This window comes from Eptesicus fuscus, chromosome 8, assembly GCF_027574615.1.
Source record: "Eptesicus fuscus isolate TK198812 chromosome 8, DD_ASM_mEF_20220401, whole genome shotgun sequence".
NCBI classification, from domain to species: domain Eukaryota; kingdom Metazoa; phylum Chordata; class Mammalia; order Chiroptera; family Vespertilionidae; genus Eptesicus; species Eptesicus fuscus.
Genome location: NC_072480.1, coordinates 84,721,197 through 84,793,285, shown reverse-complemented (window position 1 = coordinate 84,793,285; position 72,089 = coordinate 84,721,197). Strand labels below are relative to the sequence as shown.

General features: G+C 40.8%; 1 pseudogene; it reads right to left on the bottom strand.

The window, feature by feature from the left end:
* Positions 1-51,957: 51,957 nt before the first annotated feature.
* Positions 51,958-67,081, bottom strand: LOC103290338 (ATPase WRNIP1-like; annotated as a pseudogene).
* Between the last annotated feature and the right edge of the window lie 5,008 nt (positions 67,082-72,089).

The following is a 72,089-nucleotide window of genomic DNA, read 5'->3' as shown; positions in this document are numbered from 1 at the left end:
AGCCTAGGCTGGCACACCTGGTGGATTTTTAGAGGCAGGGGCTAATGACCTTCAGAGTTTAGAAGATCTCTTTCCATGGCAACCTGCAATGCTTTTGTCAATTCGAGAGCTTATTAGCATCCCATCTCTGGTTTATCTTTCCCTGATAAGTGAGTTTTCTTTTCTCCCGGAATGTGGACTGGCAGTGTGCCAACAAGCATTGAAATCCATTTCCAGAACAAAGGAGGAAGTGTGTATGTTTGTTCCCTTTCATTTCCTTTGTTCATCTGTTATGCCAATCAGCTGTTCATACTTCTTGGGCCTTTATGAGCTAACTTTTCACTTCCCTTTTTCTCATGTACTTTGATTGCACTAGTGCCCATGTACCTATGCTGGACTTTGGATGCAAAAGCATGAAAACGCCCCTATTGCAAACACAAAGTGATATACACACAAAATGCAGTTGTTTATGTACTCTGCCCACACAGACACCTGAGCTCTTGCTCATACAGGAACAGGCTCTGTGCCTGATGCCCATGAAGAGTGAGAGGCTCCTAACTGACATAACCTTCTTTTAGAAAGAATAAAATAGGATAGAGTCAATGAGCTAATCTGTCTAATTAGATGCCTCTGAGCAAAATGCATGTAATTTGCATGAATTATCTTAACATGCAAAGAATAGGACACAGGAAGGAAAAACTCAAAGAAATTTGCATTTTAATTTTGGGCGGGGAGGCTTGGGGTCTATAATCCAGAAGGTTCTTTCTTCTTTTATGTTTTGGAAATACACACTGGAGGAGCTGCAGTGTGTTGCCTGATGTCAGCAAAGACAGCCCTGCATCCTTGGTTTTGCAAGCAGTTCTTCCAACTACCGGCAACGCAGCCCTTCAAGCCCAGATCACGGAAGCTTCATTAAGGCAGTGTCAGGGGATGGGGATAATCAGTTTTAGTCCTGGCCTCTTGCTGGCTGGAAGGACAATTGCTTGTTGGCCTCTAGGTGGCACTGTTGTATCTATTGTAAAAAGCTCTGTACTTGGGCTAGATGCATCACAGCTATTTAAGATGGAGGGGGGAAAAATAAAAAAAGAATAAACTACAACTCCCCCTTTCTGCCCACCTCACCTTGTAACATCACAACCTGCTCCCTCTAGGCACAGCTCTCCCATGCTGCCCATTGGACGTTATATGTTGTTTAACCTCATAGAATTTATTTAAAACCAGTGAGTCTCTTAGTTCCTTTTCTTGCATGCACCTATGAAGCACAGGGATAATTCGAGATCTTAACTGTCCAAGTTGTACGTGCCTCTCAACATTTTACTCCCTCTGCTCCAACCCTCCCAATTCTTCCTTTCCATGCTGCTGTTGACATTCATGCAGTGACGGGAGTGTTATTGGAGAAGGGCTAGGGTTAGTAGTGGCACAGGTTAGTAATGGGAGTCAGGGCTGAAAGCGGCAGCATGGTAGTGATATGACAGGGAAGATGGCAACGAAGGGGAGAGAAGGAGAAAAGCGATGGCTGCTTCTCCCATCCTGCTTTTTCTGGCACCTTAGAATACCTATTTCCTCCCTGGCTGGCAGGTTTGGGCCAGGTCTGAGTATTACATTCTGATGTCTAGTTAGAGGTGGTGAGATTGGGGTGGGGGAGAAAGAGTTCACTCATTAAGATTGCCTCAGCTTCTCCAGTACTGAGATGGGACACCCTACTTACCCATTAGGCAAAGTCTTGAGGGCAATCTTAAAGGTATTTATAAAAAAATGATAGGAGTTTTGGGAGATGGGAACTAAGTCTCAAAACAATAGGTTGTAATGAACGAGAGGAAATGATACAGGGAAAATAGGTCACATTTGGCAGAACTATAAAGTTTTCAAAGACTTCTTTCTCTCTGACATTAATAATCTCACTTCCTTCTCACAGCATTGGTAACCCTCATTCACTAAGAGGGTACTGGATCCATTCAGTGGCTTGCTCCAGGACTCCAAGTCAAAGTTCTTTCCTTACTAGGTAGTTGTCTTGTTTATTTTTATCCTAAACAAATTCTTCAGTTGGGAAGCGATATTCAAGTCTAACCAATCAACATTTGCCTTACTTGCCAACCAAGAATCAAATCAAGATATGCTTAGGGCAAAGTAATAAAAAAGGAACCAGTAGTCTTTTTTTTTTTTTTAATGAAAATTCTGACTTTACATTGACTTGAGAAGCAATAACCTTAGGGAGTATTCTCTGTTCACTTTCAATTTTGTAGTTTTTATTTTTTTTTAGTTCATTATTTTATCTGTTTGAGCCTCAATGGTATAGTCGGTAAAATAGGTTGAATAAACTTTATTTAGGCCTTGAACATTTATGGAAAAAATTAATGAATGGTTTATGAGTTGCTTGGGGGTCTTTGAATAAAAGATTCAACACAAGCATTAGTTTTTATCATTGTTTTTATTGACAATTTATTAAGCCAAAACCATTGGGAATCATGTTAGAATATGTGATTTCCTCTGCCTGATGAGATCTTTGAGTTTTGTAAAAGTTTATAATGGATGAAATAATACTTAACAGCTTCATAAACCAAACTGTTACACATGTTTAAACGGCCTTCACTCCGATCTTAACTAATGGATTTTGCCAGGCATCTTTGTTATAGCTGTATGATTTATAAAGATTATATTTACTTTTCCTCCTTATAAGAACCTAATGAGACCAAATTGGTTGCATGTAATCAGACACTGGCCTTTTTCATCTCTTCGGGTTTTATTTACGAAAGCTTATTAGAGCAAACGTACTGAGTAATATGCAGCGATGGCTAGGTTTTGCCTAATGATCCCAAACAGCCAACACAGAATGCAGATAGTGAAATGACAGGCTGATTACGAATGCAAGGAGAAAAGTAAATGCACTCAGGGCCCATTTCAAAAATCTTTACCTAGGCAGAACACCCATTAACATGTTTTCAACCGAGGAAACATTTACTTGTACAGAGCTGGAATGAGACTAATGGATCCCAGAAAAATGAGGGTGAAAATTTTGTTTTCCAGTAATGTAGAATTGTGTCCAAGTCCTACGTTCAATTGGTTGTGCAGGATGATGACTGCTGGGGCCCCCAAGGATCTGATGAGCCCCAGTTCATGAAGAGGAACTATAGGAGTTAGTACACAGGGCTTAAGTTCAACAACTAAAATAAATAATAATTTGGACTAACACGGATATCTTTCTTTCAGAATCTCTTTATTAGAGCCAAAACCTAATATGACCTGGATCAATATTGCTCAAGTTAGAATTTAGCACATGTCAGTTCTCTCTTAGAGACATAAGCCAAGGACATGATAACATTGCTGGACCAAGTGTCTAGTATTAGTGCTGTTTTAAGACTCTACAGTGTTTTTGGTAGTCCTCAATTCAGAGTATTTTCTTCCCTTCTTTGTTGTGATGTATTTTTTTTTTTTCATTTGTAGTACTTCCAGCAGTAGAACATTGAACTGATTTTTTTCCTTATGTGACTTAGAAGGTCCTTAGGGATCAGAGACAGCTTTATTGTATCCCAGATGTCAACCTTAAATGTTGCCAGTCCTTTGTAATGTTCTAGTCTGTAATGACTCGGTCATTTATAAAACCATGTTTGAAGCTATTTATACATTTATTTCCTCCCTTTACCACCTGCTGATGTAATGCATTTGGTAAGTTTATTACCCTTTTGGTGAACAACTTCCTCTATAAATTTTCAAAGGGTGTCTCCCCATACTAGTATTTTGAGATTTAACAAATAAATCTGTTTTCACGTTGCTCATGCTATTGAAAATTTTATAGTTTAAGACAATGTTCTCTCTCCATTTTTCACATTTCCAGGCAACTGATAACCTAAGACCTTGGACCTCCAGTTGGTTTGTGAAACATTCTCTTCAGGCTATCCCATTAGTAGAGCAATATTTGGGTTATTTATTTATTCATTCAGGCTTTTGCACATAATTTTGTTTCCTTTACCTAGACTAGACTCAGCTAGACTAGCATAAACTAAAGTAAAGGGTGAAAGCCATTATGGAATCAGAGAATGTTAGAAGTCACTCTCATTGTAGACTGGAGAAAGTCATGCTTAAAGAAGTAAGATGACTTGCCCAAAGTCATGTTATTAGTTAATTAAGAAAGAGCTGGTTTAGAATTGGACTATCAGACTGATATTCTTTCCAAGGTCTTGCTTAAGATCAAATGGACAACTCTTGTAGGTTTTTGCTGTTGTTGTGATCCACATGTGGTCAAAAGTTCATGGTCAAAAAGTATCCGGGATAAAATTGTAAAGTAGTCTGTTCTTGTCTTCAAGGCTTCTTCATTCCCTACCATGTCTCCCATTCCGATGAAGGTGTTCTTGGTGATGTTTGCTAACCACCCATTGTCTTGGTGCTACTTTCTATCTGCCTCAGGCCACCACATCTGACGATGTGACCTTATACACTGTACTGTTTGCAGCCCCATATGACCTTTTCTGTTGTTTGTTCCTTTCTTTCCTCAGTTCTATCAATCTGCTATGTGGCTCCTGCGTCAAAACTTCCAAGTCTGGTACCATTCTGTGACCTTGGGACTTGAGAATACTACTCTAATTTCTAGACACTCAGGACCCCAAATTTGTGTTTCTTTAACCTCTCTCTTTCTGTTATTGCAATTACACAAAGAGTAAATATTGTGGAGCTTTGGAAATCATGACTGCTCAATGGAGAAGATGATTTTGGGCAAAGGGGTCTTTCCCACTGTCTATTGCTTTGAGGTGCTGGCCAGCACTACAGCTGATTCTTCATATATGAATCTGAACCCACCTTTTGCATAGAGGCTATAGCTCTGTCATTTTTATCCTCTTCCCCCCTCAGGTCCTTTCTTCCCGGAGGAATGCATGGAGTTTGAAAATGACTATTGACGTGACTAGACACAGAACTCAACCGAGAACAGCATGAAGACACCAAGGAGAGACCATTTATTTTTTAAATATATTTTTATTGATTTCAGAGATGAAGGAAGAGGGAGAGAGAGATAGAAACATCAATAATGAGAGAGAATCAGCCACCTTTTGCACACTCCACACTGGGGATTGAGTCCGCAACCCAGGCATGTGCCCTGATCAGGAATTGAACTGTGACCTCCTGGTTCATAGGTCGACACTCAACCACTGAGCCACACCAGCTGGGTGGGAGAAGGAATTTAAAGACATGAGCACTCAAGGGAATGGTTTGTGGAGAATAGAGAGGAGAAAGGACCATAGAAGGCAGGTTTCACTGTTACTACAGTGTAGTCTACTGTCCATTTATATTACATGTCTCCTCTCACAGTTTCTGGTTCAATTCTTTCTCATTTTGTTTTGCTTTATAGTTTTTAATCGGTGTGTTTCTTCTTTTCTACTTCCTACAGTGCCTCTCAGGCACATTTCTACTGGAACCAAGCAGTTTTTCTGTTACACTGTCCCAGAGAAAGTTCCTCTGGTGAACTCTCCCCAATTCTCCCCCTATTTTAGCTGGCTTTAGATGTTCTTCACATTTGCCTGTGCTGTGTGGGATCCTGGACTTGAAGGATACAGTTATTCCTTCAGTCAGAGTCTATATTCTGATGGTATTTCAGGGCTTGGTGTCTCTGCTTTTTCCATTGGAAGCATTTGAGCCTATAAGAATTTATTTCCCAAACTTCTTATCCCCACATTTATGAGCATCTTGTAATACCAGTGGTAGATGTTATCATCTGTATATTACTTTGAAGATTGCAAAGTGTATCTGCAGGGCTTGCCTTGTGGAGCTGTTCGACCTGCCTGCCTGTGTAAAAGTTCCAAGTACCTGATCGTTTTACCCCTCTTATGACTGTAAACTCATGGGTAGAAAAGTCATTAATTCCTCCTTTCCAAACGTTGCCCCTTGTAGAAGAAAGCACTGTACACAATGGACACTCAATTTTCTGGATGGGCTTATAAATCTCAGTCCTTAACTCAAATGTCCCTAGTACAGATTTACTATAATTTAAGAAACTCAATACACACAACTAGAATCTACAGAAACATATATCATTTGTATTACAAAAGGATTTACCATAGGACTTCCTCTAGTAGCAAACTCCTTTAGTGTATTCAAGTTGTTTTGATCTCATAAGGCAATTTAATTTACACAGAAAAAATAGGTGTATTTGGCTAAGGGTCATATTGATTGCACAGGTAAGAACACTTGATTCTTAGTCAGTGACTAATGGCCCGGTGGTATCTCTTTTGATCATATAGTATGTCATATATAAAGGTGACTCTATTTGTCATTATTATGAACCACAAGCTCTCAATTAATGGAAATGGAAAGCATGTAAGGGTAGGTAGCATGGAGGGAAGGATCATTGTTCTCCTAGGTTTTAGCCTAGAGCCTAAAATCTCTCTCTTCTGTGGGGGAATTGGAGGCATGCACTTGAAAGGGAATTGGAGGCATGCACACACATGCACACACATGCACACACAGAATCCCCACCTTTTCAGGTATGACAAGGGCATAGCATTAGCTTGCAGCCCCAGAATAACCCTGGCTTTGCTTGTGGACTATCCTCACCCGTCCTCTGACTTCTCCTGAGCCCTGTTGGACTTTGTCTTTGCCCCAATGGGTGCCATTCCCTGTGTCAAGTCATCCCCATTCGCCAGGGCAGGCCAAGGAAGTGGACACAAATGTTTCTGAGCTGGCCCAGCTCCTGATTGAGCTCAGCCATTGTGGCAACACTGGGATGGAAACAGCCGACCTCTCAGCCCTTTCTTTCTCTCCTGCTCTTGAAAGCCAATTTCCTGCTTCAATCTTATTCTTCTGAATAGAAACACGTTGCTTGCATGGAGAATGAGAAACTACTGTATCATAGGAAGCAATCACACAGAACACAAAAAGCCATTCAAAGTAATTAAACTACTCCCATCCCCTTTTCTATATTTCTTTTCAGCTCCGCGCTGATGGGCTGTTTATCTTTGCCACCACAACAGCCGCAGAAGCAGCCCAGGAAACAGCGAGCCATTTTCTGCGAGGGCTCATGCCGAGAGGGCAGAATTAAGACAAACACTTTCATTTTTGGCTGCCAAAGCATTATAGCTTCTGAGATTCAAGGGAAGCAATGCCATCACCCCCGTCAGGAAATAAATACATAGATGCCCCGGTGGTGAGAGAAGCTTCTGGGTGAGAAGCTTTGCACTTGTGAGAAGAAAGCTGGGGGGGAGGGGATTGGTGAGGATAGGGGTGGGAGGGATGGGAAGCTCATTATTTTCCAGCCCCTAGAAGCTTTTGTTCTCTTCAGCTGTGGTAAGGAGGCTGCAGCTCTGCTCCCAGCTGTGCAGAACCTTGCAAGACTCTAAGAAGGGTGTCTGAGACCACAGCAACGTGACTCCAGCAGGCACTGCACCAGGGAGATGGCAGCTGGGCAGGAAGGTGGAACCCCCTGGCTCTGACCGAACAGGACTGAGTTAACAGGGCTCCCATGAGAACACCTGTGTAGATGCTCTTTTCCAGGCAGCTGCAGAGAGAGCTGAGGACTTAAAAAATTTTCCCTCTTGGCCTGGCCCCAACCTGTCTATGGCAGCTGCTTGACAGACTGGGCACCTTGGACAGTGCCACAGGGGCTTAAAGTTGGAGAAAAAAAGGGATGAACCCAGCTTGACTCAATAGCATCTACTCTGCCATTAGCCCCACATTACAAATGCATCTGGAATGTATTTGTTCTTTTGTGACTATCAATGTTTCTTCAGAATAGTGTTGGGACATGGATAAGAGAACTTCAGGAAATTTGCCAAAGGGCTTCTGAGCTGTCAGAAATCTCTCAGGCATCTGCACTTCCTGGATGGGAACTGAGAGGGGTCACAAAGGACAGGAGGCAGGCTCCCTGATGCAGGCTGGGCTGCTTGGAACATAAACCCCTTGGGTGGACTCTCACCGGCCCCAGCCCCTGAGTACCAGCTCGGATTCTCCCCTTTTTGGGTTTCAAGTAACTTTGCATCTAATAGGCAACCTGGCCTCGATTGAAGATTTTGCAGGAGATGGTCCATAAAATGCCAAATCAAGCTACATGGACTATCTCAAGCCTATTTTAGGACTAAGTGGCTTAAACTCCATTCCTGGAACCTGCCTTGCTCTCCACTACAGCCATGGGATTTGTAGTGCAGGTTTAATTTCCTGGTTTTTGGAAAATGCCAATTTCAGAACAGCTCCAGAGGCCCTGGATCCACTCCCTCCCCAGTCCCATTGCCCCTGCATGGCGTTGCTTGCATGGCTTGATCTGGGGAGCTGGCTCCTTACACACGCTCCACTGACAGACCTGCAGAATTCAGTATGTGTTTTGCACCTGTCATTACCTTTTGTAGGCTAGGAAGCTTCATGTGCAATCAATGTAAATGGCCAATGTATGTTCTGGGTTTTATTAATTCTCATTTGAGCCTGTTGTTGCCAGCAACTGCTCTGCCTTATCAGGATTCATCAGCAAGACCTTCAATACTTGGTTTTCTTTGCCTGCTCCATCTCATTTCTGAAATCTGCTTTATCCAACATCTCTCTCTGCCTCTCAGTGCCTTCCTCTGGCTCTCAGGGTGATGAGAACACCCACACTTCAGATGGCAAAGTCTTTCTGGGATGGTTTACTTCAACCATTACCCAGATCTGGGGGGAGGGGAGTAAAGAGAAAGGCCTCTTGTGCATGTATCATCTATCTTGTGTATGAATATTGCAGCAGGTAGGACACTTCAAAAATATTTCCTGAAAATCAAATGTTGCTGCTTAGACAGGAACATTACTTTCCTACCCCCATTTCAACATTTTTAAAAGGACCTTGTCTTGCGATAATTTTACTTACTTTGCAAAAGTGTTCAATATGCTAAATTAAAATGATAATTCAATTTATTCTCTCAGTAGGAATCCTTGTAAGGTACAAGAGAGGTGGGGAAATGCCTACTGAAAACTAAATTGAGTTTTTGGGGCAACTGCAAAAACCTGGGATTCTTATCCTCAGGGCAAGTGCATTGACATTTGAAGGTCACTGGGGTTAATATGTGTTTTTAAATACTCACCTAACAACTTAGGGTGGCTTCAAGTAATGCAGACAGATTTTAATCCTGACTTTTGGGTGAGCACAGAGCAGTAAATCAAGGGAAAAGTCATTCTTATAGTGTTTTCTTAGAGACTTAGCCAGTGAACATTTCTGGTTTGAGGATGAAAGAGGGTATCAACAGTAGCATGTCAGACACGAGGGAGGAAGCCTAGTGCTGAGAGAGCGCATCGGTCAAAATCACAGGACTCTGGGGTGGCTTTCACAGCTCCAAAGCCATGGATAGACTCTAGGTGGCACTCAGAAAATTCACAGCCACATAGTGCAAAGGTCTCCCCTCCTAGCCCTGGCTATGTCTTAAATTAAGGGACTTTCAGGTACTTCTGGACAGCTTCCTACATCTGCTAGTGTATAAGTGATTCTTACATTTTCTGAGTGGTAAGGAAGAAAGGTTGGTTGGAGCTATCAAGAGACTTTAGAAGTGTATTGTTCCAAATTTCCACAAATGCTCAATCAAAACACTCCATACCTCTCCTGCAGTGTTTTCCCAAATCACAATTTAAATGAGTACCCACAGAGTAATGGAGCTTTTGCTTCTAAGATGGCTTTAAAAAACAACAACTCAGGTTTATTGAGATATAATTCACATACGATACAATTCACCTACTTAAAGTGTACAATTCAATGGTTTTGAATATATTCCCAGAGTTGGGCAACCATCACCACATCAATTTTAGAACATTTCATCACTCCAAAAGGAAGCCCCATATCCATTAGCAGTTACGCCTCAGTTCCGACCAATTGCTAATTTACTGTCTGCCTCTCAATTTGTCTATTCTGAACATTTTATGTAAATGGAATCATATAATATGCAGTCTTTTGTGACTGACTTCTGTCACTTAGCATAATGTCTTCAAGGTTTCTCCACGTTGTAGCACGTGTCAGTACTTCATTCTTTTTATTGCATAATATTCCATTTAATGGATGAACCACATTTTACTTATCTGTTCATCAGTTGGTGAACATTTGAGTTGTTTGTACTTAGTGGCTATTATGAATAATTTTGTTTTGAACATCTGTGTGCTAGTTTTTGTGTGGGCATATATTTTTATTTCTCTTGGGTACACACCTAAGAGTGGAATTGCTGGGTCATACAGCAACTTTATGTTTAACAGGTTGAGGAACTGCCAATTGCTCTTTTCCAAAGTGGCTGCACCACTTACATTCTCACCAACAATGTGCGAGCATTCCCAGTTTCTTCATATCCTCACCAATGCTTGTTATTGTCTGTCATTTATGTGGTAGTCATTATAGTAGTCATGAAGTACCATTTTAATGTGGTTTTAATGAGCATTTCTCTAGTGATTATAGATGTTGACCATTTTTTCATGTACTTATTTGCCATTTGTATATCTTCATTTGAGATATTTTTATTTTGTGTCTTTCTCCATTTAAAAATTGGGTTACTTATCTTATTATTATTATTTTTTACTGTTTAAAGTATTACATGTCTCCATTTTTCCCTATTTAAAGTATTACATGTCTCCATTTTTCTCCCCCCCCCCCCCCCCGCCGCCACTTCCACCTCTGAGGGCAAGCCCCCACTGACCCAGTGTCTGTGTCCATTGGTTATGCCAATATGCATGCATACAAGTCCTTTGGTTGCTCTCTAACCCCCACTTCCCCTGCCTTCTCTCTGAGGTTGTACGGTCTGTTCAGTGCTACCTTGTCTCTGGATCTATTTTTTGTTCATCAATTTATGTTGATCATTATATCCCACATATGAGTGAGATCATGTGATATTTATCTTTCTCCAAGTGACTTATTTCGCTTAGCATAATGCTCTCCAGTTCCATCCATGCTGTTGCAAATGGTAAAAGTTCTTTCTTTTTTATAGCAGCGTAGTATTCCATTGTGTAGATGGTTCACAGTTTTTTAATCCACTCATCTGCTGATGAGCACTTAGGCTGTTTCCAAATCTTAGCTATTGTAAATTGTGCTGCTGTGAACATAGGGGTGCATATATCCTTTCTGATTGGTGTTTCTGGTTTCTTAGGACATAGTCCTAGAAGTGGGATTACTGGGTCAAATGGAAGTTCCATTTTTAACTTTTTGAGGAAACTCCATACTGTTCTCCACAGTGGCTGCACCAGTCTGCATTCCCACCAGCAGTGCACTAGGGTTCCTTTTTGTCCACATCCTTGCCAGCACTTGTTGTTTGTTGATTTGTTGATGATAGCCATTCTGACAGGTGTGACATGGTACCTCGTTGTTGTTTTGATTTGCATCTCTCAGATGATTAGTGACTTTGAGCATGTTTTCATATGCCTCTTGGCCTTTTGTACGTCTTCTTTTGAAAAATGTCTATTTAGGTCCTTTACCCATTTTTTTTTATTGGATTATTTATCTTCCCTTTGCTAAGTTGTATGAGTTCCCTGTAAATTTTGGAGATTAAACCCTTATTGGAGATAGCATTGGCAAATATGTTCTCCCATGCAGTGGGCTTTCTTGTTGTTTTGTTTATGGTTTCTTTTGCTGTGCAGAAACTTTTTATTTTTATGCAGCCCCATTTGTTTATTTTCTCCTTAGTCTCCATTGACCTAGAAGCAGTATCAGTGAAGAAATTGCTTCGGCATATGTCTGAGATTTCGCTGCCTATGGAGTCTTCTAAGATTTTTATGGTTTCATGTCTTACATCTAAGTCCTTTAACCATTTTGAGTTTGTTTTTTGTGTATGGTGTAAGTTGGTGACCCAGTTTCACTTTTTTTTGCATGTATCTGACCAAATTTCCCAGCACCATTTATTGAAGAGACTGTCTTGACTCCATTGTATGCTCTTTCCTCATTTGTCAGATATTAATTGAGCTTAATGGCTTGGGTCAATTTCTGGGTTCTCTGTTCTGTTCCATTGGTCTATATGTCTGTTCTTGTGCTAGTACCAGGCAGTTTTGAGAACTGTGGCTTGGTAATATAGCTTGATATCTGGTAATGTGATCCCTCCAACTTTGTTCTTCTTTCTCAGGATTGCTGTGGCTATTCGGGGTCATTTTTTATTCCAGATGAATTTTTGGAGCGTTTGTTCTAGGTCTGTGAAATATGCCGTTGGTATTTTAATGGAAATTGCATTAAATCTATAAATTGCTTTGGATAGGATGGACATTTTAATGATGTTGATTATTCCAATCCATGAGCATGGTATGTTCTTCCATCTGTTTATGTCTTCCTCTGTCTCTTTTTTCAACATCCTGTAGTTTTCTGAGTACAGGTCTTTTACCTCTTTAGTTAAGTTTATTCCTAGGTATCTTAATTTTTTTGGTGCAATGGTAAATGGGATTTTTTTTTTTTTTTTTAGTTTCTCTTTCTGTGAGTTCATTGTTGGTGTATAAAAAAATCCATAGATTTCTGGGTGTTAATTTTGTATCCTGTTACATTGCTGAATTCATTTATTAAGTCTAGTAGTTTTTTGATGGAGTCTCTGGGGTTTTCTATGTACAGTATCATGTCATCTGCGAATAATGATAGTTTTACTTCTTTTCCAATTTGGATGCCTTTTATTTCTTCTTCTTGTCTAATCAGGTTACTTATCTTTTTAACCTTGAGTTTTAAGAGTTCTTTATATATTCTGGATATAAACCCCTTATATGTAACATGCAAATATTTTCTCCCATTATGAAATTTGATTCTTTTAATGCTATCATTTGCAGTGTAAGAATTTTTAATGTTGCCAAGCTGGTGTGGCTCAGTGGTTGAGCATCAACCTATGAACCAAGAGATCATGGTTCAATTTATGGTCAGGGCACAGGCCTGGGTTGCAAACATGATCCCCAGTGGGGGGCATGCAGGAGGCAGCCAATCAATGATTCTCATCTTTAATGTTTCTATCTCTCCCTCTCCCTGCCTCTCTGAAATCAATAAAAATATATTAAAAAAAGAATTTTTAATGTTGATGATGTCCAATGTATCTATACTTTTTGTTTGTCGCTGTGTTTTTGTTCATGTATTCCAGAGATGACATTTAAGTATAATGAATAAAGAGCTCCCAGGTACAGCAGGAATTCACTGGGAATCATTTGAGGCAAGAAGGGCAAGGCCACATGGAGAATGAATGAAGCTTATCCACTCTCTAAGGTAGGCCAGTGTAGAAAGCTTTTATTTCCTTATTTTTTAGAAATTTATTTTATTTTTAAAATTACAGTTGACAGTCAATATTATATTAGTTTCAGGTGTATAGTGTAGTGGTTAGACATCTTACAAAGTGATCCCCCTGATAAGTCTAGTATCCCCTGACACCATACATAGTTATTATGGTACTAGAGGCCTGGTGCATGAAATTTGTGCTTGAGTAGGGTCCCTAAGCCTGGCTGGTGATCAGGGCCTATCAGGGCCTTCTGGCTGCCAGCCAGGGCCTTCCTTCCCCGGCTGCCAGCTGCCAGCCAGGACCTTTCTTTGTTCTGTGCCACCCCCTGGTGGTCAGTGCACGTCATAGTGAGCAATCAAACTCCTGGTCTCCCAGTCAAACTCCCGAGGGGACACTTTGCATATTAGCCTTTTATATATAGAGAGAAGATTATTGACGATATTCCTTATGCTGTAGAAAGATTTTATTTGTAGAAGGCTTCTATAGTCAAACATTTTAAATTCATACAAGTATTTTGTTTGCACATATATCTTTATTTGAGGAGAAAGAGAAGTGTTAGCAATACTGTTTTATATATTTAAAGTCATACTCTATTAGGTCAACTTTGAATTAAACAGGAATTCTCTGTATAGAATTTAAAGTTCCCCTTCCTTAGTTTCATAATAATCTTATCTATCAAGATGTTGACTTAACACTGTTCAAACTATCCTTGGTGTAAGTTCAGTGATAAGACTTAGTACCTGTTTCTTGGCAACTGTTTCAGTTGCTTCATGATTTGTAGAAGTGTGTCAAACCAGGCAAGGTCAAGGCTTGTGAAAATTAAATAGGAAAATTAGAATGAAAAAGAAAAAGAATCAAAGAAACATTTGAGGGATTTTATTTAATAAATTTGAAGGTTACATATTTTGTTTGTGTCAATGATGCTATGAAGCAGGGCAGTTGGATGAATTTGGTTTAGTTCCTTTGTAATTGAATGATTATGTGCTATTTAGTAACAACTTTCAAAGCAAAAATATTATTTCTTCTTAATTTAAAAGAAATCAGTGATTGCCTATAAGTATGATGGTTATGATCCCCAGTTGCTGAAGGGACATGTGGAAGTCTAAGCTATTGAAGATGAAGCATTAAGAAATTGTATGACTATGGGTTGGGTTGTATTAGTCTGGGCTCTCCAGAGAAGTAGAACTGATAGGAGAGAGAGATAGAGAGATTATAAGGAAATGGCTCATGTAATTATGGAGGCTGAGAAGCCTTAAAAATGGTAGTCAGCAAGCCAGAGACCCAGAAGAGCTGACAATATAGTTTCAGTGTATGTCTGAGGGACTGAGACCCAGAAGAGTGAAATAGTAAGTTCCATTATGAGCCTGGGTCCAAAGACAGGAGAAGACCACTGTCCCAGCTTGAAGACAGATAAGGTGAGAGAATTCTATTGTTCTATTCAGGCCTTCAACAGATTGGATGAGACCCACCAACGTTAGGGAGGGGAATCTATTTCTCATCCAGAAATGGCCTCTCAGACACCCAGAATGTTTAGCCAAATGTATGGAAACTCTGTGACTCGGTCTAGTTGACAAACAAAATCAACCATCACAACGGCATTGTAGAGGCATAGCTCCCTGTGTCTACTCTATAGTCCGTATTAAAATCCCGAGAAAATAATTTCTTAAAGCTGTACTTGGTGTACCAGTGCAGTGATGCGACCCCATAAATTGTGATCTTAAAAATATCCTAAAGAAAAAAATTGTTTCAAAAAGGCAGAATAAATTTTCATCTGCTCTGGCTTTCCCTACTCTGCCAAACATCTCAGGCCATTCCTTATCTTAGATTCACATAATTTGGGGAAGGTTGAAACAGTGCCCAGGATTTAGGATAGTATGTGAATCTACTAATCCTTTCAATGGGCAATTGGACTCTCCCTTTGTACACATTTGGGAGACAAGTTTCTCATGACAGCAGTTTCTACTGGTCCTGAATTTAATTATTACAAACTCTTGCATTTGTAAGTGTAAGTGCAGCTCTAGTGGGCCTAGAATACTGCCTTCAATCTGCATCCAGGCCTGAAAATCAGCAGCACTTTCAGAAGAGAAGGACTTTTCATATCACTAGCGTTCCCATTTTTGGAAATGTCAGTGATTGCTGAGTGTGTCCCATGGAAGGCTTTGACTCTGGGATATGAATGAGAAAAATGACATTAGCTTTATAGGCACCCTTGTATTGCATGCATGCTCTTTCTGCCATCATGTCTATATCTCAGAAATATTTTATGCTCCTCTGGCAATTGAGCACACTTTCTACTGACTATAAGATATTAATAGGTTATGTAAACAGAGAACTGGTGAAACTAATTGAAAACAGACAATATTTAGTCAAACAATTGTTTAGAGTCCAAGTGAGGGGGTTGGGAGGCAGTGGGAAGCAGGGAAGAGGCAACACAATATCAGATAATCATTTTTTAAATTTATTCTCCCCAGTGAACTTATTGAATGTGTGAGCAGGTTTCCATGAACCAAAGCAGCCAGCTGACATGGTCAATTCCATCAATTAGCACTGGCTTCTTTTCAGGCTGGTTCTCAGAGGTGCATATAAATTATGCAGGATTGGCCACAGGCTTTTGGACAGGTAAAACCTTTGCAAAAAATAGTTTATTTGCCTTCTTAAAATGTGCTATATTTGCTATTCCTAAGAATCTGGAGTTTTCTATATGGTAGGGTTGGGATGGAGATGAAATTCTTTCTCATTTGAAAACCCCAACCAAAACAATTTGGAACTAAAAGAGAATGGGCCCAGTGATTATGAATCCAGATGTTGGTTGGCCTCTTTTAATAAGACAGAAGTTGGAATATGAGTCAAAAGGCTGAAACATATGCATATTTTTTGCATGTTTTTAAGTGAAGAATTAATGATTTGTGACTCTTCTCCAGTCCTATCAATCAGAGAGATGCCAATTCACTCTCCTTTGAAAACTTGAAATTTTGTGCTTCTTCTTCTTATTATTACTTCTACTTCTTTAATCAGACACTATAGTTATTTGAGTACTTGTCTTATTTAATTTTACTTCATATATCCTTTTTATATGCAGGAATGTTCATATTTATCTTCTTATATTTTCCAGCACAATGAATTATTAATACATTTGCAAGTGAATGAATGAATGAGTATCCAACTCAATTTAAACTATACTAGATTGCATGCATAACGAGAGAAGTGACTCAAATTCATAAAGCTATATAGTGTATTATAAAATGGTGGTAGTTAAATTTAAATGTCAAATATAATTAAAAAAATAAAAAACAGAGTAAGGCTTTTCCCCATGGTACACAGAGGGGCATAGCTATTCTCAAAAGTGTTGGCCTCACAATTCATTATCTGTAGGCTTATATAATGTGAAGAAAAAACATAAAAATGTTAATACTTTTGTCCTAAATCAATTGGTTTGGCAAACACTTCCTTTATTGCATGTCTTAAATTTTGTCTTGTGAAACATGCCATGTATACAAAAAGGCCTATAAAATGTATATGTCTGGTTTAAAGAGTTGTAATAGGATAAACATCCATATACCCATCATCCAGGTACAAAATAAACTATTACCTTAGAGATCTTTTAGTGCTTTCCCTGTGGAGACATCTACATCCCTCCTTCCCCCTAACAGGTAACATTGACTGTTGATTGAATCATTCCCTGGCTCTTCTTTATAACTGCGGTTGCACACCAGTGGTCCGCGGACCATTGGTGGTCCGTGAGGTCCAAAAGGTTGGCAACCGCTGCGTTATACTTTCAATTTCTTTCTTTATACTTTTAATTAATACATATCTATCACTAGGTGGTAAACAAGGTATTACTTAGTGTTTTCTAAATTGTACACAGTAATGCTTTTGTATAGAAAGATCTCTCTATATAAAAGCCTAACTGACCAAATGACGTGCACTGACCAACAGGAGGCAGATGCTCAATGCAGGAGCTGCCCCCTGGTGGTCAGTGTGCTCTCACAGGGGGAACGCCGCTCAGCCAGAAGCCGGGCTCACGGCTGGTGAGTGCAGCTGTGGCAGGTGAGCCTCTCCTGATTGGGACTGACTAGGTGAGAGCCCGTGGCAGGCACAGCAGACCAGGATAAGCAGGAGCTGCAGGCCATGCTGAGGGACCCCACCAGTGCACAAATCTGTGCACTGGGCCTCTAGTTTAATATAAAGAAGTCAATTATTCCCAGGTTAAATTAAATTTGATTTTCTGATTGAACTAAATTTACATAGGTTCACTAAATGTTAATAAAGGTCTCAGTAAGTATTTCTATGAAATTTGAAAATATGAAGTTCAAATTTATACAGAATAGTAAAGGATGAAAACTAGCCAAGACACTCCTGAAAAAGTGGGGATAAAAGGATGTGTGGGGGGCATGGGAGCTATTCTCTAACAGATATCAAACTTTATTATAAAGCTAAAGCAATTAGAAAGTGTGGCACTGGTGCAGAGATTGATAAGTAGACCCATGGCCAGGGTAGTCCAGAAACAGACCCATGGTTGTATGGGAACTGGATATATAACAGAAACTGCATTGCAGACCATAAGAAAGAAAATTGATCTATGTAGCAAACCATTATCCATATGGACAAAAATAAAATTGGATCTCTGCTTCAAACCATGCACAACAATACATGCCTATTGAATGAAATATAAATTTGATAGTAAGAAAGTCAAAACTATAAAACATATGAGAAGAAACAATAAAAGAAATATATCAGCTCTGGCTGTGAATAACTTCTTTCTCAAAATTAATAAAAAGCCCAAACATAAAGAAAAAAGTTGATAAATTCAACTACATTAAAAAGAAGAACTTTTGTTCATCAAAAGACACCATAAAGAGATAAACCATAAACAGAGAAAAGATATTTGCAACAAATGTAACTGACAAAGATTTATTATCCTGAACATATAAAGACTTTTGTGAACCATTATGCAAAAACAAAACAAAACAAAACTTAAATTTAAAAATGGGCAAAGAACATGAATATAAATTTCAGAGAAAAGGGAACTTATAACCCATAAACACATGAAAAGATGCTCAGCCTGTTTAGTATTCAGTGAAATGCAAATTGAAATCACAATGAAACTTTATTTCATATCTACCAGATTGGCAAAAGTTAAAAAAAAAAAGGTCTCTTGCTACCATTTGTGAGAACGCGGAGAAATAGGACAGTATCTCTCACCCGCTTCTGCTGGAGTGCAAATTGGTTCAAAACACTGAGACAACTATCTAATAAATTAAAAAATATATTGCTTTACTTTATTAATAGAAACTAGAGGCCCGGTGCACGAAATTCGTGCACGGAGGTGCGGGGGGCGTGTCCCTCAGCCCTGTCTTGGCCTGCAAAGACGCCAGCATCCCTCACCCCGGCCTCTAGCCAGAGGTTCCTCCCCTCCTTCTGCACAGCCTCTGGGAAGATGCTTGTCCTGGGGCCTCCTCAGGGCCCTGGCCCACGATGCCCTGCAGTTCGGGTACTTGTGGGCTTGGGCTTTCAGGTCTGGCTTCCTCATCTGGCATGGTGAGCATCAGTTGCCATGGGAGCCTTGCCTTAGGAGTCACCCCCTTGGACCATACTACTTGCGAGTGTGTGTGGGGGTGGCCTCGGTGGCAGTGATTTGATGTCTGTAGCATGCCCGCTGACACCCACCACCACAGCGCCACACTGGTCCCGTCTGGACTGCTGGCAGGGGGCTTCCAGTCTGCGACTGGGGCTGATGGGCTGTGACTGGGGGCTGCAGGTGGAGGACCCCGGCACCCATAGGGCTGTCAGCATCAGGAACTGGAAAGATCCATTTTTCTGGTTCCTCCCCTGCCCCGCGGATGCTGAGCTCTGGGCCCCAAAGGCCTGTTCACTCCTGCCGCATGGCCGGCCGGCCGGCCGGGGCGGGGGCGTGTGTGCGTGTGGCGCCAGGGGGCCCTTTAACTCCCGCCGCATGGCCGGCCGGGGCAGGGGCGCGTGTGCGCGGTGCCGGGAGGTGGGGTGGGGGGGGGTGGGGTGGGGGAGGGCCCTGTAAGTCCCGCCGCACGGCCGGCTGGGCGGGGGCGCGTGCGCACGGCCCCGGAGGCCCGTTTACTCCGCCGCACGGCCCACTGGGCCGCAGCACAGCCATGGCACAGACGCTGAGCTTGCGCCGCTGCTGGTGATGCGAGCTCAGCGTCCTGCCGGCCCCATTTGGTCCCTGCTCAGCAGCGTGGCAGCTGATCGCAAGTCCCCGCCCCCTGCTCCTCTCACAGGCCCAATCGGCTACCCAGGCCACCCCAAGTCCTGCCCCCCTGTGCCTCCCGGCCCAATCACGGGCATAGCGGAGGTATGGTCAATTTGCATATTACTCTATTATTAGGTAGGATAAAGAGATGGGAGGGAAGGTGTCAGGTCCTTGAAATTATCATTAGATGTGTTTAGAAGTCAAATAGTACTGAGAAGGAAGAGAGGAAGACTGGGGTTCATTTTTTGTTGGGAGAACTCTCAATGGCCTTTTTGAATCTTGGCATTTTTGCATGGTTCAATTTGTTTCTCAGGAAAACAGGTGAAATTTCACCAATCTTAGAAATTTTTGGTGCTAAGAACTGGTGTATATAATTAAAGGAATATAAAATAGATCTGCCATCCACAACAGTGTGGAGACATAATTAGCAGAATTCAGATTATTGGAAGTTGTAAAAGACAAATGATATGGTTTCCTTAACAAATAAATTGCAAGAGAAAAAAGAAAGAAACAAGGGGAACTTAGAAATTAAGAGACTGAAGAGCCAAGAGACATGTTAACCAATTGGAAAGGGTGGGCCTCATTTAGATCCTGCTTCAAACAAGCAGACTGTAAAAACCAAACAAAAGCACTAGCTTTACTATTTCTAATTAGAAGTTTATTCCACAAATAAATTTACTTATTCTCTCTAAGACTTAATTTTCTCATCTATGTACTGGGGATACTAACCATGCCTTCTTCCTAGCGGTTTAGTTGGAATAAAATGATATGATGTTTGTAAAGCATTTAACACAATGCCTATTGCATTGTAAAAAACTCAATAAATGTTTGTTGCTATTATTACTTTTGTTATTATTACCACGAAAGATGGTATTAGAAACTTGGTGAATAGTCTAATATCAGACTATCATATTCAAAATCTCTATATATAAAAGCCTAAGTGACTGTTACAACCAAATGAGCAGAATGACTCATCGACCAGTCGCTATCACGCACACTAACCACCAGGGGACAGACACTCAACTCAGAAGCTGCCCCCCTGGTGGTCAGTGCACTCCCACAGCCAACCTCCTGAGGTCCCTCCTTCTGGCCAGCAGGCTTTCTCCTCCCACCCCCCAGGCCTCGATTGCCAGCCAGGTTGAGGGACCCCACCTGTGCATGAATTTGTGCACCAGGCCTCTAGTTATAAAATAAAAGAACATAAGAAATCCAAGATGAAAGCCAACCAGATTGGTGCTGGGTGTAGCTGGTATATGAGGAAGATAGATGTGAGCTGTAAGAAGAGGGGGACTGAGGAACACTTTCATCCAGAGTTCTGAAATTTACTTTAGCCTGTACCAAGTTCTCAGAAATTAGAGAAAAGGACTACCAAGGAGAACCCAGCCTGCAACAGATTATTAGTGAAAGCTGAAATTTACTCCAGGCCTCACTCTCATTTCAAGACTGCGGTGGAGCTAGGACTCAAGTCCAGGTTTCTCAACTGCGGAGTTCATTACTAAAGTGAAAACGACAAAGAAAGTAGAGACTTAAGTACAAAGGGCAAATTCTGGTCTTTGTAATACTGCCAGAAAGACTCCTGAAATAGGAAAACTTACAGATGTGAAAAGAGCAAAATAGTCTTATAGTTTTTCCTTCATATCTTGGAATATTTTCTGAATATAAGTTGAGAGTTGTCAGATGAAATGTTATAAATCTAATTGATACCATAAGAAGGAAAGAGTACATACTCTTTAATCTTCAAAATAGCCTTGTGAATTAATATTGTTATTAATGATAATGTCCTTATTATTCCTTAATTTAAGACCCCGTCATTACCAGTAGTTTCCTCAGGCCCATATAATGTGCTTGCATACTCCCCATTGGTGTTCCCATTCAATTCCTTGATGGTCATTATGCATTAGGAGAAGGAGGAAAATCTCACTGAACTCACTACCAGTATTAAAATCACTTTTCCTCTTATTGTAATTTAGTGTTTTTATTATTATGGAAATCATATCTTCTAAAAACTATAGAAAATTCTTTCTTAAAAACAGTTTGTATTGCCCAGCCAGAGTAGCTCAGTTGATTGAGCATTGTCCTGTGCACTGAAAGTCTGCCAGTTCAATTCCTGGTCAGAGCACATACCTAGGTTGTAGGTTTGATCCCAGGTCAGTCGAGGTACATATAGAAGGCAACCAATTGATGTTTCTCTCTCTCTCCCTCTCCCTCTCCCTCTCCCTCTCCCTCTCCCTCTCCCTCTCCCTCTCCCTCTCCCTCTCCTTCTTCCTCTCTCTCTTCCTCTCTGCCTTTCTTTAAGCATGCCCTCAGGTGAGGATTAAAAAGAAAAGAAAAAAAAAACAACAAACAGTTTGTATTTAGAGATGTCAATTTGTATTTGAAATTTGATGGTGAGCTACATTTGAGTTAGAAAGTGAGAAGAGATGAATGTAAGACTGACCAGTGTTCTGAAACACAGAAATAATCATTCTGTGACTACAAAGTCTTGGTCTCCAGACAAGTCATTGTACTCTACCTGTGGCATGAGAGCTTTACAGAGAATAACTGCAGGAAGACTGTAGGTATTACATTTCTTTTCATCATCTTTCTTAGAAGGCTGCCTCAAAACCTTAAGACATGTTTAGGCTTTCCTTTGGGCTGTTCATATTACTGAATTCCTAACGTGTGAGAGAAAGAAAGCTTTAGAATCATAGAATGAAAATTGGAGAATATTGTTTAAATGGAAGAAAAGCTCTTCAATGTGTTTTTTGGTAGCTTATGCATCACTTTTTAAAATGCACTTTTGTGTCTGTTTTGTGTGTCTTAGTGCTATCCAAAGAGTCATGATAAGCCATGTTTATACTAAACATTTCTAGGAACTGACCTAAACTGGATCCTCAACTTATTCCACCTTTGCATGATTAAGATTTCAAAATATTTAACTACTAGAGGCCTGGTGCATGGATTCATGCACTGGTGGAGTCCCTCGGCATGGCCTGCGGGATTGGGCTGCCTGCTGCCCTTGTTTGCGGCTCCCGCTCATCCCGGCACCTCTGCACCTGCCATGGGCTCATGCCTACTCAGTCCCGATCAGGAGAGGTTCGCGCTGCCGCAGCAGTGCTCACCAGCCATGAGCCCTGTGTCTGGCGCCCTTTGGTCAGCTGAGTGGCGCTCCCACTGTGGGAGCACACTGACAATCAAGAGGCAGCTCTTGCATTGAGCATCTACCCCCTGATGGTCAGTGCACGTCATAGCGACCAGTTGACCAGTCACTCGGTCATTTGGTTGCTTAGGCCTTTATATATATAGACTAGGGCCCAGTGCACGAATTTGTGCACCTTGAATGGAACTGTGGGTCACAAGGCTGCAATGGGCACAGGGGCGGGTCTCGGCCCATCCTCTGTGCCCTCTCCCGGCCCCTCCCACCACGGCCCCTCCATTCTCTGTCTGCTGGCAGCCCTGCTCCCGCTGCTGCTGCTTCCACATGCTGGTGGCCAGCCCTACTCACACCTGCTGACAGCTGGCACCATCATTGAGTGCAAGCTACTGCCCTGATTGCCCCTCAGGAGCAGGGGGAGGTGGAGAAACCCTCAGAGGTGATCAGGGCCAGCAGCTATTGCTCGCACCTGCTGATGGCTCTGAGCAATTGGGATCAGCACTGGTACTGGCAGTGGGTGTGAGCAGCAGCTCTGGTGCTGGCAGCTGGTGCCAGCGGGGCCGGCGCTGGCAGCAGGTACAAGCACTGGGCGGGACTGCAGCACATGGGAGCAAAGAATTTTCAGTAACCACCAGGGGCTTGCTCTGATGACAGCAACCGGCACCCCTGCTCACCTGCTCCACACTCTTGCCATGGCCAATGCCTGCCATGCTCCGCATGTACCCCCTGGTTGTCAGCACACATCATAGCGACTGGTTGTTTGGTTGTTCTGCCGTTTGGTCTATTTGCATATTAGCCTTTTATTATATAGGATGTTCTATTGTGATCAAGTTTGTAAAAGGGACCTGCTGATGTGAATGAAATGGACTTTAAATCTATCATTATTGCCGAAATTGATTTGGCTCAGTGGATAGAGCGTTGGCCTGCGGACTGAAAGGTCCCAGGTTTGATTCCAGTCAAGGGCATGTACCTTGGTTGCGGGCACATCCCCAGTGGGGGGTGTAAAGGAGGCAGCTGATCGATGTTTCTCTCTCATAGATGTTTCTAACTATCTCTCTCCCTTCCTCTCTGTAAAAAATCAATAAAATATATTTCAAAAAAATCTATCATTATGATGAAATATCTTTAACTCCCAAACAGATATTAATATCATTTCAGCTCAAAATTCATTGCAGAACTTTTCTCAAATTAATATCAATCACAGTATTTCAGTTTGCCATAGGTACTGCAAGTATTGAATCCTCTGGCCAAAAGGACTCAGTCTTAACACTGTAGCCCAGATCAACTAGAAACTTCCTCTTGTTCAGGACTTCAGTAAAAAGCTCTATCCTTGGTAAATGAGTCAGAGCAAGAGGCACAAGATGCCATATGCTGATTTCAAAAGGCTCATCCAAGTACGGGGACTCCTTTGTAGTGGTGGGGGATGTATAGTCAAGAGACTTGTTTTTTACTTTGGAGTATGGCCAGTCTAGACCACTGGATGTCCAGAAAGTTCACTGAGTTGAATCATCTTAGGGTCTATTGCCCATTCACTGTCACAACTAGGTCTTACCAAGGCATTTAGGGTTCCAGTTACTTGATCACCAGGTTCTATTATCCTATCTAATAAAAGAGTAATATGCAAATAGACTGTCACTCCAACACACAAGATGGCTGCCCCCATGTGGACACAAGATGGCTGCAACAAGATGGCCAGCAGAGGAGGGCTGTTGGGAGGGACTAGGCCTGCAAGGGAGGGCAGTTGGGGGTGACCAGGCTGTCAGAGGAGGGAAGTTGGGGGTGACCGGGCCTTCAGGGAAGGGCAGTTGGGGGGTACCCAGGCCTGTAGGGGAGAGCAGTTGCGGGGGGAGGACCAGGCCTGCAGGGGAGGGCAATTAGGGGTGACCAGGCCTGCAGGGGAGGGCAGTTAGGGGTGACCAGGCCTGCAGGGGAGGGCAGGTAGGGGCAATCAGGCTGGCAGGGGAGCAGTTAGGCATCAATCAGGCTGTCAGGGGAGTGGTTAGGGGGTGATCAGGCTTGCAGGCAGAAGCGGTTATGGGCAATCAGGAAGGCAGGCAGGCGAGCAGTTGGGAGCCAGCAGTCCTGGATTGGAGAGGGTGCATGCTGGGCTGAAGGACACCCCCCCCCCCCCAATGCACAAATTTCGTGCACTGGGCCTCTAGTATTCATATAATATCATCAATACACTGGAAAAGCATGATAGTCTATGAAATAGTGAGACACTCAAAGTCCCTGTAAACAAAATTATGGCAAAAGTTTGGATAGCTGATGTGGCCCTGAAGCAAGAGAGTGAAACTGTATTCCTGACCAAAAAGTGAAAGTAAACTACTTTGGTGATTTTTGCTTCATGCTTTAGAAAATAAAGCATTTCCAGATCTACGCTGCATACCAGGTGCTTCAGTATATGTTGATTTGTTCCAGTAAAGAGACCACATCTGGAACAACAGATTAATTTTATAATTAAGTTTATGATAATTTACTGTCCTTCTTCAAGTCCCATCTGCCTTTTGCAAAAGTCACACAGAGAGTTAAATGGGAATGCTGAGAATCATCACCCCTGAAGCTTTTAAGTTCCTGATAGTGGCACAAATATCTGAAGCTTCCTAGGGATATCGTATTGGTTCTGGTTTACTATTTTGGAAGGGAGATGGGGCTTTATGGGCCTCCTTTAAGTGCTTCCTTTGTACTAGTCACACCATAGGCCAGGGAACCAATGGAGGTGCTTTGCCAGTTGCTGAGCATACCTATTTCAACGACATTATTTTTTCCAGAGGAAATAGCCATAGGATGAATTATCAGATGAACTGAACTTATTATGAAATGGACTGGGGCCAACATTTATTATCAAACCCACATAAGCTCTGGTAGATCTTAGGATATTTTAAGATGATAAAAAGGAGCTCAGAGCCAGAGTCCAACAATTCCTGAAAGGTCCGAATGTTTCCTTTACTCTTGGGCATAGTCGTTCTAGAAAATGGTGGCAGATCTCTTTGAGGAAGACTAGGCAGATTATTTACAAAACATAAATGTCACAATATGGCCTGAGCCTTCCTCAATGGTACAGAGTCCTTCCTTTATTCATGGGCCTCTTTGAAGTGATCGGCTCTGGAATTAGATGAGACCGCAATTCAGGCCTCTAGTTGCCTGCTCTAGAGATTTTCTCCAGTTATAGAAATCAATCAGATTTCTCTAAGGAGTGTAGGCTACTAATTTTGCTCTAGAGACCTCATTAGCAGTTATCCACTGTCAAAAATACTTGTGTCAAACCCTTGTGATTATCCCCAAACCTAAGTCTATATATATGTAGAATTATTATGAGAAATTGGCTCATGTGATTATGAAGGCCAAGAAGTCCCATGACCTGCTATCTGCAAGCTGGAGATGCAAGAAAAAATGGTATAATTTCTAACAGGCAGGCAGAAAGGAACAAATCCTCCATTCCACTGCTTTTTATTCTATTCAGGCCCTCAGTGGATTGGACAATGGAGACCCACATTGGGGAGGGCAATCTACTTTACGGAGTCCATTGATTCAAATGGTAATCTCATCTGGAAACACCCTCACAAGACACACTCAGAAATCACGTTTAATGTGGGTACCTCAAGACTCAGTGAAATTGACACACAAAATTAACCATCACATCACCTGTTATAAGTCCATTCTATCTCCTTCCTCTATCATATCTAGGAAATTCTAGCATGTAGTCCACACTGAATCTATATTTCAATCAACTGAAACATGTGTGTAATAGGATTAGAGAATAGGAAAGATTGTCATCTACTTTTTAGGTAACTCCCACAGGCAATGTTGTGTCAAGGTATTTGAGCAAGGCATGACCAACATCATCTGAGAGCTAGAGATCACTGCTTCTACTAGTAACAGGACTCATCAACCTTTGCAATTTAGAAAAAATGAAGTCATTAAATCTTGCCAAATATCTTTATTTAAATTCTCAGTGTTCTAGTTTTTCCAAGTCTTTCATATAAAAGATGTGTTGATCCTGAAATTTAAACCATGAAATATCTGGCATATCCATGTTGAATCAGAGTGTGAGTTTGATTTTAGCTGATGCCAGGAGACATGATACACATTTAGGGTATAGAAACTAGTTTTTGTTTCTTTTTAAACTGTGCTTTAAACTGAGAATTAAATATTTTGATTGCATCATTTCCTCCCTTCCTCCCTTGCTCCTTCCCTCCCTCCTTTCTGTTCTTCATTTTCCCTGCTCAGTCCCTGTACTTCCCATGCTATTCATTATGGTCTATGGGAGCTACTTCTCAGTCCTTTAAAGTCTTGGCTTCACTAGGCTCTTAATTCAGGTGAATGCAGGTAATAGTTTAAGTAATTGCTTTTGTCATTGCGTGCCATGGAATGCCAATATCTCATCCTCTGAGACTAAACAAATATTTACTAGTTTTAGGACCCTACCAGTTTAGGTAACTGATTCCAGATTTTCATTTCCTTGAGGCCTTGTTGCCTGCAACCTTTTCTGTTATAAATTACTTTATAAATCAGGCTTCTTAGTGTAGAAAACAGAATCCATCCTAGCTAGTTTAAGCACAGTGTGACTTAATCAATATATTAACTTGCAGAATCTCCTGGATCGGCAGAAAATGAGGCTTAAATATTGCACAATTAGGAGATATTTGGGGTAATTAAATGAGTCTGGATGGCCCAACTTTCAACTTCCACACCAATATTACTCATTCTCTATTGCTGCTTTATTCTTCTTGTTCTTTATCACATTAAAAATATTATATATGGCCCAGCCAGCATGGCTAATTGGTGGAGCATAAACCTCTGAACCAGGAGGTCATGGTTTGATTCCTGGTCAGGGCACATGCCCGGGTTGCCGGCTCAATCCCCAGTGTGGGATATGCAGGAGGCAGTCGATCAATGATTCTCTCTCATCATTGTTGTTTGTATCTCTCCCTCCATCTCCCTGTCTGAAATCAATAAAAATATATTTAAAAATATTATATATGTATATATGATATTTTGTTTATTCCCAATTCCACCCACTAAAGTGAGAGTGGAAAAGTTTATGTTTTCTTTGTTGCTGCATACTCAGTGTCTAGAAAAGTGCTTGGCTCAAAGTAGGTACTCAATAAATATTTGTTGAAATAATGAATAAATAACCCTTGTCTTTTTATCAAGTGGAAGAGAGAGACATTAAACATATGCAATCTTCCAAACAGAATGTAAATTTCAATCTGTTGTAAGTTGTACTGAACTGTCCTATTGTCAACCTGGTTAAACTAGAAATTACTTTGCCTAGAGTCCCTTTATCTGTGGGTTGTGGGCCCAGAGAGGTAGAAGCTACAGAGGAGCAACAGCCATAGACCTCCCCACAAGCTCCTCCTGCAGTCTCACTTTGGCAGGTTAACTTACTCAATTTTTTTTTTTTTGGATTACCTGGGAAGCTGTGATTTTCTCACCTACATTTGCACTTTCGGGGAACTTGTTAAAGACTCTATTCTGATCCTCCAATTCCCCACTTACAGGCCTTCACTTCCCCTGCTCCTCCTACAATTTTTGTAAAATCAAATTCTTATTCTAAATTCTATTATCCAATAACACTCACAGTGACTCTGTCTCTATGAGTAATTCCTGACTAGCACTTACATGCTGTAAAAGTTTTGTATGAAGTTGATTATGAGGAGACATGTCCAAGTTAGGAATACATGGAGGGAATGATGATTGGGCTGTAAATTGAAGAAAGCGTAAGATGGTAAATAGGCAAGCGGACAATAGAAGCATCCAAGGCAGAGAAAACAGGATATCAATAGAAGAAGGAAAAAATGGTCAATGAGAGGGAGGGACTTAAAGAAGCTTAATGTGATGGGAGCAAAGAGTTGGAATGGAATCATGGGGTGGAAAGCAGCTAGAAAGCCCAATAGGGATCAAAGTATGCAAGGCTTTGAAGACTATGACAATACATATGTGTGTGGCACATGATCATGTTTGTATTTTAAAATTATTACCCCACCTTCAGTGCAGATAATTGTAGAGGGCAAGAATGAGTGCAGGTAGACCAGTTAGGCAGCTAATGTACTGTTTTAAGGAATAGATGATGATAACTTGGAATGGTAGAGATGAAGAGAAGTACAAATGGGCAGATCATGAGTTTGATTTTGGATGCATTAAGTTTGGGGTATCTTGAGACGTCCAATACGATGTCTCTTTAAGAAGTAGAGGTCTAGAGCATAGCTCAGAAGTCGCAGGTGGATGAGATAATTTAGGAAAAGAGAATATTAGGACAAAAAAAGAGAGCCTGTATGACAAATCCTGTAGAAACTCCAAAATGTATTGTCTAGACATGAGAGAATAAATCTAAAAAGTAAGCAGAGTAAAAATGACCAGGAGTAGGAACTTAAGCTTCTATAAGTTTGACATATTAGATATTCTGGGGAGGAAGTCTCTTCAAATTATTAAAAAGGGGAGCTTTAATTTAAAAAGATTTTATTGCATAGTTGGGCTTTCATGAAGTAAAAAGATCTTCAAGGAGCAAGGTAAAAAAAAAGGAGGATATAATATCAGCAGAATCTACAATGATGTGCAATGGGCACATTTGAAGAGATTCTACGAAGGGCTTTTTACAAAACCTGTAGAACTGTCCTCTGTGGACCTGTTTCTCTGTGGACAGGTAAGTAAACCTGTACTACCCTAAAAAAGTGCTTTGGGCAGGTGACAAAACCCGGGAGTTTAATTCAAGACTCCCAGATTTAACCTGTGAGATTGGAAATGAACTGTAGCCATCCCAGATGGGTAGCACCTTTGGCTTCAAAGAGAAGCAAAACCAAATAATTTCTGGAGGAATGTTTTCTCGATTTAGACTCCCAGGTTTTCCACAGTTTCAAATCAACCAATATGAGCTCACAAATCATCCTGAGGGGGAGAAACAATGGATTTAGTTCCTCAGCGGTTTCAGATTTCAAATGATGAAACTATTAACTATGGCTGTAAGATAATTGTGTGTATTAGTTTTCTATTGCTGCTGTAACATATAACTACAAACTTTGTTAAAAACACACAAATTTATTTTCCAATAGTTCCTGACTTCAAAAATCTAAAATCAAAAGTGTTGGCTGGAATGTGTTCCTTTTGGAGGCTTCAGAGGATGGTGTCTTTCTTTGCCTTTTCCAGCTTCTACAGGCTGCCTATATTCCTTGGCTCTTAGCCTCTTCATTTATATTTAAAGTGAATCACTGCAATTTATGGTTCCATCATCCCACCTCCTTTATCTGACCTTTCCTCTGGATTTTCTCTTAAAAAGACCATTGTGATTTTATAGACCCACCGAAGTAATCTTGGATAATCTCTCCATTTCAAGATCCTTGATCACCTCTGGAAAGTTCTTTTTGCCATGTAAGGTAGTGTAGTCATAGTTTTGGGGGGATTAGGATGAGGACTCATGGGGGAAGGGTGCATTATTCTGTTTATCATACTATGCATAAATGTTTAAATAACTTCAAAATAATGGAGTCCCAAAAAGATAAGCAGTATGACAATATCTGAGAGTAACTGTGTAGACTTGAAAATAAAATTATTGAAAAGAAAGAAAAAACAGATTACAATCCTCTCCCCCACAAAGAGAGATAGTAGTCAAGTAGTTAACAGAGAAGTCAAATAGGATGAAAACCAAATCAGTGAATTTTGTGATGTAACCACTGTTCCATTTAGAGAGAACTGCTGAGGGAAAATGATAAGGGTGGGTTTACAAGGGAGTAGAAAGTAAGAAGGGAGATCTATGGCATGGGCTAGTGCCAACTGTTTCTGGGCCCAGACGATACTGCAGCAATAGGTTTCAGATCTTTCCCAGATATCTTGTGGCATGGCTGAGTCAGGCACGAACTGACAGCATGGACCCTAAGATCTAAATATCATGAGGCTTATGTGTAGATTAGATTTTAATTCAGGGCTTTATCTGGAGTTGGCTCCATAAACTATGCATTGGTTTTGCAGGGCTAAAATATTTGGCTTGATTGATTCACTGTAGCCCCTTTAATGTCAAACCTCATAGTCCACCAAAATTATCCTTGGTGATCCAGACCACCTAAGTATTTTCCATCCAATTCTGGGTTTCTATTAATATAGAGATTTAGTCTTATATCACAGCAGATGTTTATGCCACTAAGGGACTCTAACTTTATTTAACACTTAAGTAATAGTGAGTAATATCTGATTATAGAATTAGATGGTCTAGTCCATTAAAATAGGATTTGAGCCCAATTTCCTGGCTCTAGCTGCTTGGGTTTGGGATCTGAGATTTGGCAAGAAGGAGAGTTTCCTTTCCGCAGGCTGTTTCCAGGAAATGACTTTCATATGAAATACATTCACAACAGTTCTTGGTGTCACATCTTGTGTTGTTTTGAAAGCTCTTGGTTGTACAGAACAGCCACAGAGCTACAGCACTGTTTCAGATGAGATTGCAAGGAAGGTCATGGCAGGGTTAATAAGGTAACCTCAAAAATTTAGCCATGGAAAATCTCTCCTCCTGGTTAGTATTAAAATTTTTACAAATAACCTGTTTCAGTATGAAGGTGTTTGGTTCGGTTTATGAAGTATAATCCTTTGGTTGAAATTCAAGTAACTTAATAGACAATAGAACTTGTCTTGGTCCTTAGGCAACAACCAAGAAGGGAGAGAGGCACAAAGCAATTCATGTGCATCTTTTGAGGAAAAACTCAGGCAGAGAGCCATCCAATAAGAAGCCTTCCTGCTCCTCCTGGAGCTCTCTCCCCGCCCACCCTCTAGCCCCCATTGATTGCTTGATTTTCTCAGGATTTCCTAGTTTCCTTTTTCCCCCGGAAAGCGGGAGCCTCATTAGCCTGTTTTCCTTATCCCCAGAGCTTCTTTTTCTCAGTGACAACTTGTTCCTCACTCTAGGATAAGGACACTGGACAGAGAGAAGAAACTGGAGCAAGACACCTGCAAATCTCACACCAATCTAAGCAGAGTCACAGTAGTTGGTTCAGGGTCACAGGGAGAACATGCAAACAGGAAATGTTGGCTGACAAGGAACATGACTCTACCCTGAAGCATCTTCTTCACATTTCTCTTGATTCTTTTTCTCATTTTTGTTCATGGCAGGAAGCATGTGTATCTTGTGTTAAGGAAGCTATCAATTGCTTTTAATAACTCAGGATTGTAGTTCATTTGTTAAGCTTGTCTTCAAGGTAAACTATGCCCTACAGAACACATAATAGAAAGGTTTCTGGCCCTAGCTGGTTTCTCTCAGAGCATAGAGCATCGGCCTGTGGACCAAAGGGTCCTGGGTTCCATTCTGGTCAAGGCTCCTCCCCAGCCCAGGCCCTGGTTGGGGCTCGTGCGGGAGGCAACCAACCAATGTGTTTCTCTCACATCGATGTTTCTCTCTGTCTTTCCTTCTCTCTTTCACTCTCTCTAAAAATCAAAGGAAAAATACCCTCAGGTGAAGATTAAAAAAAAAAAAAGGTTTCTGATTGCTGGTATTCAGACATCTCAGTCTTTATATGAAGGGACAATATCTAGTATCTTTGGGCCATATCATATAGCTGCCCAAAGATAAAGTAATGATTTCTAATGAGTCACACCTTCCAGTATTCCAGGAATACTATGTATTCCTCCCTCACATGGATTCTGAACTTGAGCAGTGGCTTGTTTTTGGCCAATAGGACATCACAACTGTGGCCCAAGAAAGGCCTTGTCCAGCACTTGCATATGGGAACTTTCCTTTTGAAATGTTGCCTGAGCTGTTGCCATCTCAAAGCCCAGAATGAAAGGCCATGGAGAGAGACTGAGCTGTCCCAGCTGAATCAGCTGAGCCCGGTCACTGGCTGTCCTGCTGGCTACCTGAGTAGCCTTGGAGAAAGCATTAGAAGATCCATCCAGTCAGTCTACAGGATCATGCAAAATAATGTCACTTTTTAAAAAAAAGTAGTAAACTTTGGGGTGCTTTGTTGCACAACAATAGATAACTAACACAGGCCAGGATCTTATAGTTTTCATATTACATTCATTTTCCCACATATGTTTGAGGGTACCTGCGTTTATGATATTTTACAACAAATTTCTATGTCTGAACCTTTAAATATCCTGTACATTAAAATATGACTCTATAGGTAAGATGAAAATGATGGTTGCTAGGGGCTGGGGTTTTGGGGAAATAAGGAAATGTTAGTTGAAGAGTACATGCTTTCAGTTGTAAGTTCTGGGAATCTTATGTACAGCATGGTGACTGTAGTTAACAGTACTTGTATTATGTACTTGAAAGTTGCTGAAAGAGTAGATTTAAAAAAAATTTTATTGATTTCAGAGAGGAAGGGAGAGGGAGAGAGAAAAAGAAACATCAATGATGAGAGAGAATTACTGATTGGCTACTCCCTGCATGCCTCCTCCTGGGGATTGGCCCACACCCGGGGCATGTTCCCTGACCGAGAATCGAACCATGACCTCCTGGTTCATAGGGCAACTTTCAACCACTGAGCCACACCAGCTGGGTGAGAGTAGATCTTAAATGTATTTGTCACACACACACAAAGGAAATTATGTGAGGTGATGAAGATATTAAGTAACCTCATTGTGTAATATACACTGAGTGGCCAGATTATTATGACCACCCCATCAGTACTTTGTTGGGCTACATTTTGCCTTCAATGCTGTGGCGATTCTTCTTGGCATTGACTCCACGAGATGTTGAAAGGTGATGTGAGGAATCTGACACCATGCCTGATGAATAGCACTGTCCAGTTCTGTGAGATTTCATGGTTGTGGAACCAGCTGTCTGATGGCTCTTCTAATCTCGTCCCACAAATGCTCAATTGGATTGAGATCTGGTGATTGTGGGGGCCACCTAAGCAAGGAAAAGTCTCCCTCATGTTCTTGAAACCACTCCTGCACAATACGAGCACCGTGGCATGGCGCATTGTCTTGTTGGAAGAAGCCATCTCTATTGGGATGCGACCAACGTGATAGGATAAACTTGATCAGCAATGATACTTAGGTATGTTGTGCTATTCAGACATTGTTCCACACAAATTAAAGGGCCCAAATCATGCCAGGAAAACATGCCCCAAACCTTGTACTCATGCAAGTGGGGTGCATGCTTTCATGCTGTTTCCGCGAAATTCTCACTCTACCATCTGCATGATGCAACTGGAAACGTGATTCATCGGACTACATGACTTTTTTCCAATGCTCAACTGTCCAATCCTTGTGTTCCTGTGTGAGTTGGAGACATTTTATCTTGGTAACTGCAGACAGCAAAGGTGTTTGAACAGGCCTTCAGCTTCCATATCTCATACGATGCAGTGTATGGCTAATTTGCCTACAAATGTCAGGTGGTCATAATAATCTGGCCACTCAGTGTATATCCTATCTAATAAAGAGAGAATATTCAAATTGACTGTCACACCATCACAAAGATGGTGGTTCTCATAGCCACAAGATGGCGGCTCCCAGTCCCCTCAGTCCCCCCGGAGTGCCCCAGTCCTTTCAGCCCAGCCTGGGGGGCAGCAGGCACGAAGTGTGGCCGGACCCGCCCTCAGCCCCACAGCCACCCAGTGCCGGCCCAAGGTGCAGGCAAGCCTTGGATGGCGGCTGCCCAGCCGCCCAGGGCCTCCCGAGGCTTAGGTAACCAGGGCCAGCCGAGGCTTGCACTGCCCGCAGTGGCAGTAGCAGAGGTGTGATGGGGGCATCACCTTCCCCTGATTGCCGGGTCACCTCCCACCCCTGAGGGCTCCCGGACTGTGAGAGGGGGCAGGCTGGGCTGAAAGGACTGGGGCAGAATTTTCATGCACTGGGCCTCTAGTATGTATATAAAGTCATCACATTGTACCTTAAACTTACACAATGTTATGTCAATTATATCTTAATAAATCTGGAAAAAATGTAAAAAATGACAGTATAGAAATGGGACTGCTTTCCATAAGGCACACCCAAAATCTGTCTTATCACTCAGCACTGCATGTGCATATCCTATATAATACAAGCCTAATATGCTAAGTGTCTGACAGTTCATTCGACTGTTCAACCAGTCATTATGATGCACACTGACCACCAGGGGGCAGATGCTCTGACCAGTAGGTTGGCTCGGGACCGGGCAAGATGGGCTGGACATGACCTGGAGCCCTCCTGCGGTCCCTCCCTGGCCCAACTGTGCACCAGTGGGGTCCCTTGGCCTGGCCTGCGGGGATCTGGCTGAAACCTGCTCTCTGACATCCCCTGAGGGGTCCCGGATTGCGAGAGGGTGCAGGCCAGGTTGAGAGACGGCACCAGTGCATGAATCCATGCACTGGGCCTCTAGTTTTGCATAACTAAAGGTGGTACAAAATCATAAAGTTTGGGTGAAAGAATGTGTGTAATTAATTGGGAAAATAGAAAAGACATATCAGTGTGTGTGAATGAGTGTGCATGCATGTGTGTCTGCATACACATTCAGAGAGGAGGAGGGGTACAGATATCAGGGAAATAATTAGAGGAAGCTAGATGAATAGAAATGGTTCTTGGGGGGTGATGATGTATTAAATAGCACAGGTGGCAGAAACATGTTAACATCTGAGTTCAAGACCTAATGAGTAAAACAATCTACATGTGGCATCTAAGCATTGGCTCATAATTAAAAATCAGATTAATGAAAACATTGGTATTCCTGGGGATTCATCCATAGGATTTTTTATTTAGTCTTTATATTGTTCGAAATTGTTTGCAAATTAAGTATTTAATGCTGGAGCCACAAAGAAAAAAGGGATGTTGTAAATGCAAATAATCTTATTTTGACACTAAATTGACTACATATACCCTGTCCTATGATACCCTGTTGTTTTTTTTAACTACATAGAATAGATAAACAATAGATTTTTTAATGAATAGGAAAAGAAAATATATTAAAGAATATTCACAATTATAATTATGTTTATAAAGCAATGCTCAGCTTTATTCAAAACATTCTAATGTGTGTGTGTGTGTGTGTGTGTGTGTGTGTGCACGTATATGTAATGTGTGTTTTTCAAAACACATATTTAGTAGCTAAATAGTTCTCCAACTCATTGGGACTTAGTAGTAGTCTGTCTATGGGTTAGCCAGCTCCTTGTCTGAAAAGTTTCCTTCTGTGTATGCATGTAATACCCACTTGCAATGAAACAAAATGAATCCTCTTGCAATAGCCACTTCCCACAGATCTGCAATGTAGTGAGGACACTATGCATAAATATACACCCAATTATTTCTGATTTGTAATAGCAACTTAAATGTACACACACACACACACACACACACAACACACACACACACACACAGATACATCATACATATTAAGACACCACCCAATTGGGATCTAAACTTCTGGACTATTCTGGCATAGAAACTCACATCTCTTATTTGATGGCAACAATTGGAAGCAGCATCAATCAAATCCTTCTTACTGCTTCCCTAATTGTCTTGCTGTTATAACAGTGGTGATTTCTTAGGAAGAAGTCACTTGATGTGAAGCAAAATGCTATTTGCTGCACGCCTCATCCAGAGTCACCAGGTTAGACAGCTTTCACCCCAGAAAGTGATGAAAACAAATGGAAAGGAAGCAGGTGTGGCTGCTGGGCGTGCTGTGCCCGATGTTCCTTGGGGTGTAATGATACCTGGCATTGCAGCAAAGGGGTATGAAGAGAACTTTCAATGGCTTGATTTCTAAACAATTAGCTTAAGGACTCTTCTTTGTGCTCATAAATAATTTTTTATTGCAATCTTGCCTCTTTCCCCATCTTGTCACTTTACACCCTCCACCTCCACCACTCACAACACATTCTTTGTAAAAATTAAGAAATCAGTATGCCATTGTCAATGGTGAGATTGTTCACAGCAAGTTTTCAATGAGGCTGGGTTAAATGACTGTACTGTAGTTTGATTTTAAAGGGGTATTTCTTAAAGTGTGGTCTGGAGACCAGTGCTTCCGCAGAGGGTAAATGACACTCCAGGGCAGTGTAATGTGTTTGCACTTGCTTTCCCAAGGCAGTGCTAGAATTTTCCTGGGAAATAAATAAACACATAGCAAAAAAAGTTTGTAAATTCAGAATATAAGTCTGATGATCAACCAACTGAAATCTTCTCCTGGTGTCTTCGTAGTACCCGAGGACACATGTTACCCACCATTTTTCATGCCCTCTCCACTGGAGACCAGTTGCCTTGCAATTACTTGTTAAAGTTACTTGTGAAAATACAGATTCCTGGTACCCTCTTGGAAAATTCTGGTTTAGTAGGTCTGGGGTGGAAGCAAGGAACCTGTTTGTTGTATAAATTCCTAGAAGACTTTAATGCACACAGTTTTTGAGAACTCCTGTCAAAGATAATGAGTAAAACCTCAATGACTATCAATACCTTGATGCACAGGATTGCTCATGGATAAAGGTTTCTAATTCACTAAAGATAAGTAGTATTTTACACTTTGAAGTAATTTGAATGATCAAAATGCTATTTATGTATATCTCTCTATATAAAAACCCAGTGACCAGAATGCCATAATGACTGGAACAACCGGTCACTATGATGCCCACTGTGGCCAGTGAATTGGCCTGATCGGGGGTGGGGCCCCAGATTGGAGATAGTGCAGGCCAGGCTGAGGGAAACCCAATCCCCTGTGCACGAAGTTCATGCACTGGGCCTCTAGTTTATATATAAAACAAGTGGTCTTCAAAATCAGCTGGGAAAGGAAATTAACATATATTAAGCCTCTACTACCAGCCAGGTACTTCAGCCCTAGTTTTGCTGTCATGGCATCATTTTATAAACATGCTGGACAGTGTTGCCATCTTCATTTTATAGGGGGTATTAAGAAATTCGAATGTTAATTATAAACTTTGGGCCTGTAATCTTTTATTTATTTATTAAACTTTTAAAAACTTTAAAAAATTTTTCAGTTATAGTTGATGTGCAATATTATTTTGGTTTTGGTGTACAACCCTAAGATTAGACATTTGTATGACATAAAGTGATTACCCCAATAAATCTAGTACCCTTCTGACACTGTACATAGTTATTACAATATTATTGACTATATTTCCTAAGCTGTAGTTTATATCCTTGTGACTATTCTGTAACTAGCAATTTGTACTTCTAAATCCCTTCACCTTTTTTTCACCCATCTTCCCAACCCCTCTCCCATCAGTCAATCCTCAAAATATTCTTTGTAGCTATGAGTCTGTTTCTATTCTGCTTCTTAGCTTATTTTATTTTTTAGATTCCACATATAAGTGAAATCACCTGGTATTTGTCCTTATATGTTTGACTTATTTCACCTAGCAAAATACCGTCTAGATCCATTCATGTGTTTCAGATGGCAAGATTTTATTAATTCATTTTTATAGCTGAATCAGATTTCATTGTATATATGCACTACTTGTTCTTTATCCATTCATCTATTGATGGACACTTAGGTTGCTTCCATATCTTGACTATTGTAAATAATGCTACAATAAACATATGGATGCATATGTCTTATTGATTTAGTGTTTTGGGTTTCTTCAAATAAATACCCAGAAGTAGAGTTTCTGGGTTCTTCTTTGTCTCTTGTTATAGACTGGTTTTAAAGTCTATTTTGTCTGGGATAAGAATTACTACCCTACCTTTTGTGCTTTGTTTTGTCTCCATTTTTAAGAAGTATCTTTTCCATCCCTTTACTTTTGTCTGTGTGTGTCTTTCAATCTGAAGTGAATCTCTTGTAGACACAATATGTAAAAGTCTTGTGTTATTCATTCAGTCACTGTTATCTTTCCATTGGAGCATTTAATCCACTTGTATTTAAAAATAATTGTTGATTGGTATGTATTTATTTCCATACTTTATACTTTCCATATTTTATTTGTTTTTAATTGATTTCAAAGAGGAAGGGAGAGGGAGAGAGAGATAGAAACATTAATGATGAGCGAGAATCATTGATAGGCTGCCTCCTGCATGCCCTCTACTGGGGATCGAGCCTGCAACATGGGCCTGTGCCCTTGACCAGAATCAAACCTAGGACCCTTCAGTCCGCAGGCTGATGCTCTATTTACTGAGCCAAACTGGCTAGGGCTATTATTTATATTTTTTATCTTGTTTTGCCCTTCTTCTTAAACAAGATTATTTAATATTTCTTTTAATACTGGTTTGTTGGTGATGACCCCTTTAGCTTTTTCTTGTCTGGTAAGCTCTATATTTTTCCTTGGATTCTAAATGATAGCTTTGCTGGGTAGAGTGATCTTGCTTGTAGGTCCTTACTTTTCATTACTTTGAATATTTCTTGCCAATTCCTCTGGCATGCAAAGTAAAGACACTTTAGATACCTGTGCCTCAACATTTTTACAACTCTTTTCCTTTTATTAGGGATTTACTAGAAAATATGTTCTACTAAATGAGGGCCCAGAATGAGAAAGAGTAGGAAATAAGGTCTAGGAAACAGGAGACCAATATGAGAGAGGTGAGAGGCATTCCCTGATGTGGGTGAAAGGAAGTCCCAGGCACATAACTGCAGAATTGCGATAAGCAACTCCTCTATATTGGAGTAATGCTAGGCAGCAGTAAACAAGGCCTGATGGTTTACTCTTCATTTGTCGGCATCATTTGCGGGTTAAGAACTCAGCCCTAAGAAGCCAGAATACCTGGGTTTCAACTCAGTTTCATCACTTACTAACCACGCAGCAGATTATTTAGCTGTTTTCTATTTTGCAGGATGAAAAGAATAGTAATACCACATAGATGAGGATTGAATTAATACACATAGAGTACTTAAAATAGTTTCTGGTACATAATACTCAGCCATCATAATCTTTTTATTATTAAAAATGTTTTAGAGTTTTGTTGGATATTTTGGAGGAATTACTGATAGGCACATGGAATATTGAACAAATATGTCTCTTCATGAGACTATTGCAAGTAGTATTGTAGTACAACTTTCAGTTGTCAAGGATATTTACCATCATAAATAAGTATATAAGCATTAACTATTGAATTAACCAACATTGTGGTTTAAGTGTTTTGGAAGGTTGGTAGAGAGTATGTTATGTGTGTGTGTGTGGTTGTGTATGTGTGTGATTGTGGTGGGGATGAGTTGGGTGAAAAGGACATCAAATGATAAGGTATCAAATTGTAAAATCAAGAAATAGCAGTATAAGCATATTATTTAGGAACAGCTAAAGGAATTAATATTGTCTCTAGGGATTATGATATTGAAGTGTGGCTAAGTAAGACAAGGAACTATTGATTTCCTTTATAAGCCCCATGGCACTATCCAGCTTTTTCAAGTATGTACATGTATACTTTGCTAACATTTTGAGTGAATAATTAAATTAACATGTGTTATAGAATACATTAAGCACGGTAGGCAAGCCATATAAGCTTTATTACCAATAGGGTTATTATTAAAATTCTTTGACTATTTCCCAAAACTGCAAGCTATAGAACAAAAATTAGTGCAGAGCTCTGGAAATTGAAACTATTCAGTAACCTTTAGGTCTTATCTCCAGTGATATTTCAAAGCCAATGGTGCTCAACCTGGGCTGCAAATAAAAATCATCTGGATTATACACTGTAGTCACCTAGGGAGCTTTAAAAACTCCTAATGTCCCAGCTCTATCCAGACCAATTAAATCAGACTCCTGGGGGTGAGTCCAAATATCAGTATTTTAAGGCTCCCCTGGTGATTGCAATGCATGGTCAAGGTTGAAGACAACAGTATGAAAATATTTTGAGTGGTGATTGATAAGATTTTATACTCACTGGCTTTGTAGTAAGCAACATTTCACATTCACCAGCTTGGTAGGAACAGATGTGGAACTGGTGGTAGTTTACAGAAATAAATATATCTAAACTATAAATACATATATGTGTGGGTGGGTGTGGATGTGTATTTTTTAAACATTGTAATTTGGATGAGGATCATGTTGGAACACTTCTTTGGTTAACTTTGTCAAACTATATATAGCTGTATACTAGTTTGAGTTACTTAATGCATAAGTCAGATTCTCAAATCTTAGAGGTTTACATACTGATTGCTATTGTTAAAACACACTGGTCTATGTGAATACAAGATTTACTAACAAACTAATGAATAATAACTAAATTATACCAGGAAGATCTAGTATTAATTAATTACCATGTAACCCATATTACAGTTTATAAATCAGATACAAAATCCAATAATTATAGGACAACTTCTATGTAATTACCTCGTCTCCACATAGTAATTACAGGGTAATTTTGTCAATAGTTTACATCACACACCCATAAAGAGAACTGCTATTACTTTGCCCCCTGCACTTGAAAATAACTGGCTAGATTATGCTAGCATTAATTTAGGAAGGAAACAATATATAGTCTTTACTATATAGTTTAGGACAGGGGTTGGCAAACCACAGCTTGCGAGCCACATGCGGCTCTTTGGCCCCTTGAGTGTGGCTCTTCCACAAAATACCACGTTCGGGCGCGCATGTACAGTGTGATTGAAACTTCGTGGCCCATGCACAGAAGACGGTTTTTGGCCTGGGTGAGTCTATTTTGAAGAAGTGGCATTAGAATACTCAAGGGGCCAAAGAGCCACATGTGGCTCGCGAGCCGTGGTTTGCCGACCACTGGTTTAGGATACAGAAGTCAGATTTAGTTTGTAACCTGCTCAGTATTTAGCATTGTATTAATTGACACTAGACATTTTTAACATGTAATGCATTTGGGACAAGAAGGATTCAAGTATGCTCTCTGTTATTTTGTACTATCATTTAAATTAAATCAACTAAGCAGGTGAAAGTAGATATCTACTGGGAGGAATGGACTTTGACTAAGAACATTTGGAACATTGTAGAAAATGCTGCTCTTCCTTTGAAGATGTAGCCTAAATAGTTTTATTATAGCTGAACTTGAGCTGATCAAAGGCTTCTTTAGCAATGGATGTACTGCAACTTGCTGAGCTCTCCACAGGGAGGTGTTTTCTCCCCCCACCCCAGATGTTTCAGTTCCATTGGCAGCACAATATGCTGGGAAGCTAAGGAAGACTGATTTAGGAGGAAGAGCAATAGATAGAATTGCCACAAAATGAGAAAAAACCTAATACCCTTAACTGCTCGGCAAACGGAATCTCAGTCTAGGAACCAATTCTAAAGAAGGACGAAGAAGTTCCTGCCCATGTTCAAGTAGAGTTGAGACAGATGAGGAGTTGCATCTGGAAGAATGGTCTGTGGGTGAATTTCCTATGATTTAGTATGGAGATAATGCCAATAACTGAGGTGAGTCTTTTGAGGAATTTCTTTAGAGTGGCAAAGAAATGGTGACAAGTCACAGATGTATTTGCCAGTCCTCTACCACCTTGGAGAACAGATAAATCCCAAACAGGAGAGATTCTAGGAAAGTATTTAGAAAAGCCTGCTTCTGCTTTGGGGTCACAGTAGTCCTCAGGCATTGAGCTAAGAAGACGGTTCCTTCTGAGACTCTAGGATAAGGTTCCAGATATTTTGGATTTGGAGCATTTTATTGTAATTGTTTAAAGTGGTGAAAGTGACAACCACAGAATATTTGGAAGGTTATAGAAAGGAATCTCAATTAAATGATGAAACCCAATCTATTAATTCCCAAATCTTCTGGCCACGTAAGGATGATCAAACCTACCTTTTAACTAAGGTCCTGGATATTTATAATAGAAAACAGAAGTGTTTGGATCAGCTTCCAACTACACCAAAATAGAATGCAGACTCCTTGATTCCTGTCTCCCCAAACATAATGAGGTAATTGTTAGCGAATCGATAAAGCAATGAAACTACAAACAGGATGCAAACTCCACTGGGGCAAGGCTTTGTAAATGGAACAAATGTATCCTGAGGCCTGAAATGCCTACCTAATTAAGAAAAAAAAAACACAAAAAAAAACCCACTCCAAAGTTTGACCTTTAATGCCCTCCACAAAGTGTCTTCATATTAACTGGTGTCTTTTCCCCACACTGTGCACATTTGTGCATCATGCAACTCAGTCATCAAGAAAACTCATCTTTTGTTAAGTAAACCCTGCAATTTCCTATTACCAGGCTTTTTCTTTTATCTGAAATTACCCATCCATCAGATTCTTGCTCAAATCTTATTCTTTAAGGCCCAGCATAAATGCTACCTCTACCAAGGGAGCATTTTCTTATCACCTTGGTAAAGAGACCCCTCATTCTTTTTGAAAATCCTAGACTTATTTGTTCTATATTTTTATACACATCTTCTCTATTGACTTATGATTGTGGGAACAGGTACCACGATTTACACTGTTTGAGTTATTCAATACAAAAATATGTATTAAATTTCACAATATAATTAAAACTAGAATGAATATATCTCTATGTGTTTCTTTTTGAAAGTTTAAGCATTTTTAGGTTATGTAAATGACTGGTCCCCAGGAGTGCTGGTCCATGGAGTAAACATTTTCAGTGTGAGATTTTGACCTAAAAAGGTCTATTTTTTCCTAAAAGTATTTTCTTATTATTATATTGATGAGTATTAACAACTTCTTTTTGATTGAAATTGAAGATTCAGTGTAGGAATTTGAAGATGACTTCTTTCGGTAATGTTAACAGGAGAGCTAAGATTATATAATTAGACATAGGAAACACTCTTTGAAGGAGTGAAGGATTAGTTAGTTCCTTAAGGCTGTACAAGTAACATCAGATTTGAAAGTAGGATCAGTTAAAAAAAAGGTCATTTGTGCTGTTGGGAAGAGCCTACATGGGGGTTCAGGAGATGAGGGCTGTCCATTTCCCTCTATAACTAGCCATGTGAATCAGGCAGGCCAGGGAACACCTCTGAAAAATGTAGGTTTTAGTTTATGTGAGTTCCAGGACACCTTTTAGCTCTAAGACTTCATGATTCTAAAGACAAATATGCTGTGAATAAATATCTTAGAAAGAAATACTGCAAGGGAAAGAAAACAGAAGGCTGTGATGAAACATTAAACTATTGGAAAAGCCAATTATAAAGCAATGATATTTTCCCTCCACACACTTGGTCCTTGGAAAATTATGGCTAGGCACCCTCACTTGTTTTCCCCCATCCCAGTCACTTATTCTTATTTCAATCCCAAGGGCACTGCTTTCAGATTTCTCAACTGATTCCAACGAAAATAGAGCTGAAGGCAGTTTAAGGTATTGTTTCTCCTGCAGAACTCTTATAGGGGAAACAGGAGGCCTAGCAGGTTTCCAAGGCCCCCAAAAGCAGGTTCCAATGTTGGAATTTTTAGGTATTTTTATAGGTGATTAGCTCCTCAAATGTCATCCATCCCGCAATCATCGCAGCAGAGAGTTGAACCATTAGGACAGATCACTCTAATTATTTGAGTGATGTCTACTATTACGACTCCAATCATATGGGCACCATCACTTTCAAAACAACTCAAATGTTTTAGCTCAAGTCAGTTTCTCAGAGCACAGGGTCAAGTGACCAGCCAGGGAAGAGAGGTACTCAAGCTGTTCAGTCTAGTCATTGTTTTATTACAAGCAAGCACAAGGTTCCCTCTGTCACAAGGACTGCACCTCACCCTTCCATGACAGTGGAGGTTTATTGCAGGAGCATGTGTTTTCCCGCCACCTAACAACAATGCCTGGAACATATTTGGATGTTAATATCCATGAATTGGAAAACAATTCTGATTGTGTTATATAGTATAATTAATGAAGGTATTATACACACATTCTTATCAGGTTATTATTTCCATCTCAGTGTGGTAATTAACAAATAAATCTTCTTAATTGTATTAATGTAAGATGAATTAGAATCTAATTATTTAGAAAGTTTAGATTTTAAGGCAAGTAATTCAAGGTCTTCGAAGTAATATGTTAGAAAATTGCCGGCTAACATTTGTAGTGATATTTCACTTCGGGGAAGTGACCCAGTTTTCCTGTCTGAGCTAAGTATACATTCACTTTTACTTACTATTTCTGACTTTCAGGGTTGTCGAAAATTCAACCAACTTTCTCTGCTCTGCACCAATAGTTCCTTGGAACAAGTCTAGAGTTGACTTGCAAAACCATGTCTGGATTTAATAAGGGACTGGAGTATGGGAATGACATATGTGCTTTACAAAGTATAGATCTTTTGTGCAGAATGAAATTCAGATTTTAGTGTATTTGTTTATAGTTTCAGGGAAATTGTAGTGAGTGGTGTTTTTCCACTGGCCTCCAAAATTTTTTGATTTAAATAGACCAAAGAAATACAGACAATATTCATTTTTCTGCCTTGGAAGAAAGTAGTTGGTCATTGATTTAGAGCCCTGCCCTAAAGTGAAAGACCACTGTGATGAGTAACTCAAGGCCATTTCTTAATATGCTAACGCCAGTGGTCGGCAAACTCATTAGTCAACAGAGCCAAATATCAACAGTACAACGATTGAAATTTCTTTTGAGAGCCAAATTTTTTAAACTTAAACTTCTTCTAACACCACTTCTTCAAAATAGACTCGCCCAGGCCATGGTATTTCGTGGAAGAGCCACACTCAAGGGGCCAAAGAGCCGCATGTGGCTCGCGAGCTGCAGTTTGCCGACTACAATGCTAACCAATGAAACAAGATTGGAAAGTGCCATGATTGATTGTCCCAGAGACACGCATAAAAGAACACTACCATTTTTCTAGAAAGTGTCCTTATACATGAAATGAAGTCACTTTCCCCCAAACTACTCAGTAAAGGTAGCCGGCAGTAGTGTGAATGATACCCTCAAATAATCCAAAGTAATTTTTGATGTTCAGATGATTTACCTTCTTAGTTATGTTTTACATCACTTAATACTCAATAAAAATTTAGCACATTTTCATAATGTTTAAGGTTGACTTAAGAATCTTTTAATTAAAAAATAAATATTTATAATCTATGAAGTGATTAAAAAAAAGATCTGTCAGATCTTGAAGAATAAGTACCACTGAAACAGCCTCAACTCTTACTCACAGCTGCTATGAGTAAATTATATAGTCTTCTGAAGAGCAATTTGGCAATATGAATGAAAAATCATATAATGCATGGTTTTTAAATACAGTAATTCTGGGAATTTACAATGAAGAGATAATGTTGTGTGCATAAAGATGCATTGAATATACCAAGGATATTCCACACAGTGTGGCTGACACTACCAAAAATTGGAGTCAAATTAAATGTTCAACAACAGACTTGGGTAGTACAAATTAACAATCATTAAAAGTGATGAGGCAGATTTATATTTTTGCAACATATATTACTAAATGAAGAAATAGTTTCAAAACAAAATGAATGACATTAAGCTATTTTCTAATTTAAACTATTTTCTATGAAAACAATTTTTAAAAAATCTATAACAAAAAGTCTGGCAGGCTATGAGTTAGTTTTCAACTGTGATTATGTTTAGATGGTGGAATTATGGATGATTGTTTTTCTTTTACTTATGTTCATCTTGTATTTTTCTTCCTTGTAAGAACATAAATTACTAATGTAATGATCTACTGCAGTTATTCCCTGTAAGAACTAAGAAAACAAGAATTATATCAATATTTTTTAGATAAGAGAGTTGTATTATTATATGGAATATGTCAAAGAAAGAAAGTTTAATTTTTTAACAAACATTTCTATAGCACTTAATTGCATTCCAGACACAATTTTCTCTCTCTGTCTCCCTATTTGTCTTCCTGTATTTTATATTTTTTTTATTGAAGTAAAATTTACTATTTTTGGTGCATGGGTCTATGCATTTTGTTAAACACATATAGCAGTGTAAACACCACCATCAAGATACAGAACAGGTCCATTACCCACTCCCCTCATAAATTTCCTTGTACTCCTCTGTAGTAAATTCCTACCCAACATCTAGTCTCTGGAAGCCACTGATCTGTTTTCTTCCCGTATAGCTTTGCCTTTTGCATAATGTCATATGACTGCAAGCAGGCAGTATGTATCCTCGAGTTAAGCTTCTTTTCCTTATGCTGTTGTGTGGACCAGTAGATTGTTTTTTTATTGCTGACTAGTATTCAGTTATATGGATATACTACAGTGAATTTACCCACTCACCAACTGAAAACACTTGAGTTGCTTCCAGTTTTTAGCAAATTTGAATAAAGCAGCTGCAAATATAGGGTGTCCCCAAAATGTATACACACTTTGAATGATCATAAAGTCAGTGTTTATTAACATACAGTTCATTTTCAAAATTTAAAAGAATCTAAAGAAATGAATAATTTTTTTGTCAATGCCTATTTTCAAACTGATGACCATTCTGGCACTGCTGATAATGCGAAGCAAAGGAATTGCAAACATCAAGAATCATTTCGTTCGGTATTTATGTGTCCTTAATTTGTTGACTGTTGCTGGTTTTGTACTGTAAACTTTATCTTTTATGTATCCTTATAAAAAAAGTCTAGTGGCACTTAGGATAAATGTTCTTTGTTCAAAGCTTAGTCAAGCTTCACCCATTATTTCAAATCAGTTAAACCTGAAAAGGAGTGAACATTAAGTGAGTTATCAACTATTAAAATGTGTACACATTTTTTTGGGACACCCTATATTTGCATACAGATTTTTATATGAACATGTATTCATTTCTCTTTCGTAAATACCTAGGAATGAGATTGCTGAGTCATCTGGTTAATTTTAACTTTATAAGAAGCTGCCAAAGTGTTTTCCAAAGTTGCTTACTATTTTGTATTCTCACCAGTAATGTATGAGGCCTCCTTGTTACCACTTAGTATTGTCAGTTTTAAAAAATTTTAGCAGCTGCTATGTGAAATATTTACAAATAGTAACTCATTTGACTCTGTGAGATAAATACTATTATTTATCTCATGAAAATAACTAGAGGCCCGGTGCATGAAATTCGTGCACAGGTGTGGTCCCTAGGCCTGGCCAGCGATCGAAGCGTGAGTGTCTGGAGTGGAAGGGCAGGTCCCAGCTGACCTCTGGGCCCTGGTTAGCACCTGAGCCCCCGGTCCCCCATGTGCCCCCCTCCGCCTGAGTCATGGTGCCTGAGTCCCCATGCAGAGATATGGTAAGCACGGCCAAACGCTGTGGGCTAGGGCGCAGTGTGGGCCTCTGGGCCACCCAGCAGAGCCACATGGAAGCCGGGCAGGCAGCGCACTCTCTCCCAGCCAGCCTCAGCAGACTGGCCCCTTGTGGTCCCGGCAGCTGCAGCCCTGCTCACCCAGAAGCCCATTGGGGCTGGCAGTACCTCCACTGCTGCCTGCTGCCAGTGCTTTGTTGCCAATGCCCGTCATGTTCAGCACCGCCCCCTGGTGGTCAGCACACGTCATAGCGAGCGGTCGAACTCCTGGTCCAACTCCTGGTAGAGGGGACAATATGCATATTAGGCTTTTATTATGTAGGATATCTTCCATTGATTTCAGAGAGGAAGGGAGAGGGAAAGAGAGATGGAAACATCAATGATGAGAGAGAATCATGGATAGGCTGCCTTCTGCACACCCCACACTGGGGATCAAGACCACAACCTGGGCATGTGCCCTGACCGGGAGTCAAACCTTGACCTCCTGAGTCATAGGTCAACATTCAACCACTTAGTCATGTCCGCCAGGCTCTTGTTCTTATTTTAAAGGAGAGAGAATTAACACTCCAGAGGGTGACTTGCCCAAATCAGCCAAGTTATGCAGTGAGAGAGTCAGAGGGAGGGAGGGGGACCTGTTCTAAATATGTGCTCATGAGGCCTCTGTGTTAATGGGTTCATCCAAGGGGGGCGGGTGGACAGACACTGTCTCTGGCTCTTCAAGCAGCACTTCCTTGGCCCTCAGATTCCCCGCATGACCCCCCACCCTCCCTACCTGCCATCAGAGCTGAGGAGGGTGGAGGATGGGAAGGGCCATCTGTGGTTCACCTGGAAAGGGATGTGTGAGGGGGAGGGAGGGGCAGGGCTGGGAGCACCACAGACCCCCGGTGGGAGTTAGAGGCAGCGATCTGGATGCTGATCGCCCTGTCCCAGCGTCTTTCTCTGGAAGCACTGCAAGCATTGCCTTAGGCCGCGGGACTTGGGCCTGGTCTTGGCTGTTGTTCTGTTGTGCGGGATCCTCTCTGTCCTGGAAATTGGAGTCGCGGATTGGAGTCAGACCACCTGGGCAAGTCCTTTGCATTGGACCCTGAGCCCTTTTGTGTCACGCGTGACCCGGTTGGCACAGCTGATCTGTGTGTCCACAGGAGGGCTTCATTTTCCTTGTTTTCAGCATTTGCTTTCCATAATACTGTACATTCTGTTTTGTTGTTTTTGGTACCAAAAATAAAACCATTTGCTTGTTTCCAATAAGTACTTGTCATCACTGAAGAGAGCTTGGGGGGCGAGGGGTGGGGGCGTGGAGGGATTAGGGCAGCCAGACGGGAATGACCCGCCTCCTGGACCTCAGGGTGGGAGGCTGGTCATGAACATTCCACGTCCCTCATGTGGAGCTCAAACTAAGGTCTGGGTTTTACAGTCAGACCCTCAAAACAGACAGCTCCCTGCCAGCAGCTGCTGGAGACCCTGCCTTCCCCGGCCGAGTGGAGCATGGGGCCTCCTCCCCTCTCTCCCCACATGTTCCTCACGCTCTGGCTTCCCTCCAGTACCCCCCAAAGCCATCACCTTGGCTGCCACAGGTTCCACCGTCTCCGCATCGCCCTGGGGGAGGGTGCTGTCGCCTTCTGCGGTCTCCCTGCTTCCTCTTCCCCCTCAGTCTGCTCCTGACACAGAAGCCAGCGGGTCCTCACCTACAGCCCCGGTGCCCTCCTTGCACTCAGGGGATGCCAGGTTCTCACGGGCCCTGATTCCTGCAGCATGTGCCCCCCCGACCCAGCCTTGACCCCCTTCCTCTCGGCCTCTTGCTCGTCCTGCTGCCCCTCTGCCCGAGGCCCTTCTCCAGGCGTCCGCCAGGCTCTCCTCCATCCGTCCACCTTTCCTCAGCGAGCCTCCCTTTGCCCCTCCCTGGCGGAGCCCCTATGTGGCTTCATTCCCATGTTTTCATGGTGCCCGTGCCCTCTAACAGCTGCACCTCACGTCTGTCCGAGGCTGTTTCCTCCCCGCTCCCCTGTCCTTTCCTGGTGGAACGCACATCCAGTAGGACAGGGCGGTGGGCTCCCTGCTAGGGCATGCCTAGGACATGGCAGGTGCTCAGTCAGTGATACGGGTTAAGATGCTCAGGCAGCTGCTTAGGTGTAAAGGCCATTGGAAGGCAGACTCACTTGGAGCCGAGGGCGGGGGAGCTCTCGGCACAGCGCTCAGGGCAGGGCCGTGGGAGCCAGTTGTTCCTTTTCTTGCAAGAAGTCGGGAGGAAGAGAATGAAAAAGGAGCAGTGTGTGTTTTCCCTCAACTATTTGAAAGTGGATGATCTCATTCCATTCTGAAAGCTATGAATAGAAACCCTTAGATCGAAACCCTTAGATCAACCCTGTGAGGCGGGTTCTAGGATTATCTGAGATTCCGTGGAGTGTACCTGACCTTCCCCCAACACAAAGAGGGTGCTTAGTAACCATCAGCTTTTAGTGCTGTGATTCCAGCTCTGGTGGGGGGCGGCCTGTGGGGATCAATCAGCCTGTTGTGGGAGTGCCGCTTATCCCGGTCAGCCCAGCGGCTGTAGACCTGCCCTCTGAGCAGCTGCTACCGCTGTGGGAGGGCCGCACACTGACCACCAGGGGGCAGCTCCTGCGTTGAGCATCTGGTCCATTGGTCGTTCTGGTCATTATGCCCTTCTGTCTGGGCTTTTATTATATAGATTGATGCCCACCTGCTCCCCTGCTGGCCTGATCGCCCTCAACTACCCTCCCCTGCTGGCACCCGGAAAGTTTCTTAAGTGGAGGCACAGCTACATCAGCTAAATGTGTAATGTTGAATTAGGCCACCTGGAGTCCAGATGCATTAAGTTCAAATAAACATTTTTAGGGTGTGTGTGAAAATTTAGGTCTCTGATATTGAGAGGAAAAAACTATTGCTTTAAAATAACGACAACACCTATTTCAAATATTGTAATGAAAGTATGAAAAAAACAACCCTCACATAAAAAGGCTGCAAAAATGTTATTTTAAAGACAGTAATAACTGAAAATAACAGGTTTCTTTTAGGCGACATCCTAAAAAGGTAGCTGCTTTTTTATATCTTAGGCCTATTCAAAGGTCTTAAAAGACCCCTAACCCTGCCTTCTGAAGATTTTAGGTTAACATGTTTGTCTTAAAAACTGTGAAGTGCTAATTTTTAAAAACAACCGGCCACACCCCCTTCCTCAACCATATTGTCACATCATCCAAGTTATACTTTATAAACAGCCTTGATGTGCTACACACGTGCAAAAAGTACACAAAGTGGGTAAACTACTTTTCCTTAGAAGTATATATTTAGTAATAATTTAGTTACATTATTTTATTTTTGTGAAATGAGAACTGATTGACCAAACCTTTCAAAAAGACCCACCAGACGATAAATATCACCATATGTTTGATTCACAGTACATTTGGGCATAAACATTTCAATTACAGCTTTGTGTTTAGTATCAAAAACCTTTTCCTGTGTGTGTGTTTTCACTACAGATCCTTTGCTCTGGATTACATTGTGAAAACTGCCTATTACAGATAAAGCACCTTTCCAGGTACGCTTCTGAGAAACAGATGTATTTATGCACACTAAGGTGTGTGCACACCTTTTCTTTTTTTTTAAATAAAAAATATTTTATTGATTTTTCACAGAGAGGAAGAGATAGGGATAGAAAGTTAGAAACATTGATGATAGAGAAACATCGATCAGCTGCCTCCTGCACAACCCCCTACCGGGGATGTGCCCGCAACCAAGGTACATGCCCTTGACCGGAATTGAACCCGGGACCCTTCAGTCCGCAGGCCGACGCTCTATCCACTGAGCCAAACCGGTTTCGGCATGTGTGCACACCTTTTCACACACAAATGTCCATATGATGCCTGCGCCATGTTCCCAGCACATGCCTACTGCATGTGTGCAGCCGCACACCCGGGTCCTGGCATAAACAGGCTGCCCCCAAACACGCCAGAGCCCTGCAGGCCTCTCGAGCAAAGTTTTTTTTTTTGTTTGTTTTTTTACTTTGAAATAGTTTTATTGGCTCATAAGACCTTTGCATATAAAAAAATACCCCAGCACACTATGCAGTATTAAATCACAATTACATTTTTTTTTTTTGCCAATTAAAACTACCCAGAATATACATTTTTTAAAAGGGAAAAAAAAATCCTACAGAACTGAATTCTGAAATGACATTATGATTTAAATACTATGACAAAATAGATAATTCCTTATAACATTAATTCATTGCACAAAGCTGCCAGACACTTCCATACGTATAACCACTGCAAAGTGCAAATGAACACAATTCAACATTACACACTTAGCTGAAGTAGCTGTGTCTCCACTTAAGAACTCTCAAATTTCTGGCACAAAAAGTTGGGCTGTTTTAACTTTTACCAGGAAACCAACTTCACAATCCATTTACTCTCTTTCTGGCCATTCCTATTAAAAAAAAAAGAAGAAAAAAGAAAAGAAAGTAACATCCTTCTGCTGTCAGAGCCTCAGAGTGTCAGCATCGCCTCTGCTTGAAGAAACCCACGCCTCTCCATTCTTCGGGCAGGTATTCCTGCTCCACAGGCTCGCTGTACATGGGGTTGTATTTGTAACCCTTGCCATAGTCCAGGTCGTTCATAGCTGGGTCGGCACATTCCTCAGGTGCAGCGGGACGGGGGCAGAGGCCCCTGGTGGTTCTGCAGGCAGGCTTTGACGTTGTTGTAGGCACTGTACACCTCAATAGACTTTGGGGCTCTGGCAAAATAGACTACACACTGGGCCAGAAGCACCTCACATTCGGGCATGCCTATGAAGTGACAGCCCTGGTAGGCGGCCACTGCTTGTGGTAATGTGGATGCGTCTGCCAGACCTAGGTCTTCCCTGGCAAACCTCACCAGCCTCCTTGCCACATACAGCGGGTCCTCTTCTCCTTGAAGCATGCGTGCCAGCCAGTAGAGGGAGGCGCTAGGGTCTGAGCCAGGCATGGACTTATGTAGAGCAGAGATGCAGTTGTAATGCTCTTTTCCCGCTCGGTCATATAACAAGTGAGACTTCTGGAGGCCTCCCTTCACATCATTCTCAGAGATCAGAACTCTACTGGGAGAATAGGCTTGCCCACTCTTCTTACAAAACATCTTCCTGGAGCTTAACCTGGCCAGCACCGCCAGCTGCAGTCCATTCAGTCCAATTCGGACACCCCTGCAAAGTTAACCTGTGTTGCTACACCGGCTGCGGCGTGAACCTCCACCCCCATGGGGCCTGGGGCATGGGGCCGTGGCCCACACCCACCAGAGCTGCTCTGCCCAAGGTTCCGAGCAGGGTGGGGGTGGGGGCAGGGCGGCCAGTGCCAGAAGGCGCCTCGGAGCACAAGTGGGTCTTTCTTTATTTTTAAAAGACTGTGCCGCCCACGCAGGGTCCCCAGCGCCACCCTGGCCTGGGCTAGGGGCCACCGGCAGTTTGAGGCCAGCCACGTCCCTGATCATGGTGGGGGTCCCCTCTGGGGCGCTGGGCCGGCCTGGGCTAGGAGCCATTGGAGGTTAGGAGGCCGGCCATGCCCCCGATTGTGGCGGGGGTCCCCACATGGCAACTGGTTGTTTGGTCGTTTTGGTCGTGACACCTCTTGGCCTTTTATTATTTTGACTGGTGGCCCCAGTACACGAAATTTGTGCACATTAAAAGGGAATTAATTAGAGGAAATATTTTAATATTGCTATTTGCCCTTTCTCTATAATAGAAGTGTCAGAGATGAAAGGAAATTAGTAAAATGTATATGAAAATAATATATAAATTTATTAATAAACTGGGCGGGGACACAGGCAGGCAGTGTCACGTCCCTGGCCAGGGATGCACGCAGGCAGCATCACGTCAGTGCTGGGCAGGCCTGCGCGCACCTCTGCTGGGGCCGCCTTCGCCGGGAGCTGCCTCCACCAGGGGCTGCCCCTAGGCCAGGCGGCCTCCAGGCTGGGCAGCACAGCAGGCCTGCACATGCCTCCAGGCTGGGTTGAGTGGCCTCCGGGCTGGGCTGTGTGGGGGCTGCCTTCTCCGAGCGCCGCCCTGGGCCAGGCCGTGTGGAGGCCCACCTGATGATGGCAGTCCCCGCCCACCCACTCCTGCTGTGCATGCCTCCTGCTGAGCGGTCATGACGTTATGGTGTCCCGGAAAATTTGCATATTCCTCTATTATTATATACGATAGTAATAGATATTTAATAACAATAATTTAATAATTATAATAATTTAAGTTATTAAATAATAAATAAAAATCTCACCAGTTTTACTATAACTGAAAGTCACAAGTTACTGTCTCAAAGTCACACAGCCAGCAAGTAGCAGAGCTGAATTGTAACCCAAGAGCTCAATTGGAACTCAATTGGAACTCCAAGACACATGCTTTTTGTATTATGCTTCTCAATGATTGTCTTTCGATCAATACAGGAAAGAAAGGTTTTTAATACTTTCACTGCCAATTTGAAAGTTTATTTACTTCTTATCTTGGAAAGTTAGCTAAAATTTACTCAATTTCAATTTATTTTACCAAAAATGTACAATGTGGTTCAGCATAGGACCTGCCTGTCAGCTATTTAAAGGATGTCAATCGGCTGGCTCCTGAGAGCTCTCTCAGAATGCTGTGCACCTGCTGGATTCCCCATGGCCCAGCCTCTGGCTCTCAGCCCTGCAAACCTCAATAAGTGATCTTTCTGATGCCCCAGAAATGACTGAACTCATCTGTGCAGGAAGACTCAGGGCACAAAGTTCATAAGACACTGATATGTTACACATAGTGGCCAATTATTTACTTCTGATGAGAAACATAATGATCAAAGGAAACAAATATTCATTTCCATTTGACAGCATATCTTCTCCCTGTCAAAAAACTGCATGGGGACCAAATTATAATCAGAAAGTTTCCAAGTGTGACTAGAAACATAAATAGGAGACTTCCCTGCTTTTAATGTTCTAAAGTCTTTAAACTCTCAGTCATAAATCCACGTCCTGGTGGTTTGGGCCAGAAATATCCCCACTTGTCCATTTGCACAGTATGTGCCAATCTGCCCAGGGGTCACAGAGAAAGACTGAATGCTCTGGATGGGGACATTCAACACCTACCTTTACATTGCTCCTCCTCTCATCAATGCCTTCTTCCCTTGATCATGGATCTTCAATCTAATTAAAATCAATTGTTATCTTCAACAACCTAATATATTTAAAAATGTTTATTTTTCAAAATATTAGATATGTCTCCTATTTTTCCCCATTGACCCCTTCTAGCCTGCCCCTGCCCCCTACCCCAGGTCTTCACCACACTATTGTCTGTGTTCATGAGTTTTGCATATATGCATATAAGTTCTTTGGTTGATCTCTTCCCACTACCCCACCCTCCCCCCTTCCCTCTGAAATTTAACAGTCTGTTTCATGCTTCTATGTCTCTGGATCTATTTTGTTCAACAGTCTACTTTGTTCATTAGATTCCACATATGAGTGAGATCATGTGATACTGATCTTTCTCTGACTGTCTTATTTTGCTTAGCATAATACTCTCCAGGTCCCTCCATGCTGTCTCAAAGGGTAAGAGATCCTTCTTTTTTTACTGCTGCAGAGTATTCCATGGTGTAAATGTACCACAGCTTTTTTATCCACTCATTTACTAACGGGCACTTGGGCTCTTTCCAGATCTTAGCTATTGTAAATTGCATGGTTATAAAAATAGGGGTGCATACATTCTTTCTGATTGGTGTTTCAGGTTTATTAGGATATATTTCTAAAGTGGATTACTGGGTCAAAGACATATGGAAAAAGATGCTCAAAGTCACTGATCATCAGAAAGATGCAAACTAATATTAAAAAAAATCATTTATTATGTACCAAGACTATTCCAGAAGTAGGGAATATAGCTCATTTTAGGAATCATTCTATCCTCTTAAGATTTTGAAATATATCTTCTTGAATCTATTCTGTGTCAATATATGATATAATCTTCTAAGGACAGACTCATTTATCATATCTTTGGGTCACCTGACTGTGGTTCCCATGTACTGATTGAGAACAGGTATTCTTTAAATCTGTGTTTACTCTTTTTTTTTTTTTTTTGTCTCTCCACAACTTCCGGTTTCAGCTGTAACCAACGTATGAATGCTTTTGAATTCTAAATCTTTTGTACAAATTCAACAGTTTCTCTCCTAAGCTAAATTCATGAATTTCAATTGGCAGATGTCACCATCTGAACATTGTGCTAGCCTCTCAGATTCAGTATGATTCAGACCAAATTTGTCATTTTCCTCTTAAAAACTAGCTTTTATTTTTTAATCTGCTTATTGTTTTAAATCAATGTCATCAGTATCTTCTTAGCCATTCAAGACTATAGTCTTCTGCTCCCCATTTTTCCAACACCAATGAGTGGACAAGTTGCGCGAAGAGCTCTTTTTTTGTACCCGGCTGCTTATTTTCCATTATCATTGTTGTTGGCTGGCTTAAGCTTTCATGTCTTCTCTACTGGATACTCAGGGAGTTGGTGAGTTGAGCTTACAAAATTTACTCTCCTTTTCTATTTTTTCTCTTCTTTTTTCAATCTTCCCAACCTAATGATTGCAAAGTCATCAGACAATTTAACTGGAGTCTGTTATGCCCTGGTGGAGACAACAGGCTCTTAATCACTGGATCTTCTTTTCTCTTTCTTTTATCTCAGAGTACTTCTCTTGGCCCTTCCTTCCTTTGCCATTTAGAGCTCCAACTGTTTTATCCTGCCTGGTTGCCACGGTAGAACACAAGTTCATATGCCATTTCTGCCTTTGGCTATTTTCTTCTAACTCAAATGCTTTGCATCATCCCTTGATTGTTGAGCTGGTTATTTTCTGAGATTTCATTCATCTATGCTTTTATGCATCTATCTTCCTGTTATCTCAAGTTAGCTCTACATCTTTATGATCTTTCCCACCCCTCTCTATTCTATTTTTTCCTCCTTTTTCATCATGAATCCAAAAGAACTCAATCTCCCTTTACCCTTATCCCCTTCTCCTTTACCGTTTCCTTCTGTCTTTCTCCTCTGCTTGTCTTGGGTGGAAATTTAGATGACATTGTCACTCTTTCAATCAAAACCTTCAATATCTCCCAATAAAATCAAATACTTCTCATTTAGATATATGAGGCACTTCACCACCTTGGCCTCTATTTTCAGGCTTAACTTTTATGATTCTCCTATAAAGAGCCTTGTTCCAGTTAGAGTAGGGTTCTCCTTATCTCCTGGTGTTTCATGGCATGTGCTAATTTTTGGTTTATCCTGATTGCTAAATTTAGAAAATTCTTTTAGTTCCCCTGATATATATAGAAATTCTACTTCTTAAGCAAATTCACTTTTTCCTTTAAGTCTTTTCTATTACCCCAAGCAGAAAAATATCCTCTGTTGCCTTTAAATTACAAAAGGACTTTATTTTAAGATCATATTTTATGGTGCTTAAAACTTACTTGTATATATGTTTCTTACTCTACCTGATTATAAATTTACTGAAGGTAGAACCCAAGGCACATTAGCTTTTAGTTTCTCACCCCCTTCCTAGAAGATACTTTGCCACTTGAAGGAGCTTAATAATATAAATCAATTGAAGGAAGGAATGACAAGACGAGAGTCACTATAGCCTTAAACACTATTCTATTGTTTCTCCATTCATCCCATCACCTTGCTGTATAAATTTCTCCTTTAACGCCATACACGTAGATGGGCCAACATTTTCAGGCAAAGCCCATACTTTGTTTTCTTCTACTACCTCACAGGGTTTATCAATTGATGACAGTGCCCCAAAAGGCCCCCCTTTCTTCAGATTTCTCTTATTTTGAATCTAGTTACAGGTGAGCAGGCTGCAGACCACCCTCCCTCCATGGGCTTTGTGGGAAATTTCTGACATAATGGTCTGACCTGAAATGTCATCTAGGCAGGTTTGTGCTGGCTCCCAGCCCAATGCACACAGCAGGGAGAAATGACAGTGCTCCACTCAACACTTCGCTAGTGAAGCTGTCATTAAAAGGGAAACACTTGCTACCCAGAGAGTCTTTATATTTCACTTTGCCACAGGGGTCTACTCTGGACTTGTCAACTAATTGCTTTGGGGCTAAGTTTCGAAAAAAGTACATTGTCTTCCCATGTAACTATCAAGCAAAGAAGGAAGTTTCCTCTGTATGATCGGACCCATCCACAAAACAGGCTCATGGAGGGTATAGAAGCCCAGGCTATACTTTAGAAAAGGAGAAATACACTATGTCCAGCTGTTTTAGGGAAGAATAGAACAGGGGCAGACAATATCATTGTGCACTTAGAAGACTGCAGTCAGTGTGAATCTCTATTCCGCAGCAGCCTTCTCTTATTCCAAAGTTACTTGTTGCAGATTAAAAAATAACAGCAGAAAACTCTAGAACTGTGATCTTCTGAATTAGGAGTTTGGGAGGTAGGAGGCATAAGGGTTCAAGTCCCACCTGTACAACCTATTGTTTGTTTGACTTTGGACGAAAGATTTGACTTCTTTGAGATGACTTCTTCATCAGTATCGTGTGGGGGTTAGAGTGGGTGACCAGAGTTTGCTTATCGAGTTCTAATAGTCTAAAACTCTGGGACTAGTTAACACTACTCAACTTCTGTGCTCACACTACCTAAAGCACCGGTCAGGAGCCCTTCATAAGGCAGAGAATTTTCACAAGTTTTACAGTGAAATCTGCCTGGTTTGCACTCACAGAGGGGGCAGTGAATAGTTGAATTATGGGATGCTTTTTCAGAAATGCCATTTTTATTACTTTCAAATGGGCACAGTAAATATGCTAGGCTAACAAAATGTTTCCAGGATGTTTTGCCAAATATAGATCTTTGTGTGAATGTATCGGAATGGTATGTAATTAACTTTTATTGTTTATACATCAGCACGAGGTTCTAAAGTGTTTAAAGCTGTTTGTTCCCTTGAGCAGTGTCACAAATACCTCTGTCACCAGCTTCTTATTTACATGATACCCTATGTTTTATGTAATTTTGTTGGTGCAGAGGCAAAACCGAACTCATATTTTCCTCTACTTTTAGCGCTTAAAGGCAAGTGATATTAATGATGTTTTGAATGACGATGACTTGGTATTTACAAGATTTTCCTGGATGCATATTTCTTCTGTGTAAGCATCATTACTCAGCCCCGGAATCCAGGACTCTGCAGGATTTGTCTTCGTGTTCATGTCATTGATTCAGAAGTTTTGCTTCCTTCTGAGTCAATGACCTGGTTCAGCTTGAAGTTCAAGCTTATGTTGAAAACTCCAAGAGATTCTTTGGAGTTGAATGTCTTTTACTCTTTGAGTCACTGGCCACCCTCCTGCTCCTATGCTCTTAGCCTCCTACCTATCTTAGTACCTACTAGAACCTTAAGCCCCTTCTTATCTTGTCTAATAGGACTTTTCAACTCCAGAACTCCTCAATACAATTCAGAAAACATCAATTTCTATAGGGCAAAGCATACAGCTTAGGAGATAACTGATGGACTGATGGTTACTGACAACCAGGCTTTTGAAATATATATATATTTATATGTATATATATAGAGAGGGAGAGAGAGATAGAAACATCAATGATGAGAGAGAATCATTGATTGGCTGCCTCCTACATGCCCCCTACTGGGGATCAAGCCTGCAATCTGGGCACATGCCCTTGACTGGAATTGAACCTGGGACCCTTCAGTCTGCAGGCCGATGCTCAGAATTCAGGCACTGGAATTCTTCATAATGTCATTAACTAGTTACTAAATACCTATAATGAGTAAACTATAGAGGACTGAACAAAGATGAATAAGACACAGCCATACTCTTAGGAGCTTGCTTGCAACCTAGTTGAGGAGACTAATTCCTTCATAACTGTATTTCTATTATCTAGGGGAACTGATTTTTCCTTTGTCCTCAGGCTATACTATGTACCAAAAACTGCAGAAGCTATCACCTTCTCAGCACTGGTGACAGTGAAAGCCACAAACTTTTCATTAGGTTTGAACTACGCCGAGGAGAAATGACCTCAAGACAATATTACTTGGCTTAATTGCAGCTTTCACAAAAGAAACAATTTACACAATTATGAGAAAGCACAAAATAGCCTAATGATATATTGAAAGTCCTACAAGAGACTAGGGAGAAGGAATAATGGCATTAAAAAAACACAAAAATTAAACTGAATTGTTGGGAGTGGTTTGGGGAGGAGGAGAATCTGGCTTAGGGAAGCATCAACAGGAAGGAAAAACCCCACTGAACTAGGGTGTCTTAACTACCTCCCATGAAAGCGGAGTCTGTGCTGACTTCTCCATGTAACTGCATTGCTTCTAATGCTGTTAGAAAGAGCTTTTACCTGTTGGCAGAGATGCAAAGCCAGACCCGCTGCCTGTGTGGTGTGGCCCATACCTCTAGGCCAAGATGCCTTCCAGTTATTCTTCCCCTGGCTTGCAGCAACCAAAATCTCCACCATTAGAGTTTGTAGATCAGTGCTTTCTGGAGACATTTACTCTGTAGATGAATTAAGATGTTATTACCTAGAGGGTTGATATTTTGGGTAGTTTTATATAGCAGGGCTTTGCTTATCTGGAGAGCCCATTAAGATTCAGTTTCACCCTAGCTGGTTTGGTTCAGTGGATAGAGCGTTGGCCTGCGGACTGAAGGGTCCCAGGTTCAATTCCAGTCAAGGGCACTTGCTCGGGTTGTGGGCTCAATCCTTAGTAGGGGGCATGCAGGAGGCAGCCAATCAATGATTCTCTTTCATCAATGATGTTTCTATCTCTCCTGCTTCCCTCCTCTCTGAAATCTATAAAATATATTTTAAAAAAGATTCAGTTTCACTTAAGGTAGAGAAGTGATCTGGAAGAAAGCAATGGGTAATTGATAAAGTTTCATGAAGTATGAATGGGAGAGACAGAAGAGAAAGATGAACTAGGGCTGACCTATAGTCTCAGTGGCTTTAGAAAAATGTGTTCAACGCTTTGGTCATTGGGGGACTGGAGTACACATGGTTTCTGCCTTCTCTCTTCTTTCCTGTCATGATCAAGAGGTTGGCTGAGCTCACTGAGCATCAGATGGGAACATGCATATGCATGCTTGCTTATAGGGTGGGGGTTGATAGTTTTGCTATGAACCAAAGAAGGCACCAGAGACTCCTCTCTTCACTCGTGTTATTTAAAGCCCACCCAGCACTCCTTCTTCTCCCCCTTCTCTTGTAACAGTCTGCTGCCCTCTGTACTTGCAAGATAAACATTCTGCTGGTCTGGATCTGGCCCCGCCCATCATATTTGCATTCCTTCCCATGGATCCTACCCTAATTGCCTCTCTTATCTCTAAATCCTTTTAGTGGAACAGGCAGAGTGTTTCCATGGGGTGGAGAGAGCATTCGACTGGACACCAGTTTAGCTAGGTTTTCAGCCTGACTCTGCCATGAATTACTTCGTGGCCTTAGGCAAATCCATTCCTCTCTCAGGAGATCCAGTTTCTTTAACTATCCATGACAGGGCTGGTGAAAAAGAGGGGCCGAATAGAAGTAGCTGCCTTGTTCCTAGTTGGAACTTGTACCTGTATTTTATAAAAGCAGAGAAGGCTGTAGTATTTGAGAACTGGATCTTACCCATCATTATTTAAAAAATAAATAAACTTCTATTTTACAGCTAGATGTGGTCCTGAACTCCCACTGGATCTTACCCATCATTATTTAAAAAATAAATAAACTTCTATTTTACAGCTAGATGTGGTCCTGAACTCCCACGGGGAGAATCTGGTGCAAGTGCAAAGGCTGAATACCAGATTGCATCCCTGTCACCCTTTGCAAGCCTCTCACCTGCTGAGCCATCTTCCAGAGTCTGGATATGTGGCTCCTGGGATATGCTCAACCACGTCCCGATCTAGGCAGCAGGCATCTCCTCAGGGCAGAAGCTTGGATTTTAATATAACAACTGGAGCCAATTTACAGAAGTAATATGATTTTCTAAATCATTGGAATTAGCTAGTCAAGCCTGAGAGTTACAATTACTCAAAGGCTCACAAGCCCTAATAACATCTGGCAAACTCCAACTGGGGCAGAAGAAACAACACACACACACACACACACACACACACACACCCCACATCATATGCAATAGCAAGCAAATGAACAAAAAACAAACCCAAGGCACCATTATCCATTTTTATTATGACATCCTTAAGGTCACCGTGTCAAGGGATGGAAGGAAATTAAAAGGAAGCTTCTTAGAGGACACAGCTTACAAGAATTCCTGTACTTAGAGCTTGTTAATTTTCACAGTACAGTTGCCCTGGGTTGTGAATTAAAGAAACAGATGAAAGAAATATTGTGCCTTTAACTGTACTGAAGGCCCCTTGCATACTCCTGTGCCTTTTGATGAGAAACATTAAACATTTTTAATTTAGCACATCAATTTGAAAATCTAATTTTTTTAATGCTTTGTAGTAGCAGACACGTTCACAGTGCTGTCACGACCATAGAAGAATTATGAGAAACTTGAACCGCAAAAAGTAAATTAGAAAAATCTCATTTCAGTTACTCTAAAAAGAGGGGAAATTAGATTTTGATTAAAATCACTCACACATACAATTTTAGATAAACTAATTTAGCAAGACTGACTATATAACTTTTTTTTTTTCTGCCAGTATGTCCTTTTAATATTGGCTGTGAGGTATTTGTACCCAGAACCTTTCTTACAACCAACGGAAGAAAAAGAAGAAACTCTACTAAAGTAGCCTCTTGACCACTGTGTACGAGATCTGGTAGGGAGAGATTAAAGAAGTGGATTTGTCAATAAAATAGGCAGGAGCCGGGAATGAATTCAGACTCCTTGTATAGTCCTTGTTTTCGGGCCCTTCAGTTCTGCCTTTTCAACTTTTTTCCCCCTAAGGTTCCAACTTGGGAATTTTTACTTTAAGGAATGATGTGTCAGCTGATGTAGGAATTAATTGCATCATTAGTGCTGCATAATGTACAGTCTATGGCCAGAGGCCCCAACCTGGGTTACACTGAGGCTACCACCTCCTACGTGAGATGGGAGAACAGCGACCCAGGGTTCTCATTAATTACAGGAAGACCTGGATCCTCTCCAAAGGTGTTGCCAGACAAAGTGAAACAGAGCATAGGGATGGATGTGTTTCGTAAACTCTAAGGTGCTGCTCAAGATTGTACTGTCAGTATTATTCTGAAGTCTGAGCTCAAATTATTGCCCTGCGGCGTCTGAACTTGACTTTCTGAAATCTCAGTATAGAAAGAATCTGGTTCTAAGCGGGAGAAGATTGATAAGGCCTTTTAGTTATTAAGCATCTCATAGCAAATCTCATTTTGAAAATTGCATTGTTAATGAATTAGAAACTTTTAAATTAAGGCTGAAGGGTGAATTATTAACTCTCGATAAGAACAGGAACGACTAGTCTACAGAAGCTAGTGTCCAAAACCGATGCCCTTCTCTATAGAGCCTAAGACATGAGAAACAGGCTTCCTTGCACTGGCCAGTGAGGTGTTATGAGACCTGCATGACATGGGTGTGAGAGCCAATGAAAAAGTTACATAATCTCTAGGCAAGATGCTATTTAAAAAGAAATAACAAACTACAAATATTACATTCAATAGAAAATGGATAGTTAGCAGAAGAACAAAGAGGGTAGAGAGAGAGAGATTTTATATTCTAATTGCTTTACCACTACTGTCTCCCAATCTTGGTGGTCAACAGGAAGGCAGATAAAAGAAACAGAATGAATCAGGAAATGGAAGAACAGGGGATAGAAGAGAATTAGAAGCACTAATGTACACTATATGCTTTTGGAGATAAGGATGTGTCAAGGTAGGTTCATCAATTGCAACAAAGGGACCCCTCCGGTGCAAGATGCAAATAGTGGGGAAGGCTGTGCGTCTGTGGGGCCAGGAGGTAATGGGAAATCTCTCTACCTGCCACTCAATTTTTCTGTGAACCTAAAACTGCTCTAAAAATAGTCTATTAAAAACACCCTAAAATCTATATATGTAACGAGCCAGCGGCCATCACAACTAAAACAACTGAACAGACAACTGAACAGGCTGAGTGGGGCAACCAGGCAGGCAGGGGGGTTAGTGAGGGGCAACCAAATGACTGAACAGCAGGCTGTGTGGGGTGACCAGGCCAGCAGGGGGGGCAGTGAGGGGTGACCAAACCAGCAGGGGGGTAGTTGGGGCCAACCAGGTTGGCAGGGGGGGCAGTTAGGGGTGATCAGGCTGGCAGGCAGGTGAGCAGTTAGGAGCCAGCAGTCCCAGATTGTGAGAGGGATGTCTGACTGCCAGTTTAGTCCCGATCCTGTGGCCTAAACTGGCAGTCAGACATCCCCTGAGGGGTCCCGGATTGGAGAGGGTGCAGGCTGGGCTGAGAGCTCCCCCTCCCATGCACAAATTTTGTGTATTGGGCCTCTAGTATATGAATAAGTACCAATTAATAAAAAATATTGAGTCACTAAAGGGGGTTATAATGGATATGAAATTTGAATAAATTTATCTTTTTGTTTGCTTCTCCTTATGTATGCTTAGAGTGATGTAGGGAGCATGAACTTGATATCAGACACACTCAATTTAATCTAAGCTCTGTTATTTACAAACTGTGACTTTGGGCAAATTACTTAAACTTTCTAAGTCTCATTAATCCCACCTATAGAATATACACTGTATATACCCTGATACTGATTTCATTGTATTATCAATAAGATTAAATGGCCTAACATCTGTGATAAATATAGTAGCATATTATAAGTTCTCAGCAAATGGTGACTAGCACTTGTTGTAGCTTAATAGTAACTTTTATGTGGTTATGAACAAAGGTACTGCTATGTGGTATGATGTGCCATTTTTTGGGTAATAGATTATGCTTGTAAAGTAATTATGTGTTAAGAAGTGTTTTTTTGTCATGGATATTTTTGATATTCACAACAAATCTGTGACTTAGGTAGAGAAATGGGGAGATATTTCTGTTTTTTATTTTTATTTTTTACAGCGATGAGAAAACTGTTTTCTTATACATGGGATTGCTTAAGATTATACAGCTACTATTTATTCTAGAGATAAAATAAAAATAAAAGAATACTCTGAATTTTGAAAACACCAACTAACTGAGACAAAAAGATATAAGAATTCAAAGGTAACATAAAGTAGCATAAGAAGTGGATGGCAGCATTCAGGAAAGGAACTGAAAATAACCATAAACATTTTACTGGGATAAAGGGCCATGTTAGAAGCTGTAAGTAGAGTAGATGGAGTCAGGGATATAGAGAAGATGCTTCAGAAAATCACATAAAACCAAATGGAGAAGAACCAAGAGATAAATGACGAAAATAGATAATGCAAAACAAAGTGGAATTTATATGTCCATAATCTTTTTTATAATGACAGAAAATTATACAAATTTAATAAAACTTTCAAGAATCCAGTGTCCTAAAAAGCATACTTGTTTCAAGAGAAGAAAAATTATATAGAATAATATATATTGAGATGTAGCCTAATTAATTTGGTATTTGGGAAGGATAAATACTGTACATCCAGGTAGAAAAAGCAAGGGGGAAAATGTGAGTTCAGCTTACTCCACTCTAACATTTAATTTTAAAGTAGGATGGATAAATGTCTATGGATCTCTATAGGAGTAAAAGTGAGAATTTTATTCCATACCAATTTGTTTTCCAAGTGAAAAGACAGTCATTATTAAACTTGCAAGTAATTGAGGAATGTAATGCTCATGAACCTCCTCAAAACAATTTATGATGGAATCCAACAGCCAACAAATAAAATTAAACAAAGGATTCAGCAATGGGGAAGCAGCACTATGAAAGATCAGAGGTAGGCAATGCATCCAGTTACACACATAAAAAAAAAAGTTTTTCTTCTTTTTTTTTTTTTTAAAGCTATGGGTTTTTTTTTGTAACAGAATTGGATGTAACTGATATAAATCTTGACAATGTAAAATGATAATAACATAACTAGAAGTACAAGAGGGTACAAATTTCCTCATCTGTCATAGTTGGAAGTCAAAAGACACTGTACAAAGTTTATAAGTCAACAGATAGAGGGTTAAAGCATGTAATTTAAAGTTACAAAGAACTTGAAAAAGAGACTGATAACAAATCTTTTAAATAATAAAAAATTAAATAACCAAAAAATTAACACTAAATATATAGACTACAAGAAGATAGTAAATAAAAGTATAAAAACATTAAATAAGATGAAAAATTGACTCAACATGTTTCTTACAAAAATGAGTATAAATGGAATAAACTCACTTAAAATAAAATGTCTTATATTATATAATAAGGGCAGTTTTAAAATAAAATAACTCCAATTGATCAAATATAAATCAATAGGCAAAGCTATATCAGGCAGATGAATACATGTATGTAAAAGACAGGCAACAAACCCCCAAGCCAAAAATAAGCAACAATGACAAAAACTAGTGGTCACAACTATTAATACTAGAAAAGAATGAATTCCAAATAAAAAGCATTGCATGGCACCAAAATAAATAGTTTATATTAGTAAAAGGTGTATGTTACATTGGGAATAACATTTACTAATCTTTTTGCATCAACAAACAGTATCAAAATATTTAAGGCTAAAATTGCAGGTCATAGATGCGAAATTGACAGGTACTGCATTCCAACAGTAGGAATCTCTCATGCACTGCTCTTATCCCATGATCGGTGACACAAATAAACATCAGCTAAAATTATATTGAGTTTTTATAATATAAATAAGATAGTTTAAATACACACATGAGCACAAATCTATTCAATTCTAGAAAGTATTTTTAAAATACATGATCATATACCTTCACTTACATTTATTTTATAAAATATCAGCAATTCCTAAAGGCTGTTACCCTATAATTTTTGGGCAAGTTTCTCTGAAACCATGGAATTGCATGAACTGAAAATTGAAAACCTCTGGATGAAGAAACCAGAGCTGTATTATTAGACTGGCAGCACAGATGGAGTTCCTTTCAATATCAAACTACTTTTCCCATTGTTATTTCAGAGAAAACATTGTTCTGATTACAATTGTCTGGACTGGTTAGTTATAACCAATTCTACCACTTCCAACAAAGAAATGAAGAGAAACCTGGTTTTAATCATAAATCATCTCTCAAAGATGATTTCAGTAAGCATTGCAATACTTCAGGTTGCATTGCACTTGAGCTCATGAGGGACCAGCTGGTGCACTCATCAAGGTCCTCTGATCTTCCCCATAACTCACACTCATACCTCACAAAGATTCACTTTAATAAATGGGGAAATATTCCTGTTGCTTAGTAACAGAATTAGGAGTTGAACCTATAGCTCCCGAAGTCCAGTCCTTCATTTCTTTAAGCCACATTGCTTTTCTGTAGCACAGGTAAGGATTGTGGATATAGAGTAGCTTTTCCTTTGACTTAACGTTATAAGAGATATTATATTTAACTGCTTTTCTGACCAGCTCTCCTGTGGCTTCAGCAATTCTCCATAATCTTCATACTTGGCCTTGTGAGTGTTCATCATGTTAAATGTGTTCAATTGGTCTATTCCGTATTGCATAACTATCTTGCTCACACCAGATTGTTGTTGCAAGGAGAATTGCGAATGCCTCTGCTCAGCATTTTGCCCATGTAAACTCATCTTTCCGATCTCTGTGCTGATGTCTCCTGGGCACTATTCTAGGAGCTCTGACCCCAGGACCACACAGGTATTGTACTACATATGCGTTGTTTTTTTTTTTTACACCCTGAATGTGGTTCCATGCACTACGGGGACTGTCTCTTTGCCAGGCCTGTCTGCATACTCCTATTAGTTGTGTGCTTGACTGAGGGTTTGATAGGCTCTGAGTGTTTACCTTTACGGACACATTTCATTTGTAATCATAAACTAAAAGGTTCTTACTTAACAATTATTCAAAAAGGTCCTATACTTTAAAAATAAAATATTGCTTTGTTTACAGTTTTTTCCAGATAATCTACTCTGAGCTGGTCCTATTAAAGAAAAGGAGTGGATATTAATAACTGTTTCTAGAAGAACCATATACCTTTAACATGAGCAGTATGTTCACTTGTACCATCAAGACTATCTCTAAGCTGAGATATTACACTTGGGCCCTCTCGGACAAATATGGGGAACTTAATATTTGTAATGCTGAGGATCTGGCTGTTTTATTTATTTATTTATTTATTTATTTATTTATTTATTTATTTATTTATATTATTAATTCTTTTTTAAATCTTTATTGTTGAGATTACTACAGATATCCCTCTTTTCTTCCCCCATTGCCTCCCTCCACCCAGTTCCCGCCCTGCCCCAGGCCCTTGCCACCCTATTGTCTGTGTCCATAGGTAATGCATATATGCATGTAAGATCTTTGTTTAATCTCTTCCTGCCCTCCCCCTTCTCTCTGAGAATTGTCTATCTGTTCCATTTCCATGCCTCTGATTCTATTTTATTTACTAGTTTATTCTGTTCATTAGATGTCTTATTTGTTTATTTTGATTTTTAGATTCAATTGTTGATAGGTATGTATTTGTTGCAATTTTGTTGTTCATATTTTTGATCCTTTTCTTTTTCTTCTTCTTCTTAAAGAATACCCTTCAAAATTTCATATAAAACTGGTTTGGTGGTGATGAATACCTTTAGCTTTTTCTTTTCTGTGAAGCTCTTTATCTGACCTTCAATTCCAAATGATAGCTTGGTTGGGTAGAGTAATCTTGGTTGTAGGTTCTTGGTATTCATCACTTTGAATATTTCTTGCCATTCCCTTCTGGCCTGCATATTTTCTGTTGAGAAATCAGCTGACAGTAATATGGGCATTCCCTGGTAGTTAACTAACTGCTTTTCTCTTGCTGCTTTTAAGATTCTCTCTTTGTCTTTAGCCCTTGGCATTTTAATTATTATGTGTCTTGGTGTGGTCCTCTTTGGGTTCTTTTTGTTTGGGGTTCTCTGTGCTTCCTGGACTTGTAAGTCTTTTTCTTTCACCAGATAGGGGAAGTTTTCTGTCATTATTTCTTCAAATAGGTTTTTAATATCTTGCTCTCCCTCTCCTTCTGACACCCCCATAATGCGAATGTTGTTATGCTTGAAGTTGTTCCAGAGGCTCCTTACACTCTCTTCATATTTTTGGATTCTTATTTATTTTTGCTCTTCTGGTTGGGTGTTTTTTGCTTCCTCATATTTCAAATTGTTGATTTGCTTCTCAGAATCTTCTACTCTACTGTTGAATCCCTGTAAATTATTCTTTATATCAGTCAGTGTATGCTTAATTTCTGACTGGTCCTTTTCCAGTTTTTTGGCATTCTCACTAAGATCCTTGAAAGTCTCACTAAGTCCCTTGGAGGTTTCTAGAAGATTCTTGAGTAACCTTATAACCGTGGTTTTGAATTCTATATCCAGTAGTTTCTTCTATTTCTTTCATATGTGACATATTTTTTTGCCTCTGTTTTTTGGCTGCTTCCCTGTGTTTGTTTCTATGTATTGTGTAGAGCTGCTATGTCTCCTTGAGTTGGTAGAGTGGCCTTGTGTAGTAGGTGTTCTATAGGGCCCAGTGGCTCAGCCCTCCCCAGTCACCTGAGCTGGAAGCTCTAGGTGCACCCCTTTGTGGGCTGTGAGCACAGTCTTGTAGTTGAGACTTGATTGCTGTTGGTGTCACTGGGAGGAATTGACCTCCAGGCCAATTGGCTGTGAGAACCAGCTGTGCCTACAGTGGGGCAGCTGCTATGTAGGAGACACTCCTATGGAGCAGGACTTGCTTCAGTGGGGCTTTGGTGCTCACTGAGTCTTCCCCTTGAGTGTGTCACTTATGGATATGTAGAGTTGTAATCTGGTATGGTCTGACACTGATCATTGGATACACTGGCTCTTGGGTCTTCAGAGAGATGCAAAGTCAGCCACTGCCTGGGGCCACCCAGCAGGAGCTACAGAGAGATCTGCAGATTCCTCCTCTTTGTATTGGGTTTGGAAGTGTCCAGACGAGGCCCAGCTATGAAGCAAGGCCAGCTGGTGCTGGTGCCTGGTCTTGGGCCTTTTATTGATAGGTTTGGGGCTCCCTGACCCAGCTGCAGCTTGTTTGAGATTTTCAAGGACAGGCCATTCATATGCAAAAGTCACTGCATGCAGCTTTTGTGGATTTGTAAATTGGATGAGGCGGGGGTCTTAGGGAATCACCAAGGTGGAGCAAACAGAAATGGCTGCCAGTCAGCCCTGCTACCAGGAAGGTTCCAGCACAGGAACTGTGATCCCTGCTAGTACCTCCATCTGGGAGAAAGCCTCCCCCAAGTTTTTGCCCTGATGTCAGACAAATATGTCCGCCAGAGCCTTGACCTGGCGCTGGAGCTCAGAAGAAACAGGACCTTGTAAGTTCAGTTTGTGGTGCCAGTCTTTTAAGAGGAGCAGTTGGGTCTCCAGCAGCCTCTGTGTCACTGAGCTGCAATCTTCACTGGTTTTTACAGCCCATAGTTTAGGGTGACTTCTTTTCCCATTCTGTGACCCTTGGCTGGGGGTCTGGTGTGGGGCTGGGGCCCCTTGCTCCTCTGGGTGGCCTTCGCATAGGCCAGTGGTTGACAAACTCATTAGTCAACAGAGCCAAATATCAACAGTACAACAATTGAAATTTCTTTTGAGAGACAAATTTTTTAAACTTAGACTTCTTCTAACGCCACTTCTTCAAAATAGACTCGCCCAGGCCGTGGTATTTTGTGGAAGAGCTACACTCAAGGGGCCAAAGAGCCGCATGTGGCTCGTGAACCACAGTTTGCCGACCACGGGCATAGGCGATCTCCCTCCCGATTAAAAAAGCCCATTCCGTGCCTCTGCACCTTCTACCAGTCTCAGTGTGCTTTCTTCTTTATTTCTCTAGCTGTAGGATTTCCATTCAGCCAGCTTACGGGCGGTTCTGGATGATTGTTGTTCTGTATTTTAGTTGTAGTTTTGATGTGGTTGTGAGAGGCAGTGAGTACAGGTGTTTACTTGAAGAAGATCTGGCTGTTTTAAAACCAGTTGAGGAAAATTTCCCAGAATGGTGAATTTGTTCATGCAATATGCATATGCTATCAATCATTTCTCATCTTGCCCTTGGTGTCCCTTTATAACTTATAAAAACAAAAAATTAAACTGGACTAATGAAGCTCTTGTTTTAGGGGAGATCTATGTTGACATTATAATTCACCTCTGGATCCATGAGCCAACTTTTTAAAAGTTCAAGAGAGTTATTGCTTAGTATCTGAGCTACTTAATCGAATCTGCAGGAAATGATCATGTAATACATTTTCATTCATTCAATTATTCTATAAATATTCATTGAACAGCTTCTGCTCTGATATATTGCACAAAATGCTATAAGGCACATGGGTAAAAAGGGTAGTGGTCTCCTCAGCTAGACTGCCAGGTCATTGAGGACCAGATATGACATGTTTATAAGTAATTATAATGTGAGATAGGAACTACTAAGTGTAATAAGAGATAGAGATGAAGGACTTTGGGGAGACCAGGGATGGGAATAATTATTTCTGCCTGGGGAATCTGGGAAGAGACACTTTTTGAGTTTAACATGGAGAAATAGCTAGGGTTTTGACATGCAGAAATAGGTAGCAATACACTTAAGTGAAGACAAAATTGTGATCAAAATTGTGTCAACTGCTAATTGAATTATTTTTCTTAGGATCTTGCTAGAGAACTAGGCCTATTTCCAATTAAACACTTAATTTCTGGCCAATAATAACTCTGATCTCCACATTAGGGGTCTGTGTGGTTCTACAATTGTAAACCCCAGGCCAGATGACAGCAGCAACCCCTTCAAAGCTCCTACAGCCCGTGGACCAGTGAGCATGTGACTGAGTGACTCAGGGCATTGCAACCCATTGGTCCTTCAGAGTCCATGGCTGGAACATTCTCTTTCAGGCATGTGCTCCTGCCAGCTGTTCATAACCTTGGGAAAGACCTCTCTTTGTTGAATGTATGTAACACAGGTATTGCTGTGTTTTGGGTTGTGATTAAAGAAAAACAAACAAAGAAATTAAAGAAATAAAATAAAGAAAATTAGAGTTTTGTGGTGGTTACAATGCTTGCTGTGATTTTAGCAAAGTCAATTTATATCTCTGGCCTTTAGTTTCTATGCTTGGAAAATGGGACTATCACCATTGGATTTGTTTCTGCCATCCAGAACGTTCCAGCCAGGAGCTCTGAAGGACCGATGGGTAGCAGTTGGGAGAGTAAATGAGTTGCAAGCTACTGCTTGAACTTTGTTTTACATGCAAACAGATGTATCTCATTTTCTGGACAAGTTCTATAAATTTAACTATCAAATATTTTCAGCCAATTAATAATTATTTTTTCTCTATCAATTTTCTTTATAAAAGCAAAACATGTTTATGGAGGAAAAAACTCAGTAATAGCCAATGAACTTTCAGAATCTCACATCTCAGATCATCTTTTTAGATAATCCACCAGTATCAATATTTAAGATAAGCCACCCACATAAATAACGTACCTGAAACCAAGATCCCCTGAATTAATTAATAAGATAGGCCTTATGGGATGCACGCCATTTAAAATAATGCATTTCCTCTCTAACAAATGTCAGGTTCTCTAGCCATACATAAATTCCCCAAGCATTTATTAAAATTATTTGGTGCTTTTGTACATGGCT